Raw genomic sequence first — 61,308 nt, 5'->3', positions numbered from 1 at the left:
CTTAACAAACTATAGTCCCCGGGATTCTCTGGGGAGAAGCCGTGTGCTTTATGGTGTGGATGTGAGTAGAAAAAAAAAATCAAATGGATATTCATGCCATGATGCACAGCTGATTTGCGATGCTGTTACAGCTGGAAGGTTTTGCCTGGTTTGTTTTTGAAACTGACTCCAAGGCAGCAGCTGCAGGGCAAGGAAGACAGTCAGGTTGTGCATCCACAGCAGGGACCAGAGGAGGAATGACCGCCGGGAGGAGCACAGAGAGAAGAAACACCGTGGCGCAACTGCAGCAGCACGACCGGACGCCTTCTTCTGCCCCAGCTGCAACAAAACATGTCTCTCCCATATCGGTCTCTACAGCCACAGCAGGCGCTGTAATCTTCACCCCCAAAGGGGTGTCTCCTGAGACAGACAGGTGCCAACCTGTTAAGGGTGGCAGGTTTTGCTCGTGCCGTTCCCACCCATTGCACTGAACTCCTAATGGGCAGAGCCTTGTTTTAAGTGGCAAGGGAATGGCTGCTTGGATCTTCTGCCTTGGGCAACCAAAATGTCCTACCAAGATGGTGGCGATGGGCATTGTGTGTTGCAAACGTTTCCTGTTGTGCTTGCAGTTGTAGTCATGCAAAGGCTCATGTCCTACTCCGTGCATAAGACGTTCAGGCTCTAGAATCCAGAAGACCAGGACTGCATGCACACCTCAAAGCACAATTCTCTCTCTCTAAAAAAAATCCCAGCCTATGACTTGTGATCAGCTGCTTTAACCACAGAAGGCGCAGCCTGCCTTTCTTTAGATGCTGAGACAGCAATGTACCCTGAGGCCTTTAGCTCTACTGGGATGGCACAATAAGCTGAAACAGCAAACCCTGTACGTTGGCTTATGGGGAGAGAAGAAACAGCCACTGCAGAGTTAAATCCAGCTAGAAAAACAGTCGGAGCATGGCATGTAGGAATTGGGAAATCAGCAGCAACACCAGTAATGACTCCAAAGACATGGTGTGCCAATTGGAATAAAACATTACTCCTTGTAATCCCTGTCAGCTGAAAGCAGGAGCGCCACTTAAGATTTTAGGGAGAGATTTCAACTCAGGTCAAACAGTTCGTTCCTTTCCCCCTGCCCAAAGCAAGGACCGTGGGCCAAAGCGGGCCCGTCAGTTTAATTGTTTATAACGGTTGCTATGTTTGTAGAACAAATAAGTTAGGCAGAAATATTCAGAATAAATAAATAAATAAATAAATCCTTCCAGTAGCGCCTTAAAGCTAAAGGGTCCCCTGACCATTAGGTCCAGTCGTGTCCAACTTTGGGGTTGAAGGAGCCGGCGTACAGCTTCTGGGGCATGTGGCCAGCATGACAAAGCCGCTTCTGGCGAACCAGAGCAGCGCATGGAAACGTCGTTTACCTTCCCGCTGGAGCGGTCCCTATTTATCTACTTGCACTTTGACGTGCTTTCGAACTGCTAGGTGGGCAGGAGCTGGGACCGAGCAACGGGAGCTCACCCCATCATGGGGATTTGAACCACCAACCTTCTGATCAGCAAGCCCTAGGCTCTGTAGTTTAACCCACAGCGCCACCACTTAGAAACCAACTAAGTTTGTTCTTGGTATGAGCTTAGTTGCTCTCTAAGTTTGTTCTTGGTATGAGCTTAGTTGGTCTCTAAGGTGCTACTGGAAGGATTTTTTTTTCCATTTTTATTCTGTTTCAACTATGGCAGACCAACACGGCTACCTACCTGTAACTAGAAATATCCGGGTGCTTCTATGGAATATTGCATGTGCAGTTTTTAAGAAACACAAGAAAAATTCCACTCTGCTGGAGGAAATGTGGCCAAGTTGGAACCTTGTCGTGGTTATGTGAAGCTCTAACTATATTTTGGAAGACAACCTTTCAGTAGATTAGCACAACTGCCCAACAACCTGTACCCCGTAATTGGCTTTCCTATATTAGCAATTTTTGACACGGAGAACAGCGGCTTAGTGTTCATCCACACTTCTGCTTGCCCCATGCCTAGAAAGCATGGTGGGTTTGAAAGCTTATCTGCTTCTCCCACACTTTCTAGGCATAGGGCTAAGTGGTTTTGCCTTTTCAAGATGTTCTTTGGTTAACTCTATTTTGGGTGGCGAGCAGGGGTGGCACTTTTGTTTTTTGTAATGACTGTTGTTTATCTACTTGTAATAAAATAAACTTGTTATCAGTGCAAAAGAAAAGAAAAGGTTGGGAAGCTGCTCTGCTTTCTGTTGTAAGCCACTAACCTGGGTGGCATGTAAAGGTAAAAAAGGTAAGGCACCCCTGGACAGTTATGTCCAGTCAAAGGCGACTATGAGGTTGTGGCGCTCATCTCGCTTTCAGGCCGAGGGAGCCGGCGTTTGTCCACAGGCAGCTTTCCGGGTCATGTAGCCAACATGACTAAACCGCTTCTGGTGCAACAGGACACCGTGACGGAAGCCAGAGCGCACGGAAATGCCGTTTACCTTCCCGCCGCAGTGGTACCTATTTATCTACTAGTACTGGTGTGCTTTCGAACTGCTAGGTTGGCAGGAGCTAGGACAGAGCAATGGGAGCTCATCCATCGCGGGGATTTGAACCGCCGACCTTCCGATCGGCAAGCCCAAGAGGCTGTGATTTAGACCACAGTGAACCACTAACCTTTGTGGCATGTAACCCTAAATGAAACCACGAGTTAAGGAGGAGCACACTAACTTGAGGTTCCCAGAGAGGAGATTGTGGCCCTAGCATTCCTTCCCTGGTCCTTGAAGGCCGGAATGTATGATGTGATCCTGTTTTTCCTGTGCTTATCTTTACGTGGTAGCTTCAGTTCCAGAAACTTTTTTGGAGGGGTGAAACCCATCCCAATCGAGATAAGGGTTTCTGGTAAGAAAGTCAACAAAAAGAGTCACTCAAGACAATGCTGAGCTCCTGGTGAGAGTACTGCCTTTATCGGGGGGGGGGGGGGGCTAGCTGAGAGCTGTCCTAAGAGGGGACCTGCCTCACCAGGAATGGGGCAGCAGGAAAAACAAAAGGACGTTTTTGCAAACTGACAACCCACAAGAGGCTAATTAGAAACAGATACATTCCAATTGCATTGACCAAGGAGTTGGGTTGCAACAGTCACAGCAGTGCTGACATGGGGAGCCTGTGACCCCATGGATGTTGCCGAACAACAATTCTCATCATCCCTGATGATGCGAGTCTAACCAGATGCTCTTCTCAGAGATCCAGAGAAGCCAAGAGCACTTCCAGCTGTTGTCAAAATATGAATGAAAACAAAACAAAAATATAGCAAGACGTAACTTGAATTTGACTTGCGTAATATTTTTTTTAAAACAAAGTCAAATGTCTCTATAGCTGTTTTTCTGTCTGAATGTGTCTGCCTAAGGACTTGCAAAACTTATCAAATGCCAAAAAAGAATCAACAAGTATCTAAAGGTGAGGCCTCCTTTGGACCTGAGCCCCCTGTTCCCCAAAATGGCCTTCCTGACCCCCCCTAATTGGCCCTGAGTCTACCATAATTGGGGGGGGGGTGTTTGTCACCCATGCAGTGTTGAAAAATCCTATTGCCTCATACTGAGTCTCAGCTGAAAAGGGTGGACTGCGGATGAGGGGGAGTATATTTAAAAGCAGAACTGGAACATTTTTTAAAAATGCCCTGGGTTTTCACATTTAGGGCAAAGATCGCTAAAAGTTATAATTGCAGTCATGAACATTTGCCCTTGTGACTCCACCTGCATAAGCAATTCAGTGTCCTTTCCGTAAAGGAATAAATAAATAGAGATATTTACATACAGTATTACTATTTTCGTGTATGGAATGGTTTTTCTGGGTTTAATTTGATCAGACCCTCATTTTATGATCAGGGGAAATCGTTCTTGCTATGCTAAGACTTGCACCACCGTAAAACAATTAGGAACCTGTTCTCCCTCCTGTTTTTTCAAACCTGAGCAACAGCAGTAGAAAAACAGAGGCAGGCTCTTTCAGATGTGGTTGGCCAATGGTTTCTGGACGATGGGATGACGCTGCAATTCCACAAACAGGTTTTCCACCCTGGTAGGGATGCTAGCAGGATTTCCCTGGCTTGGTGCATCGCATGTGGATCGAGCCCTGTGCGCACACCCTTGCAATGGTGTGCTTTCAAACTGCTAGGTTGGCAGAAGCTAGGACAGAGCAATGGGAGCTCACCCTGTTGCGGGGATTCGAACCGCCAACCTTCTGATCAGCAAGCCCAAGAGGCTCACTGGTTTAGATCACAGCGCCACCCATGTCCCTGCCTTGTCTCAAACCACACTTAATATCTGAAGAAGTGGGCCACATTCACACCATACACTGAAAGCACTACGGTGCCACTTTATTTTATTTTTAAAATATATTTATTAACTTTTTCAAAATATCAACAACATACAAATACACTACAATATAACAATTACAAACAAACTACAATAAAAAACAAAAACTTATTCATATAGACTGCTACTTTCCTTAACATTGTAACTTGACTTCCTCACGTCTGCCCTTCCTGCATTCATTGTCTCACATCTTTAGTAATTTCTTTACATTGCATAAACCTTATTTTACAAGAAAAAATCTATCCAATTTTTTTAAACTACTATCTTGATTCATTATCTCCAAATTCCTTAACACTTAACATAATTCTGAATCTGCAGTCTGACTTAATCTTCCAGGTTACATCTACATTTCATTCGTACTACAATTTTTTAAAATACAATTTAAATTTCTTCCATTCTTCTCCCACCACGTCATCCCTCTGGTCACGGAGCTTCTCGGTCATCTCAGCAAGTTCCATATAGTCTACGGTACCACTTTAAACAGTCATGGCTTCCCCCAAAGAATTCTGGGAGTTGTAGTTGGTTAAAGGTGCTGAGAGATGTTAGGAGCAGAGGCGGCCCTAGAGGCTCCCTTGTGCCCTTGGCAAGGTGCTGTATCAGCAGCAGCCCCACCCAAATAAATCACTGTCCTCCAGTGGGCAGGGGCTAACATGCCTCACTGTGTGCGTGCAAAATCTATAGGTAATACACACCCTCCACTGTCCCTGGAGACCCCTTCCACCCAGGAGCTGGCCCAGGGGCACCCAGCAGCAGCAAGATTATTGCACCCCCCCCTCCAAGCCCTTCGTGGGGACCACTTTCACCAGCCTCAAGGTATGCCCCTGGTTAGGAGACCCCCTATTCCCCTCCCAGAGCTACAATTCCTAGAGTGGTTAAGCAGTCACAGATAATTCTAAATATTGTAGCTCTGGGAGGAGAATAGTGTGTGGGGGGGGTCTCCTATTCCCCCTCCCAAATCTAAAATTCCCAGAGTTCCCTGGGGAGAAGGATTGATTTTCCACCCACTATAGTAATTGTAGCTCAGGGAATCAGCATTTCCTTACGATTTTCAGCACCCCTAACAAACTACAGCTTCCAGAATTCTTTGGGGAAAGCCACGACTGTTTGAAGCACAGGTTTTCAACCTTCTTGAGTCCAGGGCTCCCTTGAGCAACTACATTTTTTCTGTGAGAACCCCTGTGGGGCTCAGGAGCCCAATTATGTCACCTCTTGCCTGCAGAGCTGGCAGCCCCTCGCCCCTTTTCGAACACCCTGCCTTGTGGAGTGTTCCCTCAGCCTCCTCTCTTCTTCCCTCTCCTTGGGAGTCCTCCAGGCAGCCACGGCTGCCGCCCCTTGTCTCTGAGCTGCCCCCCTACCCCAAAGAGAGGTGCCTCCTCACACAGCACCACAGGGGCCTGGGAAGCACCCCCTGGCCAGCCCCAGAGGCACCATTCGCCTGGGGAGCTTGTAGCCAGGGCTGCTGCAACCAACAGCTGTGCAAGCCTTTGGGAGGTGGAGACACAAGAGGGCATCAGAGGAGGGAGGGGAGGAAAGAAGGACAGAGGCCAGGGTTGCCCACGGAACCCCAGACCATCATTCAAGACACCCTAGGGCCCATGGCATACTGGTTGAAAACCACTGGTTTAAAGTCAGATCATAGCACTTTGAATGTATAGTTCATGTGTGACCCTGGGCCTACCTCGCAGGGCTGTTGCATGCTAAAAGGGAAGGATTACACACACCACCTTGATATCTTTGGTTATGATTCACAGATCATGTGTAGAAATCCAGACAAGCAGCCGCCTTGCTTTAAACACAAGGCACACACTGGGGTGGTTTCAAGAAAAGAGCCCTGCTCTGAGTTACGGACTCATCCTCTCTGACTCACCTGTTCGTGGGGTGCCTTGTCCTTAGATTGCGCTGTCCCATTTTGATGCTCATACTGTACCTTGAGTCAATGGGATCAACAGGATTTGATGCAGCAATCATTCTGCAGGCTAGATAAATGTAGGAAAACTGCTCCACGCCGTCCAATCCAGTCTTCAATGCCCTCTAGCGGTGGATTGCTCATGTTGCATTTCATTTAACAGGGATAAATGTAAAGTACTACACTTGGGCAAAAAAAAAAAAAAATCAAAGGCACAAATATAGGATGGGTGACACCTGGCTTGAGAGCAGTACATGTGAAAAGGATCTAGGAGTCTTGGTAGACCATAAACTTGACATGAGTCAACAGTGTGATGCAGCAGCTAAAAAAACCAATGCAATTCTGGGCTGCATCAATAGGAGTATAGCATCTAGATCAAGGGAAGTAATAGTACCACTGTATTCCGCTCTGGTCAGACCTCACCTGGAATACTGTGTCCAGTTCTGGGCACCACAGTTCAACAAGGATACTGACAAGCTGGAACGTGTCCAGAGGAGGGCAACCAAAATGGTCAAAGGCCTGGAAACGATGCCTTATGAGGAACGGCTTAGGGAGCTGGGTATGTTTAGCCTGGAGAAGAGAAGGTTAAGGGGTGATATGATAGCCATGTTCAAATATATCAAAGGATGTCATCTAGAGGAGGGAGAAAGGTTGTTTTCTGCTGCTCCAGAGAAGCGGACATGGGGCAATGGATTCAAACTACAAGAAAGAAGATTCCACCTAAACATTAGGAAGAACTTCCTGACAGCGAGAGCTGTTTGGCAGTGGAATTTGCTACCAAGGAGTGTGGTGGAGTCTCCTCCTTTGGAGGTCTTTAAGCGGAGGCTTGACAGCCATCTGTCAGGAATGCTTTGATGGTGTTTCCTGCTTGGCAGGGGGTTGGACTGGATGGCCCTTGTGGTCTCTTCCAACTCTAGGATTCTATGATTTAAAAATGGTAATACAGTGGTACCTTGGTTCTCAAACGCATTGGCACTCAGACAACTTGGAACCCAAACACTGCAAACCTGTAAGTAAGTGTTCCGGTTTGCAAACTTTTTTCGGAAGCTGAACGTGCTCTGTTTTGAGTGTTACACTTCTGATTTGAGTGCCACACTTGCGTTTTGAGTGTTACACTGAGGTCTGTCTGTTTTTGCAGTTTATTTTTTGTCTTTGTTTTTGCAGCTCTTTGTTTTGTGGAACCCAGTTCAGCTACGGACTGACGGATTGTGTGGCTGAAGTACATGGTTCATTGCTTTCATTTTATGGATCAGTGGCCTTGTTAGAGAGTAAAATTCATGTTAAATTGCTGTTTAAGGGGTTGTTTTTAAAAGCATGGAACGGATTAATCCATTTTGCATTACTTTCTGTGGGAAAGCGCACCTTGGTTTTGGAACGCTTTGGTTTTGGAACGGACTTCCGCATCGGATTAAGTTTGAGAACCAAGGTGCCACTGTGACTTCTTGTTCTTAAGCCTTCGTTTCCCAAGGTATTTTTCCTGCACCCTTGAGACACATCTGCGTTTCACAATGCTTCCCACAGAAGCACTTAGGATGTGCGGCCTTTCCGTTTAAGGATTTATTTATTTTTAACAGGACAGTATTCAGAGAGCAGTAGCTGTATCCATTCGTTGTGGAGAAAACTACAAATAATCCTGTGGCACCTTCAAGTCTAACAAGTGGATAATGGACTCTCCTCAGGCCTCCCCAGTCACACACACCCCACAAGGCCATCCCTCTCACCAGACTTGCTTCACACTCTCCTTGAGTGTTTCTGCTTGTCTGGAATACGTCCTTCAGTTCGGATAATGGCTCTTGCTAACCCTGAACGTGTGAGCAACCGCGATGTGTATGCTGAAACTAGCTCGCTTTACGAAGGTAAAATTTACATTCAGTGCTCTGCCTCTGGCCCTGCCCACTTCTGAATGTGGCCCCCAGAAAGCAGGTCTGGAAGAAGACATGCCCCCCCCCCGAGCGCTGAAAAAGGTTCCAGGCATCCCCACCTCCATTTACACACGTTCTACTTGCGCATGGCCACATATATGCGCAGCGGCGGGAAATAAAAATTTAATAAATAGAATCCCACCAGGAAATGGCAGGAGAAAAACTATGGATTGACAAAGGATTTATAAAAAATAGAGTTATGAAAGAGCTGCTGAGGGGGAAATCGTTACATTAAGGTCCACAATGGCGGGGGTGGGGGTTAATTCATTTGTTTATGTAAAATAAAAAATGCAGAAATAAAATATTTTTTTTTAAAAAAAGGAAATGGCAGGAGAGAGCTGGAGAGTCCTCGTGGGCCACAAGGAGACCCCTCTCTCTGGACGTCAATGAGGGTGGTGGATGTCCGAAAGAGACTGGAGGCACAGTGGGGTTTTATTTAGGCTGCTCAGCCTCCCCGCCTAGCAGCTGACACGTGGGGTAGTGCAGCAACAGCTGCTTTCCCCCGTGTCCTCCAGGCTCCAGCTGGCCCCAGAGTTTCGACTCTCTTTGAGCGTGAGTTATGTGGAGCGAGTGTGGGAGAAAGAGGTGCAGATCAGGGGGAAATAGGCATTTGGAGGCTTGCGAGAGAGTGTTCCCCACTTTATGTGATTTCACATATGTGCGGGGGGCCTGGAACATAACCCCCACATAAGTGGGGGGTGCCTGTATATCCACCCTTGTCATAAGCTTTCATGGACATAGCCAGGAGGGGCAACTGCCCCCCCATCAAGTAAATAAGTATTTTTATTAAGTAGACTAAAAGTAGACATAATTAGAATATTTGAAACGGAAATGCTCTCTGAGGTCACTTGGATGATGTTGTGGCTCATTCTAGTGACACGACTGGCAACCCGACTGAGCGATAGACAGAGCCAGACAGAGGATGGCGACAGGTGGGTGTCCTGCCCATCCCCCTCCATAAATCCTGGCTACGCTCATGACTACAGTCCGCTTCATCAGATACATCCGACAATGCCGAGAAGACCCTCTGTCGCCTTTTGTTAGTGGATACTCATCTCCGGAGTTAAGAGGAGCCAAACGTAAGATCATCATCGCTGCTGATGAGTTCATAGATGTCTCGGACTTCCTCTTCCCCAAAGGGGCCTGGCCCACAGAGGCCATCTCACACAAATCAGGGAAGTGAGGGATGTCTCTGAGTCAATCAATTCCTGGAGATAAAACCAAGGTTGACAGAGGGATGTCTTCCTTGATGGAGGGGGATATCTTTTGTCCATTGCAGCCATCTCACTTTGCTTATCAAGCCGGAGTTTAGGCTATTCCAGTCAGTGCACCCCCTTTTGTTGTTGTTGTTGCAATGCTTTTTGGAGGCTTTGGCAATAACTCGGGGATGGAGAAGACGTCAGGTCAGCGCCCTGAGTTAATAAATGACAGAAGGCAGGGGTGGACCCGGAAGGAAAGGGTCATAAATATCTCTCTCAGAGCTCCCCCTGATCAGAGAGAGACCCTGCCTTCACTTCACTGGTTCTCAGGAAGACCCTCCAACTGAGCAACCATGAAGTTCCTTGTCGTCACACTGGCCTTGCTAGCATTTGTAGGTAAGTGAAGGGTTTGCCTCAGGCTGGAGGGAATTTCTGAATTCTTTTCAGGGGGCTGGGTGGGTGACCTCTTCGGTTTGCCCCATCCTTGGGGGTCTGGGGCACAATGGTCAAAAGATACATTGTCTACCAGAAAGTTAGTTGTTCGAGTCCACCCAGGGATGGCTTCGTGGATTCGAACGCAAGGCAGGATTCCTGCATTGCAGGGGAATGGACTGGATGACCCTCGGGGTCCCTTCCAATGCAATTTGTTTGTTTTTTTAATCTGATTGGCCCAACACCTCCTGACTGGCTCTCAATTCAGGTATGAACCAAAACGGTCCACAACAGGAGTCTGTGGACCACCAGTGGTCTGTGAGCTTCATTCAGGTGGTCCGCGCTTTAGATTGTCATATTGATTTTTTTAATTGAATTTGTTTTGCTTCTTTTATTTCTTACACAAAATCTAGTGTGGTGTAGTGGTTAAGAGCGTTGGACTGAGACTCAGCCGTGAAGCTCTCTGGGTGACCAGTCGCTGTCTCTCAGTGTAACCCACCTCACAGGTTTGTTGTGGGGATAAAATGGGGAGCAAGCGAACCATGTATGCCACCTGGATCTCCTTGGAGGAAAGGTGGGGTATAAATGTAATAAAGAAATAAAGAAGAAGAAATAATAATTAAAAAAAGAATGTAAGAAAAGCCAATGGCCAGGAACAGGCAAATGGCCCATCTAGGCCAGTTCTCACAGTGGTCAACCAGATGACTATGGAAAACCTAGAAACAGTATACAGTGATACCTTGTTTTGAGTCCGGAATCCGTTCTGGAGCTCCGGACGCTCAACAAAGCGCTTCTCTGCGCATGCTTCTGTGCATGCGCGAGCGGCAAACCTGGAAGTAACCCGTTCCGGTACTTCCAGGTTTGCCGTGGACGTTCGCTGAAATGGACGGTCAACAGGGCGGACGTTACTGTAAAGACTTCAAATCCTAATGTAATAAAATACAACATAAGAAATAAAAGAAGCAATTAGAATACAATTAAAAACCATACAGCACCTACAGTACCAGGTAGAAAAATCATTAAGTAGTATGACACTACCCTCAGCAATTATTCCCAAGGTTTTTTTGGGGGGGGGGTGGATTTCTCTGGTCCAGAGGTTATATTTTCTTGTTTTCTAGTTTGTTATGGGTTGCAGGGAGTCGTAACTCTGTGAAGGGTAAACTACAGTGTCCAGAATCCTTTGGTGTGGGGGGTTATGCTTCAAATGTGCTTCTGAGGTAGCATACAATATGCCACTAGATGGAATCAGGCTTGGAAAGGCGTGAGGAGGACACTTATTTGTCCTCTCCAATCCCTTGCTCCAAGAAGCTCGTGACACAAGGCAATTCCTTCAGGTTTGTTTCCTTTTATCCCCACAACACTCTTGCAAGGTAGTATAAGCCAAGAAATTGCGACTAGGTGAGGGTCAGTCAATGGGTTTCATGGCCGAGTGAGGGATTCGAACCCAGGCCTCTCTACTCCATCCTGCTTTCAGGTTAAGCCTTTCCCAACCTGGAGCCCTTCAGAGGTTTTAGACTACAATTCGCATCAGCCTCAGCCCTTGTGGGTGAAACTGTGCCTCCTAAGGAAAGGCATTTGTTTTTGCAAAACAAAGCAAAGGTTTGGTTTGTGTGCGGGCGTAACACTCTTCCCTCTTAGCTCTACCTCCTGCCACAGGTACAGCTGTTCAGATTTGCTTTTGTCTTCCAGGATCCCAGGCGTACGTCCTCCGAGATGAGCCGTATCCTCACCTGGCCCGGTTGAACCTTGAGCTTCAGGAATACCTGAGAAATGTCACCAGAGTAGTTGATGAAAAAATAGAGGTGATCAGAAGGTCGGAGCTTGGACAGTCAGTGATGTAAGCGATTCGAGCCAATATTTTCACACCAAGTGGTTCCCAAACTTATCCCCCCCACCCCACCAACCACTTGATGGCCTTGACGGACCACTTTATGATTTTTTTCTGCCTGGTGTAGCATTTGTGCTAGGTGCTGTATGATTTTAATTGTATTGTATTGCTTCTTTTATTTCTCAGAATGTGTTTTATTGTAGTTGCAACGTTGCAACGGCACTTTCTCACCCTTGTGCTGTTGGGCCAGCCCTCAATTAAATTTAGTGTGACTACCTTATGGTACACCAATTACACGGATTTCTACAATTTACCCCAGATTATCTAGTGGGGGACTTGCGTGAGGAAAAACTTAAAGATTTAGAGTCTCAGGCAGGAGCTGATCAAACAAACACGAAAAGTTTTATTAAACAAAGGGAAGTTTATGACACCAAGTGGGTCAGGAAACGAGTTATTTCGGGTAGAATTCAACTTAGTTACTTTAACTAGAAGATGTCTCAAGCTTAAACACAATATTATAGGTACAACTCTTCTTAAACTTCAGTTAGTAAACATCAGTTGGCACACTTCGGGTAGATAAATATTCAGGTTTGGGGAAGAGATGGTAAAATGTTCAAATCAGTGTCCCTCACTTAGATAATACAATACTTTCAACACTATACTGCATCCTTCACAGCTTAATACTTTGGTTCATGAGTGAGGGGCATTTTTCCTCAGTTACCCCCTCTTAACAATCCCACACCTGAGGTATTATAAATGGTATTACAGACCCAAGGGATCCCCTCTCCCCTTGTCACTGGGTTGGGAGTCTTCAGTACCTAGAAGAATTCTCCCCTCCTGGCTAGACTGACACCCAGGGAGCCTGAATTCCCACAGGATCTGTCTCTCCCGGTTCAGACTCAGCCGTCCCAGCACCCTCCTGTTTGGACACCTTCCTCAGACCCTCAGCCTGGTCTCCCTATCCGAGCTGCGAGGCTTTGTCCTCTCCCTATGGATAGTCTCCTCAGTGTGTACCTCCTGTTCCCCTCAGAACCCCTTCACCCTCTCTCCCAATCTGAAACCTGTCTAACCTTTCCAAACCCTCCCCTGGAACTCTGGCCAATCAGATGCTGTTGCCAGCCAACCGTTTGCTGGCCCAAAAAAAATAATTAAAAAAAATCAACACTTGGTGACCCAAACTGCCCAGCAAACAAACTTTTCCGTCACATGGTACAATTTGCATTCCATGGAATCCCATATCCACTGTCTCTTTTACCTTATGTCAGCCGGGTGGGTAGCAGATTGGAGGAGGAAGATGCAAGTGATGCTGCAAAGGGAGGGGGGGCACACAATGACATGCCCTCCTGCAGTTGGGATAACATCAGAGATGGGGAAGGGAACCTGGCCTCACCCCAGCTCTCCAGTCCAGGAGCTTCTCACTCAAAGAATGGAGTTGTGCTTACCTTTTGTGACTCTCTCTTATTCCCCTCCCCCCTGCAGAGACAAGCTCCATAACAGCTTTGCAAGAATCAGCAAGCGCTTGAGTAATTTGAAGGAGAAGTTACCTGCTGAGGTGGTTCAAGGGTACGACCTGGTGGTTGGGGCGTCGCTGGGCGTGGTGGACAAAAGTCTCAACACCATCCGTGCCTTGCATAGAAAGGTATCCCCTGCCTCAGATGAGCTGGCGGAGGCTCTGTACACCATTGTGGCGCCTTACGCAGATTCGGTCCTAGGGAAGGTGGGTACGTACGCAATGTCCTTGCAGCGTTCCCTCGTGGCCAAGGCTGAAGAGCTTAACCCCAAGCTGAACGAGAAGCTGAAGAAGCAGCTGGAAGAGCTGAAAGCTCAGCTGGCCCCATACGCCGAAGCTCTCCAGAAGGAACTGGAAGAATTCCGGTCATCCGTTGACCCCTATGTTGACCAGGCCCAGGAGAAGCTTGAGGAAGGAGTGGAGAGAATCAACCAGATTCTGAAGCCTTACTTCAGACGTATCTTCAAGGCACTCCAACAACGTGCCGAGGAGTTTAAGCAGTGGGTGGAAGCCCCCACACTTTCCCCAAGTCATTAATGATGGTGGTGGTTGTTTTGCACACGATGGAGCATGGAACCTTGGCCAACCCCAAAGCAGACAGAAGATGTGGTGGTCTCTTCTGCAGCTCATATAATAAACCAGATGTCCCTGTTGATGTCTACACATTGTTCCGGATATGTGGTTCCAATTTCTCATTACATAGCAGTAGCTTCTGTTGACTGGTTACAGGATTGTGTCTGTGCCATCACACCTAAGTCAAAGTAAAGGGCATTTCTGTTTTATTCTTTCACCCATAGTCTGAACTTTTCCTTCTTGTTCACTCTTAGTGCTCTGTAAACTTGGATTCCCTTAAAATAAACTAGAGTTAACCTTTTAATTTCCTCCTCTGCCTCAGTGTTGTCCACCTATGAGAATGCTTTTATTAACAGTTACAGGTAGGTAGCCGTGTTGGTCTGCCATAGTCGAAACAAAAAATAAAAAAAAATTCTTTCCAGTGGCACCTTAGAGACCAACTGAGTTTGTTCTTGGTATGAGCTTTCGTGTGCATGCACACTTCTTCAGATACTTTTATTAACATTACTAGAGATCATTGTTTTGGGGGGAATGCAAAAGATTTTGTGTGGGCATATATAGGTGTCTTTAGGCTTGGTTCTGGTAACCCTGGTATTGGCAGTGGTTTGAGGCTTTGATAAGTTCTGGTGGGTCCTAAAAGCTGCCTTTTGTTCATGACTAACAGAAGGCACTTTTCTCCATAGAGACGAAGGGAACAAAAAATAGGTCCATTCACTTCCTTCCTTTGAAGGAAAGAAAACCCCACAATTGCCCCCCCCTCCTGGCAATAAGGAATGCTGCAATGGGATTGTGCAAGTTGAGGGAGGGGGGAGTGTCAAAATCACTTTCTTCCATAAAGTAGCAAAACAACTTTTGCTTATCCCAATTGTTGGATTATCTAAAATAACAGGGGTGGACAAGGGTGGAAAGAATCTGTCCTCCCCCTGCCTTCATCCCAGCTGATTCTTGGGACCCTCCTGAACCACTATGAATTTCCTTGTTCTTACACTGGCCTTGGTCATCCTGACAATGACCATCAGGCTAGAAGCTGCCTCGCGTTCCCCTTTGTTAAACATTTTGAGACTGTTGGTTCGTTAATCTGTTTGAATGCCCCGTGTTTGCCTTCAGCTAGGCACTTGGTTAATTTGGAAATTTAAAATGTGTGGCCGCTTTCTACTTCTGCCGGTTTGCCTTATGACAAGACGACATTACTGAATTGTTGTTTATTGGAGAAGTTTCCAAGATTTTGTAATTGTTTTACGTCGGTTTTTCCACCCTTTGTTATTACTTTGTTCCCCACAATGGGATTGAAAATAAGTACAAATTAAAAAATGGTGAAATTGGACTCGCATATTCAGCAGCAGGGACACTTCCAGGAAAGCAAGCAATAAATGGAGGGGGGCGGCGGGTTCCTGTTGCCTTCATGTTCTGCATATGGGCTTTTCAGAGGCAATCAGGCTGGTCACGGTTGGAAAGAGGATGCTGGGGAAATGGGCACCCTCTTTGGGCCAAAGTTGTCCAGCAAGCAAGAGGGAGAAAGCAGAGATTGAAGCTCTCGCTCCTTCTCTTTCCTCTTTCGCTCCTCACCTGCCTGCAGACAAGAGACAGCAAGGCAGAGGAGCAACAAAGTCGAGGAGCTGAAGAAGTTGGCAGCGGGAACCCTGCGGGAGTACGGGCCCTGGCAGGTTCCAGCCCCACTTCTAGAACGTGGAAAAAGGTGGCTATTAAGTGGACTGGGGAGATCAGAGATAAAATAACTTAGCCATGAAACTCACAGTGTGGTTTTGGGCCTGTTGTCACTTCGTCATTGCCGAACCTACCTCACAGGGTTTTTGTGAGGAAAACACAGGGAAAGGCAGACCAAAGAGTGCCACCTTGAAGAAGAGTTTGGATTTGATATCCCACTTTATCACTACCCAAAGGAGTCTCAAAGCGGCTAACAATCTCCTTTTCCCTTCCTCCCCCACAACAAACACTCTGTGAGGTGAGTGGGGCTGAGAGACTTGAGAGAAGTGTGACTAGCCCAAGGTCACCCAGCAGCTGCATGTGGAGGAGCGGGGAAGCGAACCCGGTTCACCAGATTACAAGTCTACCGCTCTTAACCACTACACCACACTGGCTCTTTGGTGGGAAGGTGGGGAACATATGAACATAATTGTGATAAAGCATAATAAAAATAGAAAGAGTCTGTCTTCAACCTGCTTGCCTCCAATGCTTTCATTGAATTAATGAAAAACCCCTACCTAAAAATAAAAAAGGAACCTGATACCCCACCCCAATCTGTTCATGGGGGTTAGCAGGGATCGATGAAGACTGCCTTCCTTGAAGCCTCTTCTTTCATATTTGTTGCAGCGCTCTACCTTTGCTTAGCAAATTGGAGCTCAAGTTTCTGCTCATCGCTTCCCCGTCATTTTTCTGCTGGTGGATTTGGACACTGGGCCAATGACCAGGGTAGATAGCAAGGGGAGCTCCACCACCCTAGGGGCACCTGATACCCCCCCCCCACAGCCCTGCAACGTTAATGAATGACCCAGGAGGTGTGGATGGAGGAAGTTGGAAGTTGGAAGGGACAGGTTATCTCCCTCATAGCTCCCCAGACTCAGAGACAGCCCTTACCTTCATCCCAGCAGGTTCTCAGGACCCTCTGCTAAAGCACCATGAAGTTCTTCGTCCTCACACTGGCCTTGGCCGTCCTGACAGGTGAGTGGACGGTCGACATCAGGCTACCAGCTGCCTTGCGTTCCACCTTGTGGGGATATAGATTTAGTAACATAGATACTGTATTAGCTAAACTGAAGCTCCCTATTCAGTGGCCGAGAGGCAAAAAAACAGATTGAGTCAGGAGGTCTGTTGACTTCTTTATTTAGAGTTGTAGACCACTAAACTTTCCAGATGGGGTATGTAATAAAATTATTGGGGGGAGGGGGACAGGGACAGATAAAATCTACAGCTGATTAGAAACAAATTACATCAAACAATTATCAATAAAACACAATTGGAATAAGTATTTTTTTTGGGGGGGAAGCTAAATGATACATTTTAGTAGGCTTGCTGGGAAAAATGGGTCTTTAGGGTGAATGCAGAATGGCACATGACAAGGAGGAGCTTGCCTGCAAATAACCACTGCAAGAGGCATACATGTTAGATGCCAGTTACCCCACTTTTACTGCCCCTCAGTTGTGCCCCAATATGGGGAGAGCCTTCAGTTCATCTGATCAAACCCTGTCATGGCTGTCCAGCTTCTTCGTGCCTCACATTTCAGAAGTCCTAGACGTGGGTTTTGGGGAGCAAAGTTCATTCTGCAAAGCACCGTTGGAGGGTCAATAGCCAACAAGCGTATAGAGCTGACCTCTTTCCTGATGGTGTGCTGGCAGGCCAAGCTGGGCGGATGCTTTGCGGGGGGAATTGTAAATACTCCTTCAGTCTGAACCATTTCCATGTGCAAGTTGTGGACTCTCTTTCCTTGGAGGTTTTTAAGCAGAGGTTGGATGGATGCCTATCTGTCATGGATGCTTTAGCCAGGCATGGGCGTCACGAGGGGCGGCGGGGGGGGCGGTCTGCCCCAAGTTCCAGGGGAGGGGGAATGACACTTGGGCCAGCCCCACCCTGCCAGCGGGCCCCAAGCAAGCCGTGGAGCGAAGCCACTCCACCCCGCAGCCCGTCTGGGGTCCACCCGCATGGGTTTCCGGGCATGCGCAGTCTGTCCTGACGCATGCGTCGTGACGTCACGACACATGCGTCAGGACGCCCCGCCCCCAGGGGGTGCCTCCGTGCAGCAACGCCGCCCCAGGCACCCAAGAGGCTCCCTATGCCTCTGTAGCCAGGATTCCTACATGGAAGGGGGTTGGACTAGATGACCCTTGTGGTCCCTTCCAGCTCTGCAATTCTATTAGATTCAAGTGTTTGGGGGTTGTTGTTGTTTTTGCCCCAAGCTTTCCCCATGAAAACCAGCTCTTTAAGGCTGAATCGATCGATGGGCACGGAGTTCTAAAGTGTATTGTGATCACACTAAAAGAAGAGCTTTCAGATTCTGCTTGTGGGATTCCCAGAGGCATATGCCTTGTCACTATCACAAAATTTACAAATGCTAATGCATAATTATAGTACCAGTTTTAAAATAATATCTATGATTTAAATAGAAATAGAATGCAATGCACCACTGTGGGTGTCTAGGAGGAGCTGTCCGAAGTCTGGTGAGCTGTGCGGCTGTCTTCTCAGTCTGCTGCCCAGCTGCTAAGCATTGATGGGCAATGCCTTAGGATTCTTTACCTTTCTTTTTTCCCTTTTTAAAAATTTTCTTGGGTTTTACAATTTTAACAACAAACTATCATGTCACATATCAGTGAATACAATTCTCAAATTCCACCCCCCCATGACTTCCCTCAACTTCCTCTTCTGGTTTTTTGTTTTTTTTACATAATATCTTCTCCTGCTTTCTTTAATATGTCTTAATTTTTAATATCTTTAACACATTATTACTATACTCTCCACAGTTTTAACAACATCCTCATAGTTCCTATGTTTGTTTTGCTACTTGCAAGTGTTTACTCGAAACCTACTAGTGAGTCCGCTTCTTTGCATTGTTTCTCTAGATATAACATAAACGGTTCCCATTCTGTCTTGAAGTCTCTGTTGTCCTTGTCTCGTAGTCTTTCAGTTAATTTTGCCATTTCAGCGTATTCCGAGTTTTTCTTGTCATTCTTCTTTAGTTGGAACTTTGTCGCTTTTCCATCTTTGGCCAGCAATATCCTAGACGCAGTTGTAGCATACATAAAGAGTTTCTGTTTGTCTTTTGGCACATCTTGACCTGAAATGCCTAACAAAAAAAAAGCTTCTGGTCTTTTAAAAAAAGTTATCTTAAACATTTCGTTTTTCCGTTTCATTATATATCATTTGCCAATAGTTTTTTATTATTTTCCAGTTCCACCACATATGAAAGAAGGTCCCTTCTGCTTCTTTACACTTCCAACATTTGTTGCAACCTGTTCTATACATTTTAACCATTTTCTCAAGTGTAATGTACCATCTATACATCATATTCATATAATTCACTTTTAACGAAATGCAATATGGTCAAGTGACTTGGACCACACAGCCATTCAGGTATTCTCTGTGAAGTAGGACACACGCTCGCCCTACCGTACTCACAGTGTAGGAAGAGCTCCAAAGATTTCCTAGGGTGCTGCCACTTGGAGGAATCACTTTGGGGAAACTTGCATGCAGAGTGCCATGACAAGGAAGCTCTTCTTTGCAAACAAACACTGCAAGAGGTTAAGGCTGCAAGGGCGCGTACATGTTGGTTGGCATTTGGCCTGCTTCTACTGCCCCTCAGTTGTGCCCCAATATAGGGAGGGCCTTCAGTTCATATGATGAAATCCTGTCCTGTCCACCTTCTTGGTGTCTCATGTTCCAAACGTCCTAGACGTAGCTTTGAGGGAGCAAAGTCTGTTCTGCAAATGGAGAGTCGGCGTCCAAAATTTGAATAGGACTAATCTCTTCCCTGGTGACCAAGCTGGCGGTGGGGGTGCTTTGTGGGGAAATTGTAAATACATTACTCCTTCAGTCTGAACCGTTTCCAGATGAACAAAACTATGGACTTGTCCACATGTACATTTTGCTCTGCTCTTTCCAGGCAGAGGTCCACATTTTTCACACACTCTTTGTGCAAGGAAACGTTTTGTTCTGTTTTGTTTTTCCCCTTGCCTTGAGCTTTCCCCGTGAAAACCCATTCTTTAAAGCTGAATCGGAACAAGCATCAGTTAGAGTTTTGCACGGACTGAGGTTTGCTCCAATGAAGCTTTAAAGAGCAGGCTTTGGTGGGGAGCAAATAGCAAAAACCTGGAATTCTCCAATGGGTGCTTTACCTTTTTAAGACATACATCTTAATTATTTTCACGCAAACAGAAACATCACATCTATAGTTGGCCCTCAGTTCCTACATAACAACACTAGACTATGCTGCAGCCTCAGTTCCCCTGCAGACTGTATCTGCATTAGGACATACCGTTTTGGCTGAGTATAAGCCTCACTCCCCGCCCCCCAAATTCTGACCGCGAAAAGTTAAAGCGCGGCTTAAATTCGTGACCTTACAAAAATGGGCTTTTACGGAAACAGACATACAGTAAAACAGAACGGGTGTGAGTGCCTGCAGAACTTTAAGGGAGTGGCTTATATTTGGGTATTGTCTTTTATTTTCTCCTCCCCCCCCCCCCAGATTTTAGAGTTGCGGCTCATATTTGAGTGCGGCTTATATTCAGGCCAATATGGTAGTTTGTTAATGCGTATAAACTGGGGGGGGGATACAATATTTTCCAAATGAGGGATCTGAGTTAGAAATAACATGAACTATTTTGTTTCTACTTTTCTTGAGTGAGTGAGTGAGTGAGGCACCAGCCCTGACAACGGCCCTCTACGTTTGACCCTGAAGCATTACAGAACGGCGTCCATATGTCTCTCCATCAGAAGGCCAAGTTTTAGTTCGCAGCAGCTGCACCAAACAGGCTTTGCTCTTCCTGAAACAGACGCTGCAATGCAGATTTCCCCCCTTTCTTCCAGGCACTTGGGCTTCTGTCCGCAGAGGTGAGCCGAATCCCAAGCTGGAGCAGCTAATCGAGCAGTGGAAAAGGGAATGGGAACACGTTCGCAGAACAGCGCAAGGGAAACTGGACTTGATTGAAAGATCGGAGGCGGCCAGGGAGCTTAGGTAAGCCCATCAGACTTATGTTTCCAGCCTGTAGTACTCTCACTGAAATATACTCGGAGTCAAGTGTGAATTTCATGCTCTTTATTCAGCTCATAGTAGCAATGAATGAATCTTTCCCCCAAACGTCTGCTATATATACATTATTAACACAATGGGCCCCACATGATTGGCTAATTCTGGCCTACTTCTGTAGGCCAATCTGGTTGCGGATTCACTTCCTCCAGAAGTCTGATTGGCTGCTCTTGCAGACCAATCAGGTCGCTGATTCACTTCGACCTGGAACTGGATTGGGTGGTTCCTGCGGACCAATCAGACTGCTGCATTCTGGATCCTATTGTTCTAGGATTAAGCTCAGTACATAACACTCACCCAGCTTAGAAAAAAGAAAGAGATATTTTAAAGAATAAATGGGCGGGAAGTGATGCCAGCATGGCATTCTTGGGTTGGGGAGGGGAAAGGGTTGGAGCTACTGAATGCTAAGCTCCAGGCCCCTGAACCTTCCCCTTTCCACCCCAGTCAGCATGTGGGGCAGGGCTGTAGGTGCAGCAGTTGACACACTGCTCCGTGAAGACCAGCAGACAGGTATTGGACAGCTTGTCCCATGCCTAGAAAGCACAGAGTCCAAGTTGTTTTTCATTTCTCCCATTGGTTTCCCCAGAAAAAACCCCACTGCTGACTGCTGAATCAGAACAAACACCAATCTGCAGGAAAAAAAACTACTGACGCTTGTTCTGATTCAATGTCGAACAGTGGGTTTTCCAGATTTTGAATAAATAGGAATTGGATAGCACGGGGGGGGGGGGGGGGAGAGAGAACCCAAGCATCCAAATTAGAATGAACAATCTGTGCACATGGCTAAAGATCTGAAGAGAGAACAATTTGGGGGGAGGGGCTAAAGGGGAGGGAGAAGGGGGGAGAGGAAAGAAAAGGGGGGGGGGAAACTTAGGATAAATGAGTGGGGACAGAAGTACCGATATATACTGTAGTATATAGCCAATAATATGGTGATTTTGATGCATGTTATTGCTAGACCTCCTACTGAATGACTTTTTGTAACCTATTCGATGTCCCTGGGTGAAAGTGTGACTATAAAGAAGGTAAATAAAAGAAAAGAGGGGGGGAGAAGAAGAAAAAAAGAACAGTGGATTTTCCAGGGGGGAAACAGTGGGACAAGGGGATGTGTGGATGATCCCTAGCTCCCCCTTTTCCTTCTTAAACCTTCCCAATCCTCTGTTCTCTCCCTCCCCCATAGTGACTTGATTAAATCTGGCTTTCATAACATTGGGATGCGCTTGTACACCCTGGAAGAAGAGTTACCTGCTGAGGTCATACAAACCCTGGAGATGCTTTACAGTTTGCCATACGATGCTGCAAGTAACGCTGTCACCGTTCTATTTGCCCTGCAAGACTATGGAAGGCGTGACTTAGAAGAGCTCGGCGAAGCACTGCAATCTGCCCTGGCGGGTTACGTGGATCCCGTCCTAGAAAGGGTGCGTCCGTACGCAGCAACCGTTCGCAGTGCCGTCATCGCCAGAGCCCAGGAGATCAGCCTTAAGATGGATGAGAAGATACCGCAGCAAATTCAAACTCTGAAAGCCCAGCTGGAGCCACACATCAAGGAGTTTCAAGAATTCCAAGCATCCCATCAGCCCTATCTTGACCACGCCCAGGAGCTGTTCAAAAAAGGAGCGGAGACAATTCACAAGCACTTAATGAAGCCATACGTTACTCCCGTTCTGGAGATGTACCAAAAATTCAATAATGACTTATGGGCATGACCTGTGTTGTCCCCAAGGGCGTGATTTTTCTCACAAGTAACAGAGAATGACACCTTACCCCGCATCTAAACAGAGATCAGAATAAAAGGGCATACTGGTATTTGGTGTGTGCGTGTGTAAGTCTGTGATCTTCCCCAAATGGTATAATAAAGTAGACGTCCCTGACAACTTCTGATAGATGTGGTGCCTGTTTCCCCTCAACTGTCTTCTTGCTGTTGGCTGTTGCAAAGCCATCTTTTTGTCACAAGCAGAAGTGAAGGGCTCCAATACACCCGTAATCCAATATGTGGATTATGTTGTACCTATAAAAGCAGGGGACGCGGGTGGTGCTGTGGTCTAAACCACTGAGCCTCTTGGGCTTGCTGAGCAGAAGGTCAACGGTTCAAATCCCCACGACGGGGTGAGGTCCTGTTGCTTGGTCCCAGCTCCTGCCAACCTAGCAGTTTGAAAGCACACCAGTGCAAGTAGATAAATAGGTACCGCTGCGGCGGGAAGGTAAACGGCGTTTCCGTGCACTCTGCCTTCCGTCACGGTGTCCCATTGCGCCAAAAGCGGTTTAGTCATGCTGGCCACATGACCTGGAAAAGCTGTCTGTGGACAAACGCCGGCTCTCTCGGCCTGAAAGCAATATGAGCGCTGCAACCCCACAGTAGCCTTTGACTGGACTTAACTGTCCAGGGGCCCTTTACCTTTACCTTTTTACTTATAAAAATGTTGGGTAGGGGGAGCTCCACTGCCTTGGCCTGTGCGGTAGAAATGAGGAGGGTTCACTTTGTCTCTCCCTGCCATGCCCTTTGTGTAACAAGTGACTGGAGGGTCCCCTGGAAACAGCACCTTGTTTTGTGTTTGGTAACCTTCTCTGGAATACCAGGAGATATATGTTCTTTGGTGCTTTCTTGCCTAAAAGTTCCTGAACACTACATACTTCCAACGTATCGGGGAACTGTGAGACAACCCACCCCCACCCCAAACAATCTCGCCATGGAGATAGAGCAGGGTCTATGAATTCCCATGATAGATACTTCTTCTTTGGCTATCACTCATAGCTGAGTAAGATTGTCTTCCATAAACACAGTTTTAACAATGAGTCCGTAAGTGACTGTGGAGGCCAATTCTGGATCCACACGTCCTTCCACAGTGGGAACATTGGTTTCCGGGCGGGAGTTGATCATGGTGTGGATTTGCCAATCGTGCCTTCTCTCTGAGCATGCTTCTCCCTTGCATCCTGAGTTTGAGTGTCTTCAAAGCGTTTGGTAAAGGCTGTTCTCCAATTGGAGCGCTCACGGGCAAGTATTTTCCAATTGTTGGTGTTTATACTACATTTAAAAAAAATTGCCTTGAGGCAGTCTTTAAACCTCTTTTGTTGACCATCAGCATTACGCTTTCCATTTTTAAGTTCAGAATAGAGTAGTTGCTTTGGAAGACGGTAATCAGGCATCCGCACAACATGACCAGTCCAACGAAACAAAATAGAAAATTCTTTCCAGTAGCACCTTAGAGACCAACTGAGTTTGTTCTTGGTATGAGCTTTCGTGTGCATGCACACTTCTTCAGATAGCTCATACCAAGAACAAACTCAGTTGGTCTCTAAGGTGCTACTGGAAAGAATTTTCTATTTTGTTTCGACTATGGCAGACCAGCACGGCTACCCACCTGTAACCAGATCCTTAAATATAGTGAGGGAGTGGGGAGGGGTATTACTCAGAAGGGTGGTGGGAATGGGTGATCAGCTGATAGGTGTGGAAAACCTGTTGACGACTCTTAACGGCTGCAATTAGTCTTGCAGGGAAAGGCAAGGGGTGAGATGGCTAAAGATAGCTTTGTTATGTATAAAACAAAATCAAAAATTCTTTCCAGTAGCACCTTAGAGACCAACTGAGTTTGTTCCTGGTATGAGCTTTCGTGTGCATGCACACTTCTTCAGATATGTTCTTCTTTGTTATGTATAGTGAGATAAGAATCCAATGTCTTTGTTCAGACCAGGTTTCTCCATGGTTTTAAGTTTGGTGATTAGTTGCAATTCAGCCACTTCTCTTTCCAGTCTATTTCTGAAATTTCTTTGTATTAAGACAGCTACTTTGAGATCTTTTATAGAATGTCCTGGGAGATTGAAGTGTTCTCCTACTGGTTTCTCTGTCTTGTGATTCCTGATATCAGATTTATGTCCATTTATCCTTTGGCGTAGGGTTTGGCCTGTTTGTCCAATATAGAGAGCTGAAGGGCACTGTTGGCATTTGATTGCATACACAATGTTGGAAGATGAGCAATTAAATAGTCCTGAGATGGTATGTTTGATGTTGTTGGGACCAGTAATGGTGTTGTCCGGGTTTATGTGGCAGCAAAGTTGGCATCTGGGTTTATTGCAGGCTCTGGTACCAGTGTCCATGTTGAGTCCTGTTGTTGTATTATTGTGGGTGAGGAGCTGTTTGAGACTGGGTGGCTGTCTGTAGGCGATGAAGGGTCTTCCTCCCAGAGCTTGAGAAAGAGAACTGTCATTGTCTAGGAGAGGTTGTAGATCTCTGATGATGCGTTGTACTGTTTTAATTTGGGAGTTATATGTGATTACTAGTGGTGTTATGTTATTTTCTTTTTTGGGTCTGTCTTGCAGCAAGTTCTCTCTGGGTATCAGTCTGGCTCTGTTGATCTGTTGTTTAACTTCATCAGGTGGATATTTTAGTTCTAAAAAGGTTTGCTGTAGATCTCTTAGGTGAGAGTCTCTGTCTGTAGAGTTGGAACAGATGCGGCTGTAACGTAGGGCCTGGCTATATACAATGGATTGTTCGGTATGTTTGGGATGGTAGCTAGAAGCATGTAGATATGTTTGTCGGTCAGTTGGTTTACGGTATAAGGTGGTGTCTATGTGTCCATCCTGTATTTTTATAGTAGTGTCCAAAAAGTGTATTTCTTGCATAGATTGGTTCATTGTTAGGTTGATGGTGGGGTGAAAGTCATTGAATGTCTGGTGGAAGGTGTCCAGGGTCTGTTGACCATGTGTCCAGATAATAAAAATATTGTCAATGTAATGCAGGTACAAGAGAGGTTTGAGTGGGTAGGAGTTTAGGAAACGTTGTTCTAAATCTGCCATGAAGATGTTGGCACACTGTGGGGCCATGCGGGTGCCCATTGCTGTGCCGCTGATCTGAAGGAACAGATCCTCACCAAATTTGAAGTTGTTGTGGGTAAGGACAAAATGACAGAGTTTGGTAGCAAAGTCCGCTGTGGTTTTATCTGAAATGGTGTTCCTTATAGCTTGTAAACCATCGTTGTGTGGGATGTTGGTATACAGAGATTCCACATCCATAGTGACTAGAATAGTATTGTTAGGAAGGTTATTCGAAGATTGTATTTTTCTCAGAAAATCTGTGGTGTCACGTATGTAGCTGGGAGCACTGATGGCATATGGTTTCAGAACAGAGTCCATATAACCGGAAACGCCCACTGTAATGGTGCCAATACCTGAGATGATGGGGCATCCTGGATTTCCTGGTTTGTGTATTTTGGGTAGAAGATAGAAAGTTCCTGGTCGAGGTTCTGCAGCTGTGTTCATGAGGATCTGTTCTTGGATGTGTGGGGGTAACTCCTTAACAATCTTGTTCAGTTCTTTTTTGTATTCTTATGTGGGGTCTGAGTCCAATTTTATGTAAAAGGTGGTATTGGAAAGTTGTCTGTGAGCCTCCTGGATGTAATCAGTTTTGTTCATGATGACGACAGCTCCACCCTTGGCCGCCTCTTTAATTATAATGTCTGGGTTGTTCCTGAGATTATCTATGGCTCTCCTTTCAGCATGGTTTAAATTTTGTTGTAAGTGGTGGTGTTTTCTGGTCACATCCGTTTGGATTCTGCGGCAGAAGCAATCGATGTACAGATCTAGTGTGGTATTGCGTCCATCAGGAGGGGTCCATGTGGAGTCCCTTTTAGTGTAACATTTTTTCGGTGGTGGTTGGTGGTCAATGTTCTGTTCATTAATGTGTTTGGAGGGTGGTGGATGTTCCCCAGTAGGTTGAGAGATGTTGTGTTGTGAATATGTTCTTTGTTCTTTGTCTTGTTCTTGTGTGTGTTGGAAGTACTCCTTCAGGCGTAAATGGCGGAAAAATGCTTCCAAGTCCCCATAGAACTGAATCATGTGTGGGGATTTGGCAGGGCAGAATGATAGTCCACGTGAAAGGATTGATTCCTCAGCTGGGCTGAGAGTTTGCTGTGAGAGATTGATGATATTGTTGACCTCGTTGTTTTGATTGGTAGCCTGTAGGTTGGAAAGGTTAGAAAGTTTTTTGTTTTTCTGTTTTTTCAGTAACTCCAGTTGAGAGTGGTAAATGGTTTGCTTTTCCTTGTGGAACTCCTGCCAAGCTGGGTGAATTCTAATAGAGTTGTCCAGTACAGAGAGTTCCTCCTTTATTATCTTCAGTTTGGAGTACAGAACGCCGATCAGATGTTTGAGCAGCTTCAAACAACAGTCCAACGAAGTTGATGTTGAAGAATCACTGGTGATCTTTGCTTCTTCCAGTACACTGGTATTAGTTCACCTGTCTTCCCAAATGATGTGTAATTTTTTTCGGAGACACCGTTGAAGTAATCTTTCAAGGAGTTGGAGATGGTCTTTATAAGTGGTCCATGTTGCACAAGCATACAGTAAGGTTGGTAGTACAATAACTTTGTAAACAAGTCTATAGAAACCCTATGCTAGTGCCCTATGTGAACAAATGACATCCTCTTCAGGGATAGTTTGTGCCAATAAGAGTGATCAGATTGAGCTCATGCTATCGAACCTAAGAATATCAGGATGATAGAGAGGGCATTTTAAGAATAGATGATCTGAACTGGCTGTGACTGACCAGGAACGAGACCTTGAAGTCATAGTGGAAAGCTTGATGAAGATTTTGACCCAGGGTGTGGCAACTGTGAAAAGACCAATTCCAGGCTAGGGATCATTAGGAAAGGAATTGAAAATTTAAGATACCATAATGACATTATACAAACCTATGGTGTGACCATATTTGGAATACTGTGTACAGTTCTGGTTGCCTCACCTTAAAAATGATTTTGAAGTGTTGGAAAAGGTTCTGGAAAGGACATTTAAAAAATGTTGTCACAGTCTCTTAGCTTAGCTTACCTTGCAGGGTTGTTGTGACTATAAAATGGTCCGCTTATGCCACCTTGAAGGAAAGGTGTGATATAAACAAGTTGCTATGGCATTTTGGGGAGGAGGAGCATCAAAAATCAATTTCTTCTATCTATAGGGTGTCAAAACAGCTTGGCCTCACCCTGATTGTTTGGCTATCTAAAAGAACAGCCAATGAGAAGCAAGTCTCAGAACATCAGGGTTAAAAAGCAAGTGCATATATTGTCACCAGAGTTGAAGCTGAAACTTTGCCACCACCATGTGCTCATAAACCCTCCATTTTCTCCAAAGAGACCTGACAGATAAAGGCTGCCCCAAACAGGTATCTATGAACACTGCCTTCCACGAGCCCTCTGGGTATTTGTGTGTGCATTGCAACACTATTGCTTTGATGGAATTTAGTTACCATACATCGCTGCCTCCTCTGCTTTGTGCCAGTGGATTTAGACACTGGGGCAAGGACCACAGGAGATGGCAAGAGAAGCCGTGCCACAACGAGAGGCATCTGATCCCCAGTGCCCTTCTGTGTTAATAAATGACATTGGAATAAGCGGTAGATGTGGATGGAACAGATTCATTCTTCCCTTGCGCAATGACAGCCCCTGCCTTCTGAACCACCATGAAGTTCCTTCTACTCACACTGGCCTGACAAGCAAATGGAAGGTCAACATCAGGCTACGAGCTGCTCAGCATCCCCCTCTGTTGGATACGTTTTGAGAAAGTTGGTTAATCTGTTTGGATATCCTGCATTGCCTCCAGCTATTTATTTGGTTAAATCCTCTCTGTACTTTTGCAATGACCATGGGAGATAACAAGGGAAGGTTTCCCCCCTCAAAGGCACCTGTCCTCCAATAGCCCCACAATGTTAATGGGTGACTCAGGAGGCAAAGGAGGAGGAGGTTGGGGGGAATAAGTAGTCTCCCTTGTGGCTCCCGGGACTCAGAGACAGCCCTTACCTTCATCCCAGCAGGTTCTCAGGACTCTCCACCAAAGCACCATGAAGTTCTTCGTCCTCACACTGGCCTTGGCCATCCTGACAGGTGAGTGGAAGGTCAACATCAGGCTAGCAGCTGCCTTGCATTCCACCTTGTGGGATGTAAATTTAGCAACATACTGTAGATATTAGTTAAACTGAAGCTCCACGTTCTGTGGCTGCGAGACAAAGAACGGACTGGGCAAAATGGGTCTTTAGTCTGATCAGCCAAGGCTTAAGTACTTATTATGACTTCCTCTGCCTCTGCCTACCTGCCCCTACCTAAGGGTGCCCTTTGACAAAGAGGACAAAAGAAGCCGCCGGAGCTGTCTGCAGTCCGGTGAGCTGTGCAGTTGTCTTCTCAGTGCGGCTGCTAAGCACTGATGGGCAACGCCAAGAGCCCTGAAGCTCTCTCCGGGTTCTTTCAGCTAAAACTGGACCACACAGCCATTCAGGTATTCTCTGTGAAGTAGGACACACGCTCGCCCTACTGTACTCACAGTGTAGGAAGAGCTCCAAAGATTTCCTAGGGTGCTCCCACTTAGAGGAATCACTTTGGGGAAACTTGCATGCAGAGTGTCATGACAAGGAAGCTCTTCTTTGCAAACAAACACTGCAAGAGGTTAAGGCTGCAAGGGCGCGTACATGTTGGTTGGCATTTCCCCCACTCCTGCTGGCCCTCAGTTGTGCCTCAATATAGGGAGGGCCTTCAGTTCATGTGATGAAATCCTGTCCTGTCCACCTTCTTGGTGTCTTATGTTCCAAACGTCCTGGATGTGGCTTTGAGGGAGAAAAGTCCGTTCTGCAAATGGAGAGTCGACGTCCAAAAATTGAATAGGACTAATCTCTTCCCTGGTGACCAAGCTGGCGGTGGGGGTGCCTTGTGGGGAAATTGTAAATACTCCTTCAGTCTGAACCGTTTCCAGATGAACAAAACTATGGACTTGTCCACATGTACATTTTGCTCTGCTCTTTCCAGGCAGAGGTCCACATTTTTCACACACTCTTTGTGCAAGGAAACGTTTTGTTCTGTTTTGTTTTTCCCCTTGCCTTGAGCTTTCCCCGTGAAAACCCATTCTTTAAAGCTGAATCGGAACAAGCATCAGTTTGAGTTTTGCACGGACTGAGGTTTGCTCCAATGGACTTCCGGTGTGAGCGCCATTCCGTGCAGTCGGGAGCTGTCTCGGCTCTGAGATAGCTCCGGTGTCTTCGGGGTTTGGAGTGACCGCAACTGCGCTGCGGGCTCCGTTAAACCTCGGGAGGGGCGTCCCGAGGGCTTGGGTTCTAGCGGGCGCCAGATGTGCCAACCTGACTCTCGAGCAACCCTTGTAAAAGGGAGGCTTGAGCGAGCCAGGCTCCGGTGCGGCGCTGAAGAGCCATCGCTAACCGAAGACACGAAGCAGCAGGCACTGCCGGACTTTGAGTGCTCCGCATTTCCTCAATTTTGACTCAAAATAAGGACTCTGTAAGTACGGAGCATAATTCGGACTTAAAAGATTGAAATTCAGCTTACAGAAAGAGATCAAAAGAGCAAGTCCGTCTCTCTCTGACAGCGGGAAGTTTAAAGTAATACCTATAAACTGTAGCTGGGAAAGATCTGTCTATTTTAAGTGGAAAGCTGATTTTGTATACCTTAGAAAACCCTGTTTGGGGGGTAGACTGAGAGTTTGATTTTTTCTTCTTCTTGTGGATTATCAAACTAAAAGGAAAGACACCGTTAACCCCCTGGCCAAGGAGTCTGGGTCAGGCGGTTAATGGTGGCTCTGGACTGGATTGCGCACCTGGAAAATTACTGAGACCTCATAACTTCCTGCCTACTCAAATCCCACGGTGTCCTTGAAGCTTAAAGAATGATAGACTCAACAATGACACCGTTTCAGCAAGGCTATTGTTAGAATTTCAACTCCTTCAGCAGAGTGTTTTGGACAAGTTTACCCAGATTGGAACTACTTTAGCGAATTGTTTCTTAAATCCACTTGACGGAAACGATGGAAAGGATGCAGTTCCAGTTGATTTTTCTGAAGAGGAGGATACACAAGTTGGAAAACAAGAAAGGCTCCCTTTGCATGAGAGGCGGGGAGCCCACAGCTTGGACAGTACAAAGAACCCTTGGGGTGTGAGTCATAGGGCTCGAGAACAACAACCATGGAAAATGCAATATGTAGCTGAGAGTGGAGAAGAGACACTTTATGACGATGTCAGAGCAACTATTTATCAAGAAGAAAGCAACAATCTGGAGGAGAGGAAGCTACAACGAAGAACACCAAGATCAAAACTGAGTATGAAGGAAACAACAGAAGAAGAAGAAGCTGGAATGGGTGAATTTTTTGGGGGGGGACCTGTGGGGGATGGGAAAGGTAAAGGGAAGGGTTGTGATGGACAGGAGGGGGGTGGGGTAAAGGAGGAATATTTAAAGGGGATATTATAAAGGCTGACCACGGAATTCCGAAACCAGAGGGAAAACGGTTTATGAGACTGGAAGAAATATTTAGGTAATTGATAATATGTGTTTTTCTTAATATTTGAAATTGGAATCAGAAGAAATATAGGCTACAGTATAACAAAGTTTAGTTAAGAGAGGATAAAAGAGGTTGAGATGTGGAATTTGATGTTTTGTTTGATAAGAATAAGACTTAAGACATGTTGATTATAATTATAAGATTAAGATTAGGTTTAAGAAAGTAGATTTTACAATGTTACAAAGTTACTAAAGATTAGAAATGAACGCAGAACAGAGGATGTGAGGAAGTCCCAAATTTAGGATTATAAAGAGGATAAGGATGGATAAATAAGTGTTTTGTTTGTGTGTATTTTGGTTTGTAGTTTTTGTAGTGTTTGTATTTGTATTTGTATTTTGTGTATGTTTATTATTAAAATCCAATAAATTTTTGTTAAAAAAAGAGAGGTTTGCTCCAATGAAGCTTTAAAGAGCAGGCTTTGGTGGGGAGCAAAGAGCAAAAAAAAAAAGGGAAGAGCACTTGTCCACAGAGCTTTAAAGCACAGATTGTGCTATGTGACAACTGGGTGGGTTATTTGACATGTAGCTGGAACCGCAGGGCTTGTGTTTGGAAATGTGAGGTCCCCTCTTTAGTGTGACACTTATACAAGTGGTACCTCGGTTTTCGAACAACTTGGAACCCGTTGTTCACAAACAACTTGGAACCCGAACGCTGCAAAACCAGAAGTAGGTGTTCCAGTTTTCGAACTCGTTTTCAGAAGCTCCGTTTTTAGTCCCCGTTTCCTGTTGCGCTGCTAATTTGTGCCACCCCCCAATTGTAATTCAAGCCTTGCGTTTCCGATTGCAGTGTTCTGAGGTGATATTTGGAGCTTATATTTGGTGCTTTTGTTTTTGCTATTGATTTTGCGTCTTTTGTTTTGAGGCTTTTTCAGTTAATTTGTTTTTGTGACTGTGTGGATCCGAGTTCAGCTACTGATTGATTGATTGATTGATTGATTGTGTGATTGTGTGACTGCAGAAATGGATAAAAGCCCCCCATCCAAACAATGACTATCATCACTGCAGGTAAGATTTTTTTTAAATTTTGATTTTTATCATCTACAATACTGTTTTATTTATTTTATAGTACAGTGCATTGATTATTGCTTTCATTTTATGGATCAATGGTCTCGTTAGATAGTAAAATTCATGTTAAATTGCTGTTTTAGGGGTTGTTTTTAAAAGTCTGGAACAGATTAATCCATTTTGCATTACTTTCTATGGGAAAGCGCGCCTTGGTTTTGGAATGCTTCGGTTTTGGAACAGACTTCCAGAACAGATTAAGTTTGAGAACCAAGGTTCCACTGTACTCCTGTCGTGGGAATCCAGTCCACTGAGCTAGAAAGGCATAAACAGAGCACGATTTCTGTTCTTATCCTGAAGCGTTATTTCTGGGTTAGCGGAGTCTGTAACCTGAAGCGTATGTAACCCGAGGTACCACTGTACCTTGCAAAACCTCTGCAGGGCAGTAGGGGAGGTATAGGGCAGGAGTGGGTGGGAAAGGTGTCTCATCCTGAGGACTACATTTCCTCAGGGACAACTTTCAAGGGACACCTGGCGGGGTGAAGGACACAATGGATCTCACTCCTACCTTTGCACAGTGCCCTCCACTCCAGGGACACAGAAGGTGGGGGAATCTACATCTCCTGTGCCCCCCATCTTCCATCCTGGCAAGCAAAATCAGAAGATTCCCACATACCTCTCCACCCCCCACCCAGGCAAGCAAGAGACATTACTGAACATGTTGCCTTCAGGCAGGGGCACCTGAGGGGAGGCGTGAAGCAGGGTCCGTGGAGAGCTTCCAGGGTCAGGCAGAAACCCACATTTGGACTCCAGGCCTGAGATTCCCCACCCCTGCTGTAGTGTATTAGGCGATTCTCAGAAGAAAACTAGATGTGATGCAGTTCATGAGCTCGTTTTTAAAATTATAAATAGAAGCCTGAGTAGTTTTCAGACTTGAAGGAATGAGAGAGGGAGTTTCACACACACACTGTAGTCCTGAATAGAAACACACACACACACACACACACACACACACACACACACAAGCTGCTATTTGGCTTGGGGAGAAATTCTCCAATGGGTGCTTGACCTTTTTAAGACATACATCTTAATTATTTTCACGCAAACAGAAACATCACGTCCATTGTTGGCCCTCAGTTCCTATATAACAACACTAGACTACGCTGCAGCCTCAGTTCCCCCGCAGACTGTATCTGCATTAGGACATACCGTTTTGGCCTGAGTATAAGCCTCACTTCCCCCCCAAAAAAAATTCTGACCGCGAAAAGTTAAAGCGCGGCTTAAATTCGTGACCTTACAAAAATGGGCTTTTACGGTATCGCTTCTGAAACAGACATACAGTAAAACAGAACAGGTGTGAGTGCCTGCGGAACTTTAAGGGAGCTACTGATATTTGGGTATTGTCTTTTTTTCTCCTCCCCCCCCCCGAATTTTAAAGTTGCGGCTTATATTTGAGTGCGGCTTATATTCAGGCCAATATGGTAGTTTGTTAATGCATATAAACTGGGGTGGGGGTGGGGGTAGGGAATGCAATATTTTCCAAATGAGGGATCCGAGTTAGAAATAACATGAACTATTTTGTTTCTACTTTTCTTGAGTGAGTGAGTGAGTGAGTGAGTGAGTGAGGCACCAGCCGTGACAACGGCCCTTTACGTTTGACCCTGAAGCATTACAGAACGGCATCCATATGTCTCTCCATCAGAAGGCCAAGTTTTAGTTTGCAGCAGCTGCACCAAACAGGCTTTGCGCTTCCTGAAGCAGACGCTGCAATGCAGATTTCCCCCCTTTCTTCCAGGCACTTGGGCTTCTGTCCTCAGAGATGAGCCGAATTCCAAGCTGGAGAAGCTAATCGAGCAGTGGAAAGAGGATTGGGAAAACGTTAGCAGGACAGCGGAAGGGAAACTGGACTTGATTGAAAGATCGGAGGCGGGCAGGGAGTTTAGGTACGCCCATCAGACTTATGTTTCCAGCCTGTAGTACTCTCACTGAAATATACTCGGAGTCAAGTGTGAATTTCATGCTCTTTATTCAGCTCATAGTAGCAATGAATGAATCTTTCCCCCAAACGTCTGCTATATATACATTATTTACACCAGTGTTTTTCATCCTTTTTTGGGCAAAGGCACACTTGTTTCATGAAAAAAATCACGAGGCACACCACCATTAGAAAATGTTAAAAAAATTAACTCTGTGCCTATATTGACTATATATAAAATAATTTTTCAATTTTTCCCACGGCACACCAGGCAACATCTCGTGGCACACTAGTGTGCCGCGGAACAGTGGTTGAAAAACACTGATTTACACAATGGGCCCCACATGATTGGCTAATTCTTTTCCCCCCAAAATAATATTTATTAAGATTTTCCAATTAAAACCAAATTACAATACATGATTAAATTTTCCATACTCCCCTTTCTCTCACCAAGAGGAGCCTAGCTAAACAAGCCCCCCTCCCACTGGGGCAGCCAACAATTCTTTCCCAATTTAACCACTTAGTTTGCACATAACATCTTTTCAGACTTCCCCGATCCCCCCCCCGTTGATTTCCAGATTAACCTTAATTCACAGTTATTACCAATTAGACCCTATATTACTTTTTTCTTCGAACATTTTCCTTTTTAAACTCTTTTACAAATAATTATTCATCTTACATATCTTGTTTATAAATTTAACATATCCTCTGCATTCACAATAATTCTGAACCTCCATTACCTAATTTTTAATTTTTAATAAAACAACCTAATTTAATTAATTCCATTTTAACCCTTCTCCCCCCTTTCCTTCCTGCCCTCACCACTATTAAATTCTATTCATTGACCGTTGTCCCTTACCAAGCCGTATATACCATCACACAAGCAGAATATCCATAAAAACATTCATTTTCAACCCACCCCCACCCTCTCGAATTCCAAAACCCCACAGTCCTGGGAAACTGGCTTCGGCTTCTTTCTTATCTCATATGTCCTTGAGACTTTTTCAACATTGTCCAAGCTCTGTACAGCTTTCCGTTGCACTCTCTTCTTTACTGCAGCTTTCCCATTTTTGCTTCTTTTTTATTTTGTTCCTTCTCACCTTTCTCTTCCCTTTTCGTGGGTTGAATGCATAAATTTTGTCCTGGATTTTCTCCTCTTCTATATCTAAGTCCTCATAACTTTTGCAAAAGGTCATTGAACCATTTTCCTGCCAAGCCAAGTCCAAAGATTCTGCCATCCTAGCCAATTGATTTAACTGATCAACTTTCACTGTTAAATTGTGTAAGAGTTCCAGAGCCTTTATTTGAAATTCCTGCGACCATATCCCTTTGGGCATACTTAAAGTCTAAAAAGCCTGAGCAGTCCACATGTATTTCTTCACTGCAAAGCAGCCGTCCAAAACTTTCTCCAAGAGAGGGTAATAGTATTTCCATAAATCACAGTTCCAGTTAAGATAAAAGCCCAATTCAACCCCCCAACCTGGGGGCAAAGGTATTCAGAAATTTCCTTGTCACAAAGTTAGTCACTAGCTTCGGAATTGAAGATTACACTGTTCCTTTCGTTTCAACGCTCAGGGAACCGACTTCCGTTTTGAAATTCCCCGTACAGCCAAATTTTAAAATCACTTCTTTTTTTGAAAGTCAGTACTTACAAGTCCAAATTAGCCGAATCTTGAAGAATTGGACGCTCTCTCTGTCAGCAGCCGCTACTTCTCGCTGCGAGGACAGCAGACGATCCACAGCCCCCGCGCCTCTGAAACCTCGCCTGTCACAGCAGCCCTTACTAGGGCTTACCGGAGAGCAAGGGAGGCGCTCCGGGGGACCAGCCGGATCCCATGTCTCCAGGACGATCTACCTGGAGTTTCTTGGGGGGTCGAAGCGCAGTTCCGACCCCCCCTCCCCCGCAGCGACGGAGAAACCTCGAAGCCGAGGTTTCTCCCGACCGAGCAGAATGACGTCCAACCGGAAGTCACATGATTGGCTAATTTTGGGCTACTCCTGTAGGCCAATCAGGTTGTGGATTCACTTCCTCCAGAAGCCTGATTGGCTGCTCTTGCAGACCAATCAGGTCGCTGATTCACTTCAACCTGGCACTGGATTTGGTGGTTCCTGCGGACCAATCAGACTGCTGCATTCTGGATCCTATTGTTCTAGGATTCATCTCAGTACATAACACTCACCCAGCTTAGAAAAGAGAAAGAGATATTTTAAAGAATAAATGGGCGGGAAGTGATGCCAGCATGGCATTCTTGGGTTGGGGAGGGGAAAGGGTTGGAGTTACTGAATGCTAAGCTCCAGGCCCCTGAACCTTCCCCTTTCCACCCCAGTCAGCATGTGGGGCAGGGCTGTAGGTGCAGCAGTTGACACACTGCTCCGTGAAGACCAGCAGACAGGTTTTGGACGGCTTGTCCCATGCCTAGAAAGCACAGAGTCCAAGTTGTTTTTCATTTCTCCCATTGGTTTCCCCAGAAAAAAACCCACTGCTGACTGCTGAATCAGAACAAACACCAATCTGCAGAAAAAACTACTGACGCTTGTTCTGATTTAATGTCGAACAGTGGGTTTTCCAGATTTTTTTTTAAAGAGAATTTATTATATTTCAGAAATAACAAAAAGAAAAACAAATTATAGAAATACAAAATACAAAATACAAAATACAAAAATACAAAATACAAAATACAAAATACAAACACTACAACTAAACAACAAAAAGTAAAAACACCAAAAATACAACAACAACAACAAAAAGAGAAAAGAAAAAATCCTAAGCATCCTTATACCGGTACTTATTTACTTCTTACTTAATGGACTTCCTCCCATCTTCTATGCTGTGTTCATTACAAATTTACTTTAGTAACTTTATAACAACTTTAAATCATCATTAACAATTAATCTATGCCTTATTTATCTATCATCTTATCTCTAGCTTTAACAACTTATATCATTCCTATACACCTTACCAATTCTAGCAATTATATCCTACTTTTACTAAACATAATCTATTCTGTTGCCATTAGTTCAACTGATTTCCAATTCAAATCTCTATCTTTTCGCATTTTTTCATATAATCTCTAAATTTCTTCCAATCGTCTTGCACCGCTTCCTCCCTCTGGTCTCGGAGTTTCGCAGTCAGTTCAGCGAGTTCCATATATTCAATCAACTTCATCTGCCATTCTTCCACTGTCGGTGAATTTTCACTTTTCCAATTCTTCGCTATTAAAATCCTAGCAGCTGTTGTGGCATACATAAAAAATGTTTTGTCTCTATTGGGAATCTCATGGTTGACAATGCCCAGCAGGAAGGCCTCTGGTTTCTTAGCAAATGTGTTTTTTAACACTTTTTTAAGCTCGTTATAGATTTTCTCCCAGAATTCCTTTACCTTTGGGCACGTCCACCACATATGATAAAAGGTACCTTCTACTTTTTTACATTTCCAGCATTCATTGCTCACTCCGTGATACATCTTAGCTAATTTCACAGGTGTCAAATACCATCTATACATCATTTTCATAATATTTTCTCTCAGAACATTACACGCAGTAAATCTGATATCTTGCTTCCACAGTTTTTCCCAATCCTCTAACATAATATTATGTCCCACATCTTTTGCCCAACCAATCATAACTGATTTAACCATTTCATCTTTTGTATGCCACTCTAGCAGCAAATTATACATTCTGGAAAGATTCTTACTATTTGGTTCTATAAGTTCTGTTTCCAACTTAGACTTTTCAGTTTGAAAATCTAATTTTCTATCTGTCTTAAAAACTTCATTAATCTGAATATACTGCAACCAATCTGTCATAACCTCTTTCAATTGTTCATAGCTTTTCAGTTTAAAATTCTGACCATCCTGTTCTAAAATATCAGCATACTTTGGCCATTTCGCAGACATATTGGGTCTTTTATACGCCTTCGCTTCCACTGGAGACAGCCATCTGGGGGTTTTTCTCTCCAACAAATCTTTGTTTTGTGTCCAAACCTGATACAAGGCATTTTTAATAATGTGATTTTAAAAAGCTTTGTGGGCCTTCACCTTATCATACCACAAATAAGCATGCCAGCCAAATACATTGTCATGTCCTTCCAAATCTAAAACATCAGTGTCCTCCAACTTAAACCAATCCTTTAACCAACAAAAGGCGGCCGCTTCGAAATATATTCTCAAGTCCGGCAAGGAGAATCCACCTCTTTCTTTTGAATCAGTCAATATTTTATATTTAATTCTAGGTTTCTTCCCCTGCCAAATAAATTTTGATAAGTCTTTTTGCCACCTTTTGAAGCAGTCCATTTTATCCTTAATTGGAAGCACTTGAAATAAAAACAAAATCTTTGGTAATACATTCATCTTAATGGCTGCTATTCTGCCCATCAAAGATAGTTTTAAACTTGTCCATATCTCCAAGTCTCTCTTAATCTCCTTCCACAGTTTTTCATAATTGTCCTTGAACAGGTTTAGATTCTTTGAAGTTAAATTCACCCCCAGATACTTTACCTTGTTAACAAAACTAAGTCCAGTTTGATCTTGTAATTTCTGTGTCTGCAACGGTGACATATTTTTTGTCAAAACCTTTGTCTTTGTTTTATTCAACTTAAATCCTGCTACTCTTCCAAAAGAGTCTATTATCTCTAGTGCTTTAGGTACACTGCTTTTGGGATTTTGTAGGGATAAAACCAAATCATCCGCGTAGGCTCTCAGTTTATATTCTTTCTCTCCCACCCTAATTCCTTTAATTTGCTTTTCTTTTCTAATCATTTCCAACAGTACCTCCAGGACCGTGATGAAAAGTAATGGGGAGATAGGGCACCCTTGTCTTATTCCTTTTTCAATCCTAATTTCCTCACACATCACATTATTAATAAGAATTTTTGCTCTTTGCTCTTTGTAAATGGCATTTATGCCATTTAGAAATCTTTGGCCGACCTCCATTTTTTCCAAATACTTCTTCATAAAAGTCGGAAGTCGGTTTTCCAGATTTTGAATAAATAGGAATTGGATAGCACGGGGGGGGGGGGGGAGAACCCAAGCATCCAAACTAGAATGAACAATCTGTGCACATGGCTAAAGATCTGAAGAGAGAACAATTTTGGGGGGAGGGGCTAAAGGGGAGGGAGAAGGGGGAGGGGAAAGAAAAGGGGGGGGGAAACTTAGGATAAATGAGTGGGGACAGAAGTGCCAGTATATACTGTAGTATACAGCCAATAGTATGCTGATTCTGATGCATGTTATTGCTAGACCTCCTACTGAATGACTTTTTGTAACCTATTCAATGTCCCTGGGTGAAAGTGTGACTATAAAGAAGGTAAATAAAAGAAAAGAGGGGGGGAGAAGAAAAAAAAAGAACAGTGGATTTTCCAGGGGGGGAACAGTGGGACAAGGGGACGTGTGGATGATCCATAGCTCCCCCTTTTCCTTCTTAAACCTTCCCAATCCTCTGTTCTCTCCCTCCCCCATAGTGACTTGATTAAATCTGGCTTTCGTGATATTGGGATGCGCTTGTACACCCTGAAAGAAGAGTTACCTGCTGAGGTCATGGAAACCCTGCAGATGTTTTACGATGTGCCATACGAGGCTGCAAGTAACGCTGGCAACGCTCTATTTGCCCTGCAAGGCTATGGAAGGCGTGACTTAGAAGAGCTCGGAAAAGCACTGCTATCTGCCCTGGCGGGTAACGTGGATCCCGTCCTAGAGAGGGTGGGTCCGTACGCAGGAACCGTTCACAGTGCCGTCGTCGCCAGAGCCCAGGAGATCAGCCTTAAGATGGATGAGAAGATACCACAGCAAATTGAAACTCTGAAAGCCCAGCTGGAGCCACACATCAAGAAGTTTCAAGAATTCCAAGCATCCCATAAGCCCTATCTTGACCACGCCCAGGAGCTGTTGAAAAAAGGAGTGGAGAAAATTCACGAGCACTTTATGAAGCCATACGTTACTCCCGTTCTGGAGATGTACCAAAAAGTCAAACCTGACTTAAGGGCATGACCTGTGTTGTCCCCAAGGGCGTGATTTTTCTCACAAGTAACAGATAATGGCACCTTACCCAGCATCTAAACAGAGATCAGAATAAAAGGCCATACTGGTATTTGGTGTGTGCGTGTCTAAATCTGTGATCTTCCCCAAATGGTATAGTAAATGAGACGTCCCTGACAACCTCTGATAGATGTGGTGCCTGTTTCCCCTCAACTGTCTTCTTCTTGTTGGCTGTTGCAAAGCCATCTTCTTCTCACAAGCAGAAGCGAAGGGCTCCAATACACCCGTAATCCAATATGTGGATTATGTTGTACCTATAAAAACAGGGACGCGGGTGGTGCTGTGGTCTAAACCACTGAACCTCTTGGGCTTGCTGATCGGAAGGTCGACGGTTCAAATCCCCGCGACGGGGTGAGCTCCCATTGCTTGATCCCTGCTCCTGCCAACCTAGCAGTTCGAAAGCACGGCAAAGTGCAAGTAGATAAATAGGTACCACTCTGGCGGGAAAGTAAACGGCGTTTCAGTGTGCAGCTCTGGTTCGCCAGAAGCGGCTTTGTCATGCTGGCCACATGACCCGGAAGCTGTACACCGGCTCTCCTGGCCAGTAACGCAAGATGAGCGCCGCAACCCCAGAGTCGGACACAACTGGACCTAATGGTCAGGGGTCCCTTTACCTTTACCTTTAACCTTCTCTGGAATACCAGTATATTATATGTTTTTTGGTGCTTTCTTCCCTAAACGATCCTGACCACTACAAACTTCCAACGTATCGGGGAACTGAGAGACAACCCACCCCCACCCCAAACAATCTCGCCATGGAGATAGAGCAGGGTCTATGAATTCCCATGATAGATATTTCTTCTTTGGCTATCACTCATAGCCGAGTAAGATTGTCTTCCATAAACACAGTTTTAACAATGAGTCTGTAAGTGACTGTGGAGGCCAATTCTAGATCCACACGTCCTTCCACAATGGGGACATTGGTTTCCGGGTGGGAGTTGATCACGGTGTGGGTTTGCCAAACTGTGCCTTCCTCTTAGCACGATTCTCCCTTGCGTCTTGAGTTTGAGCATCTCCAAAGGCTGTTCTCCAATTGGAGTGTTTCCCAATTGTTGGTGTTTATACTACATTATTTAAATATTTAACTTGAGACAACTTGAGACAATCTTTAAACCTCTTTTGTTGACCACCAGCATTATGCTTTCCATTTTTAAGTTCGGAATAGAGTAGTTGTTTTGGAAGACGATAATCAGGCATCCGCACAACATGACCAGTCCAACGAAGTTGATGTTGAAGAATCACTGGTGATCTTTGCTTCTTCCAGTACACTGGTATTAGTTCACCTGTCTTCCCAAGTGATGTGTAAATTTTTTCGGAGACACCGTTGATGGAACCTTTCGAGGAGTTGGAGATGGTCTTTATAAGTGGTCCATGTTGCACAAGCATACAGTAAGGTTGGTAGTACAATAGCTTTGTAAACAAGTCTATAGATACCCTATGCTAGTGCCCTATGTGAACAAATGGCATCCTCTTCAGGGATAGTTTGTGCCAATCAGAGTGATCAGATTGAGCTCATGCTATCGAACCTAAGAATAACAGGATGATAAAGAGGGCATTTTAACAATAGATGATCTGAACTGGCTGTGACTGACCAGGAACGAGACCTTGAAGTCATAGTGGAAAGCTTGATGAAGATTTTGACCCAGGGTGTGGCAACTGTGAAAAGACCAATTCCGGGCTAGGGGTCATTAGGAAAGGAATTGAAAATTTAAGATACCATAATGACATTATACAAACCTATGGTGTGACCATATTTGGAATACTGTGCACAGTTCTGGTTGCCTCAGCTTAAAAATGATTTTGAAGTGTTGGAAAAGGTTCTGGAAAGGACATTTAAAAAATGTGGTCGCAGTCTCTTAGGTTAGCCTACCTTGCAGGGTTGTTGTGAATATAAAATGGTCCGCTTATGCCACCTTGAAGGAAAGGTGTGATATAAACAAGTTGCTATGGCATTTTGGGGAGGAGGAGCATCAAAAATCAATTTCTTCTATCTATAGGGTGTCAAAACAGCTTGGCCTCACCCTGATTGTTTGGCTATATAAAAGAACAGCTGAGGAGAAGCAAGACTCAGAACATCAGGATAAAAAAGCAAATGCATATATTGTCACCAGAATTGAAGCTGAAACTTTGCCACTACCACGTGCTCATAAACCCTCCATCTTTGGGGCTCTTTTCTCCAAAGAGACCTGACAGATAAAGGCTGTCCCAAACAGGTATCTATGAACACTGCCTTCCACGAGGCCTCGGGGTATTTGTGTGTGCATTGCAACACTATTGCTTTGATGGAATTTAGTTACCATACATCGCTGCCTCCTCTACTTTGTGCCAGTGGATTTAGACACTGGGGCAAGGACCACAGGAGATGGCAAGAGAAGCTGTGCCACAACGAGAGGCATCTGATCCCCAGTGCCCTTCTGTGTTAATAAATGACATTGGAATAAGCGGTGGATGTGGATGGAACAGATTCATTCTTCCCTTGCTCAGAGACAGCCCCTGCCTTCTGAACCACCATGAAGTTCCTTCTTCTCACCCTGGCCTGACAAGCGAATGGAAGGTCAACATCAGGCCATGAGCTGCCCAGCATTCCCCTCTGTTGGATACACATTTTAAACGTTTTGAGAAAGTTGGTTAATCTGTTTGGATATCCTGCGTTGCCTCCAGCTATTTATTAGGTTAAATGAGAAATTTTTAAAGTTTGTCCTCTCTGTAGTTTTGCAATGACCATGGGAGATAACAAGGGAAGGTTCCCCCCCCCCTCAAAGGCACCTGTTCTCAGGACCCTCCACCAAAGTACCATGAGGTTTTTCGTCCTCACACTGGCCTTGGCCATCCTGACAGGTGAGTGGAAGGTCAACATCAGGCTAGCAGCTGCCTTGCATTCCACCTTGTGGGATGTAAATTTAGCAACATACTGTAGATATTAGCTAAACTCAAGCTCCCTATTCAGTGGCTGCCCCTACCTAAGGGTGCCCTTTGACAAAAAGGACAAAAGAAGCTGCCGGAGCTGTCTGCAGTCCGGTGAGCTGTGTGGTTGTCTTGAAGCTCTCTCAGGGTTCTTTCAACTGAACCTGGACCACACAGCCATTCAGGTATTCTCTGTGAAGTAGGACACACACTCGCCCTACCGTACTCACAGTGTAGGAAGAGCTCCAAAGATTTCCTAGGGTGCTGCCACTTAGAGGAATCACTTGAGGCAGTGGCGGAGGAAGCCTCTTCACCGCCTGGGGCGGCGGAGCGGAGGCACCCCCTGGGGGCGGGGTGTCATGCCACATGTCGGATGCACTGCGCATGCCCGGAATTTCCTGGCATGCGTAGTGCATCTGGGCTGGCGCTGCTGTTCCCGCAGCGAGCCGGTGAGCGAGTGGCGGCTCGTGGGGCTGTCCCGGCTGTACGTAAAGAAGCACAGATGGGGTGCCGGGCAGCGGGGGAGTGGTGGGAGGGGCCAGGGAGTTCACCCCCCTCCCCTGTAACATGGTGCGGCCCGTCCCCTATGCCCCACCCTTCCTACGCCACTGCTTTGCGGAAACTTGCATGCAGAGTGTCATGGCAAGGAAGCTCTTCCCTGCAAACAAACACTGCAAGAAGCTAAGGCTGCAAGGGCATGTACATGTTGGTTGGCATTTGCCCCACTCCTGCTGCCCCTCAGTTGTGCCCCAATATAGGGAGGGCCTTCAGTTCATCTGATCAAACCCTGGCCTGTCCACCTTCTTGGTGTCTCTCGTTCCAAAAGTCCTAGATGTGGCTTTGAGGGAGCAAAGTCCATTCTGCAAATCACTGTTGGAGGGTCAACAGCGAACGACTGTAGAGGGCTAATCTCTTTCCTTTGCTGGGAGATCTAGTTATGTGTGTGTGGGGGGGTGCTTTGTGGGTCTATTTCCTGAGGATATGCTAGCGGGCCAAGCTGGGGGGTGGGGGGGTGATCTATAGGGAAACTGTAAATACCCCTTCAGTCTGCACCATTTCCAGAAGAACAAAACTATGTGACAACTGGCTGGGATCCTATTTGGGTTCTCTGACATGCGGCTTGTGTTTTTGAAACCTCATGTCCCCATTTTAGAGAGAGAGGGAGAGTTATAATCCAGTGGTGGGAACAGTGCCGGATTTACGCATAAGCTAAACAAGCTATAGCCTAGGGCCCCACTCTCTTGGGGCCCCCCCAAAAAACTATAGGAATAAAACCTGGATGTATATTTCCAAAATATAAGATAAAAAAACAAATAAAATAAAACCTACATACAGCTGCAGTGTTTTGTATTGTGTATGGACCTATTAGGTCCATAAATTACCATAGAGCATATATTCAACACAAAAACAGCGACAATTTGTTGTTCACAAAGGACAGCTGGACATATAAAGGGACCCACTATTCTTCAGTAGCTGAGGGCCTCATCAAACCTAAATCCGGCCCTGGGTGGGAAGCCACTCCATCTATATATATAAAACCCAAGTGTCTCTGCGTCCATTCCGTGTGTCTCTGGGTTTGCGCTACTGTGCATGTGCCCCACAGACACAGGGATTGGATGGAGAGACATCGGGCCGGGAGCAGCGGGGGCAGTTGAAGTGGGGCGGTTGGAATCAGAACGTCGGCGCTCCAGAGGACGAGGGGAGGCCGAGAAGGGAGGCTACGCTGTTACAGCTGCTGCAGCCGCCGTCTGACTCGGGGCCCCGAGGACTAGCGGCCCGGGAGTGGCGCAGAACAGCCCGCCCCACAGAGCGCCGATGCTCCGGAGGCCGAATAGGGACGCCTATTAAAAAAAAAAGGAAGAGGGAAAGAAGAGGAAAAGCGGCAGAAGCTGAGGGGAAGGTTTCCGTGAGAGAGAGAGAGAGAGAGAGAGAGAGAGAGAGAGAGAAACGCGGGGCTGGCTGGACCCCTCCTCTTCCGCCACACGTCGCCCGCCACCGCCGCAGAATCTCCTCAGGAGCGGCGGCGGCTGCTCCCCCTCCCCCTCGCCCCCTTCTTCCCCCCAGCCCCCTCCCAACCCCCGGACGAGGGACGCGAGGTGGCGCCACTGAGAGGACGGGAAGGCCCCCGGTGGCGGCGGGGTCGGCTTTAACTAGGAGGGGCGAGTGCTAGCCGGCTGGCTCTAGCCCGGCAAGAGGAGCACGCCGTTGCCTCCACAGTGGCTGCCCCAGACAGCTGGCACGTCGGTCCGTCCGTCGCTCGCTCGCTCGGGCAAACACACCACAGCTGAGGCATGCAGGCAGAGGCAGGCGGGCCCGTCTCTCCCTGCTCCCCTCGGACCTGGTCGGCCCCTGGGGTTGCTGAGGGGAAGCGGTGGGAGGAAGGCTGGGCGCACGCGCCGAAGAGACCTGGCTGAGAGCGTCAACGTCGCCTCCCCCTCCCCAGCAACAGCGCCACATACGTTCTAGCGCCCGTTATTTTAACGGGTTTAAACCACTAGTAGATCTATAAAGTGATTATTACACAAGGAGTGTTGTTATTGAGTGGCCCAGAGGCACAAGCCCCAGGTGTTTTGTGCCACACCTGAAACCACCTGTGCCCAGGGAGTGCCTGCTCCTTTCCCTAGTACCAATACTAGACCATATTTCAGCCTCAGCTCCCCCACAGACAGTATTTGCAATAGAAAAAAATTCCCCACATAAAATAAGGGACCTGAGTTAGAAATAACATAAACCAGCATTTCCCAACCGGGGACCATATGGCCCCCTGGCGCCCCCCCCCCAGGATATTCCTAGGTGGGGGCACAAGTGAATTTTGTGTAAAGGGGGGCACAGCATGAGGCTAGGGGGCCCCAGAGGGAAGTGAGAAGTGAAGGGAAACAATCATTCAAAAAAAAAAATCCTGATTGGATGTCACCAGGGCCTAGCGCTGCTTTCTTGAAGCAGTCCTGATTTGCTTTGGGTGGGAGAGGGCGATCGCTGAGGCTCTGGCTTTGCGATCCAGAACACCCAGGTCAGGTAAGTGCGGTGGTGGGGTGGCAATGGGTAGGGTAGAGCGAGCCAGATGCTGCCGCCAGTGCTGGGCCCGGTGGCAGCCTGGGCCTGACTCTGCAAGGTGCTGACTTGCATCTAGAAAATAACTAAGTCTCTACTCAGAAGAAAGCCGCACTGGGTTCAGTGGGCCTTACTCCCAGATAAAGTTGGGGGGGGGGCTATAGTGTTTTATCTAGGCAGCCAGGGCTCCTCCAGATGACAATATCTTTTTGCATCAGGTCAGTGAGGACCACTTGTTTTTTAAAATTCTCCCATATATACAGCACTCCCTGTGCGCCTTTTGGCCTCTATCTGTAGGTTTCCCCCTCTGTGTCAAATACAGTGGTACCTCGACTTACAAATTTAATCCGTTCCGAATGCACATTCGTAGGCCGAAAAATTCGTAAGTCGAAAAAAGCGATTTCCCTATAGGAATGCATTGGAAACGAAAAATTCGGAAAAATTCGTAAGTCAAGTAAACCGCATCTAAAATTCGTAAGTCGAGTAAACCCCATCTAAAACCACCAACGGATGTCCTTCGGATGTCGAAAAATTCGTAGGCGTGTGGGCAGTTTTTTCATTCATAAGTCGAAAAATTCGTATGTCGAGTAATTCATAAGTCGAGGTACCACTGTAATTGGTGTTTTGCTCCCACGTAATAACTGGGGGCAGAACAGAAGTGTTGTCACCTAAGTGTTGTTTACTTTTTATAATGCACGGAAGATGGATCTCCCTCAGGAGGTTCTGGACTCTCCCTCCTTGGAGGTTTCTAAACGGAGGTTGGATGGGTGGCCATTTGTCCCATGGCAAACTCATGCTTTAGCTGAGTTTCCTACATTGCAGGGGTTTTCAATAGTCAGAATACCCTTGGGGTCCCTTCCAGCCCCATGATTCTATGTTTTTCTGCTTCAACAATATTTTATTATGTTCCTATCATTTTATGTAATTTTGTATAAATCATTAAAATAATAAATAAAACATGTTGTATTGGAAAAAGAAAACATTTAAAGAGCTACTTTTCTACCGGTAGACGGGTGGGGGCATGGGCATAGTCAGGATTTTTGTTTGTGGGTGTGGCAGAGCCTCAGATTTGTATTGATTTTTACTTTTTGACTTATGGGGGGGCAGCTGCCCCCTTTGGCTACGTCCACAGGAAGAAAACAAAGTCAGAAATGGGCCATGGGCAGAAGAAGGTGGTAAAACACTGACATAAACTATTTTGTTTCTACATGAAGCACCAGCCCTAACAAAGACCTTCTAATTTTGACCCTCAAACATTAAAGAAAGGAATCTATATGTCAAGCTTTGATTTGCTGCTTGCTGTACCAAACAGGCTTTGCACTTCCTTTTTTTTTGTCTTCTAGGGACTTGGGCTTCTGTTCTCAGAGATGAGCCGGATTCCAAGCTGGAGAAGCTAACCCAACAGGGGAGAGAAGATGCCGAAAACGTCATCCACACATTGCTTGGGAAAGTCGCCATCGTTGAAAGAACAGAGGAGGGCCCGGGGATTTTGTAAGCAAATCAGACTTGTTTCCACTCTGCACGGCTCTCTTCCCACATAGGAAAGAGGAGATGTTATTTCTAGAGAACAGATGGATGGGAGTGATGCCGACATAACTTTCTGGGGTTGGGGAAGGTATGGGAGCTGAACTAATGAATTTTGAGCCAGCCCCACTGCCACCACTTGACCCCATGGATCGGCCAGCCCCAGGTCCCTGCACCTTCCCCTCCCACTGCAGGCGGCATGGGTGACAGGGCTGAGGGTATAACAGGTGACACACACATGAATCCCTCTCAGGCAGCAGACAAGGAGATGCCTACTTTGGAATCCTCCTCAGAACAGAGTCTTAAAAGCCTGGGTGTTTGAACAGAAATCTTGGATAGCGACGGCTCAAGCCAGTTCAACTGAGGATGGGGCTGTCTCCCCTGTGCCTCCCCTTCGACAAATGGGCAGATCAAGTGAGCCCTCCCAGGAAGGCTCTCTCCCCCACTTAAAGCAAGGAGAAATGGGTGCAGGCAAAGCCATATGTGGCTGCCCCACCTGACAAGGAAGGCTGCCCCTTAAATTCAGAACAAAATAAAAAATAAAAAAAATCCTTCCAGTAGCACCTTAGAGACCAACTAAGTTTGTTCTTGGCATGAGCTTTTGTGTGCATGCACACTTCTTCAGAAACTTAGTTGGTCTCTAAGGTGCTACTGGAAGGAATTTTTTTTATTTTTTATTTTGTTTTGACTATGGCAGACCAACACGGCTACCTACCTGTAACCTTAAATTCAGGAGCGTCCCACTCAATGAAATAGGTCTGCCTACTGTGACTAAGCAGTTCCAAGCAGGTTTTCGTTTGTCGCATCGCTTTGCCTAGAAAAACCTACTTGCTTACCGCTAAATCAGAAAAAACATCAGTCTGCAGAAAAACTATTGACACTTGTTCCAATTCAGTGGGACAAGCAGAAGTTTGGATGATCCCTAAACCCCCCCCCCTTCTCCTTCTTAAAACTTTCCAATCCTCTCTCCCCCCCCCCTTTACAGGAAATTTCTTGAGTCTGTCTATATGAATATTAGCAGGCGCTTGCAGAACCTGGACGAAGAGTTACCTGATGAGGTCGTGGAAGCTTTTGATGTGTTTGTGGGGGTGCCAGCACAGGTTGTGGAAAAGGCTATCACTGCCCTGTATGGCCTGCAGAGACATGAAGGGGATAAGTTAAAAGAGCTTGGCAAAGCATTGCAATCTGCCCTGGCGGGTTACGCGGATCCCGTCCTAGAGAGGGTGGGTCCGTACGCAGCAACCGTACGCAGTGCCGTCGTCGCAAGAGCCCAGGAGATCAACCGTAAGATAGACGAGAAGCTGCCGCAGGAAGTGCAAACTCTGAGAACCCGGTTGGATCCGCACATTAAGAAGCTGCAAGAATTGCAGGCAGCCCTTCAGCCCTATCTTGACCACGCCCAGGAGCTGTTCAGAAAAGGAGCGGAGACGATCCACAAGCACTTACTGAAGCCGTACATTGACCCCATTGTGCAGTTCCGCCAAAAGTACAAAAATGACTTTAGGGAGTGGTCTAGAGCCCCAGTGTTTTCCTCAAATCCATGATTATTTCTCTCACATGTCTATGAGGAAGGAATCTCACCCAGCATCTAAAGAGAGATCAGAATGAAAAAGCTTGCCGGTACATTGGTATTTGTGTCTTCAAGACCTTGGCTGGGAGGTGGGGTGGGTGTGTAACTCTTCTCCATATGGGATAATAAAGGAGACGTTCCTAAGAACCTCTGTTAGATGCGTGGCCCGTTTCTCTTTAACTCTCCTCCTTCTGTTGGCTGTTGGAAATATATCTTCTTCACGCAATCAAAAGTGAAGCGCTCTCAATACACCTGTAATCCAACTCGTGGGTTATGTTGTGCACATAACAGTTGCGTAAGGGGAGCTCAACTTCCTTGGCCCATGGAGTGGAAATGAGGAGTCGTCCCTTTCACTCTCCCTACCCTGAAGCTGCTTCTTGAGTTTCAAGGGAAGCCTTCATTGGGCCACCTGACTAGAGGGCTCCCTGGCACCTTTGGAGACGCCTTGGGACTCTGGCAAGGGAGGGATGGGAGAGTCCACCCTCCCTCCTTCCCTCCATTCTCTTGGGCAGTTCAGGAATGCACACACACCCCAACTATTAATGGGAAACACCAGTTGCATCCTGCTGTAGCAGAGGAAGGAAGGGATGCAGGGCCACTCCATGTACGCAGTTGAGAGTCCAGTCGCTTTCAGCTCCTTTCCCAGAACAGTTTCTATCCAGCTGGCCATTGGAAGACCTTGCACCCCAAAACCAGTACTTCCTTTAATTTATTTTCTCCTCCATCGCAAGTCATTTTATTTCTGTGCTATGTCTTTTTTTAGTTTTTTCGTGTCCAAGGACAGGGACCGTCTTGTTTTTATTGATCGGTAACCTTCTCTGGCAGCAATTTTTGGCTGAATGCCAGGCGATACATCATCATCAACATCATCATAATTTATTATTTAGACCTCGCCCATCTGGCTGCGTTTCCCCAGCCACTCTGGGCAGCTCCCAACAGATTAAAAACAGAATAAAACATCAACCATTAAAAACTTCCCTAAACAGGGCTGCCTTCAGATGTCTTCTAAAAGTCAGATAGTTGTTTATTTCCTTGACATCTGATAGGAGGGCGTTCCAAAGGGCAGGCGCCACCACCAAGAAGGCCCTCTGCCTGGTTGCCTATAAACTCACTTCTCGCAGCGAGGGAACCACCAGAAGGCCCTCGGAGCTGGACCTCAGTGTCTGGGCAGAACAATGGGGGTGGAGATGCTCCAAACTGGGAGAGCCAGTTTGGTGTAGTGGTTAAGAGCGGCAGACTCATAATCTGGGGAACCGGGTTCATGTCTGCACTCCTCCACATGCAGCTGCTGGGTGACCTTGGGCTAGTCACACTTCTTTGAAGTCTCTCAGCCCCACTCACCTCACAGAGTGTTTGTTGTGGGGGAGGAAGGGGAAGGAGAATGTTAGCCGCTTTGAGACTCCTTCGGGTAGTGAAAAGCGGGATATCAAATCCAAACTCTTCTTCTTCTTCTTCTTCTTCTTCTTCTTCCTTCAGGTATACTGGGCCGAGACCATTTATATGTTTTTTTGCTCTTTCTTCCCTAAAAGATCCTGGCCGTTACAATCTTCCAACAGATCAAGGAACTGAGAGACACTCCCCCCCCTTAACAATCTCCCCATGCAGATAAAGCAGGGTCTATCAATGATGCAAAACATAGCTTGGTTTCTTCCTATCACCCCCAGGGGTTTGGGACACAGTGTCAATGACCTCAGGATGGTATACGTAGTAATTTCCCATATGTCTATAGATACCCTATGCTGGTGTGCTAGGTTAACAAATGACTTTCTCTTGAAGGAGAGTTTGCTCCATTTGGAGTGATGCAAGTAAGCTCCGGCCATAGAACCAGAAGAGATGTTACCTAAAAATATCAGGATGATAGAGATGTTGCTTTAACATGAAATGATCTGAACTGACTGACCAGGAAAAAGACCTTGAAACTGTGGTGGAAATCTTGATGAATAAATTGACCCAGAGGTGTAGCAGCCGTGGAAAATCCCAATTGCAGGCTAGGGATCATTAGGAAAGGAATTGGAAATGAAACAGCAGATACCACAATGAAACACAAATCTATGGTGTGGCCACATGTGGAATACGGTGCACAGTTTTGGTCGCTTCAACTCACAAAGGGTATTGAAGAGTTGACAAAGTTTCTGGAAAGGGCAACCAAAATTATCAAGGGGGTGGCGCGACTCCACTATGGGGGAAGGTTCCAGCATTTGGGACTACTTAAAGGTAAAGGTAAAGGTATCCCTGACCGTTAGGTACAGTCGCGGATGACACTGGGGTTTTGGTGCTCATCTCGCTCTACAGGCTGAGGAGCCGGCATTTGTCTACAGACAGCTTCCAGGTCATGTGGCCAGCATGACTAAGCCGCTTCGGGCGAACCAGAGCAGCACACGGAAATGCCGTTTACCTTCCCGCCGGAGCGGTACCTATTTATCTACTTGTACTTTGGCGTGCTTTCGAACTGCTAGGTTGGCAGGAGCAGGGACTGAACAACGGGTGCTCACCCCATTGCGGGGATTCGAACCACCAACCTTTCAATTGGCAAGCCCAAGTGGCACAGTGGTTTAACCCACAGTGCCACCCGCGTCCCATTTGGGACTGAGAAGAAAGGCAAGAAAGAGATGAGATGACAGAGGTTTATACAATTATGCACAACATGGAAAAAGGTGGTTAGATACCCCTTGGTATCCAACCATGCCATGTAGTACAACAATACTGTCAGTACTTTCTTCATTACAGGGTCCTGACTCATTAAAGTCACTCCAAACTTCCCCAAAAGCAGGGTAGAAAGAAACCCTGTAAACAATATCTAGGCAGGGATAAAGCAGGGGTCTGTGGGCATTGCCTGGAGGTTCAGGGATGCTGTCTGTGGATAGTCCAGATGCAATACTGAATGAGAGACAGTGTGGCCTAGTGGTTAGTGTGTTGGACTAGGACCTGGGAGACTAGGATTCAGATCTGCCCTCCAGCAGTTCGCTGGGTAACCCTGAACCAGACACCGCCTCTTAGCATAGCCTACCTCACAGAGGCATTGCTGTGAGAATAAAATGAGTTTAGCAGGAAAACCAGTTGTGCCACCTTGAGCTCCATGCAGGAAAAGTGTAATATAAATGTAATAATAAATAAAGTAAATATGCACCCAGCTGGTGTGGAAAGTTTTACAGTCAAAACACAACTGCATGCTTGCTAGTTGGTATATGAAGGGGTTAAGGACCACAGAGTTTGAATTGCTAGAGTAGGCTCAGTTGGGTCAAGCCCTCTCAGCCCACCATCAGTGAGGGAGTAAGTGATGTATTCCTTCTCCTCCTTTCCTCCTTCTCCTCTTCGCAATGTGAGCCACGGAGGGAAGACATTCCTCACTACAAGCTCCCAGCTTCAGACACATGTCTGAAACTACACTGCTGTATTTCTACCCAATAATATTTTTGACTGCATTTTCTAGTGTTGCTGATAGGACAATGTATGACTGAGATTCCTACATTGCAGGGGGTGGAATAGATTACCCTCGTGGCCCCTTCCAGCTCTACAATTTCTATGAGACCTTAAATCTGCAAGTAAATCGTTTTTAAACATACTTCAGTGTGTGGTCTATTCATGCAGAAGGGGTAGAAGGAAACTGACACAGGGTAAAAAAAGGATGACTAGCCTATTCCTATGCCTCACGAAACTGCCTGATGATGAGAATTAAATTCTGTTAGGGGCTCTCTCCAGTCAGAGAGTCTGCTAAGCTCTATGCTTTGAATACAGACTTGCAGCCATATTCCTTTGCTCATTGTTCCGCACACATGGGCCTATAGAGGAGGAACTATAATTAATATATCTTCTTTCCAATTCCCATCAGTTGGCTCTATGAGTTACAAGATCAGACGTGTCTTTGGTCTGATCTCACAGAACCCTTCCAAAGTTTGCGTGTGGTTTTAAAATTCCTTCATTCTGTTTTAGCAACCCACCTGTTGTCCTTGGCAAACTGAAGTTCAAGCTCTTTCAAATGCTACCTCTTCCTTTTCGTGCCAGTTGGACGTGGGGGCAATGACTCGAGGTGATGGCGCAGGAAGCTCACCCAACGCCCTGTGTTAATGAATTACAGAAGCTGAGGATGGAAGCAATAATTTATTCCCCTCAGAGCACCCCCTGCTCAGATAGAGAGCCCCTGCCTTCACCCTAGCAAGTGGATTCTCAGGACCCTCCGCTGAGCCACTATGAAGTTAATTGTCATCACAATGGTCTTGTACCTCTTCACAGGTGAGTGGGTGGTTACCTCAGTCTAGAGGGAAACTCTGGAGTCTCTTTTTTGAGGGGGTGAGCTCCCTGCTTTCTCACGGACTTGGAACATGGAGGTATTATGATTTGGAAGAGCCAGAAAGAGTCATGTTTTGGAACAATTTTGCTTAGCCCAAAGTTGCCTGGTTGGTTCTTCAAAGACTTTGGGCACATTCCAAATTGGTCCAGAGGTTATCTATCTCTTCTTGGATCAATAATATTGGCAGAAGTATCAGGCTTTTTGGGTTGCACAGGCTCCACCAACAAACAATATGCTGAAAAACCAATGAGATAGACTATGGAGTTAGCTTCAGAAAGCTTGAGTCGGTTATCAATTTGGATCCCCTTACTCAAAGGCAACCAGGAGAACAGCAAATGAACCTTTATAGGATTATTCCATTTTATCTTTCCAATAAGGTATGTAAGGCTGAGAAACTGTGACCAGGCTAAGACCATTCCATGAACTTCATAGCTGAGAGAGGGGTTTGAAGCCCAATATATTACCCACTATAGCATGGGCAAATATAGACATAATCTCCACACTCGTGCCAGCACCATACCCAGTAGAATCCACAGTGATCTATTTCCACTCTTCACTATTAGATATCTATTTCACATGCAAAGGGTTCAAACAGCTACAGTGTAAGCAAGCCAGCCATTATGATCTCACTCCCTCATGTACCTGTGTTCAGATGAACATAGGAAATGTGCTGAAATCTTCTTTTAACCCTTAAGACTGGAGGTACAGATCCAATCAGATCTGGACCAAGATGCCGTTTTCAAGCATATCCCTTGTAATGTGTCGTTTGGCCTTGAGAGCAACTCACTTAGGCAACTCAGAGTTCCTGGAAGGAAGGCAGAGGAACCAATATAACAAAATGAGGAAACAATGTCAGCTTTGTAACACCACAACATTGCATCAGAAGCAGAACCTACAAGCTGATTAAAATAAACACTGTTTATGGTTGTCAACAGCTTTGTCTCATGCACCACATAACAAATCATTAAGCTACTGGTCTAAGTCTGCATATAGAGTTTAAAAACACAGGAATGTGGTGTGCGTACAAAATCTGAAATGTCCACCAAGAGAGATACAAAGTTCCACTTCTCAGCATCGAGCAACAAACAATGCAGGAGATCCATAAGTCCTGACTTTTTATATAAGACTAAAAAGTAGCTGAGAGGGGGTTTGGTGAACTTAATCAGGGCCATGGCACTGGAAAGAAGGCGTGGTTAGCAACAACCCCCCCCCCTGCAAGGTATTAGCGGGGGGGGGGCTGAGGAGAGGCAGGGCAGGCACAATATTTTAAATTATGTTTTCTCAAATTAGGTAAAGGTAAAGGGTAAAGGGACCACTGACAATTAAGTGCAGTCACAAACGACTCTGGGGTTGCGGCGCTCATCTCGGTTTACAGGCCTAGGGAGCCGGCGTTTGTCCGCAGACAGTTTTTCCAGGTCACGTGGCCAGCATGACTAAGCCGCTTCTGGCGAAACCAGAGTTGCGCACGGAAACGCCGTTTACCTTCCCGCCGGAGCGGCACCTATTTATCTACTTGCACTGCGTGCTTTCGAACTGCTAGGTTGGCAGGAGCTGGGAATGAACAATGGGAGCTCACCCCGTCGCGGGGATTCGAACCGCCGACCTTTCGATCGGCAAGCCCAAGCGGCACAGTGGTTTAACCCACAGCATAAATTGGGCCCCAAACTCACCACCTGAGGCTAGGTCTCCAACTCACCTCATGGTCAAGCCAGGATTGTCCACTTCCTTCTTGCTGCTCCAGGCTCCCCAAACTAGATTTGGGTTTGCTGAAGCAGAGTCCATTCTGCAAATCACGTTGTTGTTTTTTTAGGGTCAATAGCCTGGGCCTGTGTAGGTCTAATCTGTTCCTTTGGTGCATTGGCAGCACAACGGTGTGGGGATGGCTGGTGGGGAAATAATCATGACGTCTTCGGTAGTAGTTATCTTGGTAACCCAAAGTACCCTTTCAGCTTAAATTTCTCTTAAGAGGAGCAGATCTCCACAGGCAGCTGCCTGGATTCCTGTATGAATTCTGCAGCACACAGCAGGAACCGCAGGCAAAATCTTCAGAAAAAGCACAGGAACCTTTTTTGTGACCTATGCCGAAAGTCAAGTTACCCAGCCATTCCCACCCCCCGCAATGGGACTAGGAATTTGATTTGCAATAGTACCGTGTTAAAATAATATCACCATATGAGTTCTGGCTAACGACAGCTTGTATGCTTCTTTGAATGAGGCAATGAGAATGCATATGATTGGAGGGAATTGTAATGCTTTGTGTAAGAAACCTATAAAGAAACCACCACCACCACCCCCCAGGGCGTTTGGGTGGGGTTCAGCCTTTGTAGAGCGATCCTGCTGGAACTCTTTACTGCAGTAAATAAACTTTTTGGGTTCTTGCAACATTTTGGCGACTGCGGCAGGACAGAGGGGCCCAGGCGGCTACCCCCTTGGACCAGGAGGGCCGCAATCAGCCAAACGGCCAATATCTCAGCGCGCGCCGGAGTTTACCAGGACCACGGCCAAGGCTGCCCCACCTTACTTCCTGCGCAACAAGACGTGATGCAGATGTTTCGCTTCTTTCCCCAGGCCATCCAACTTTTGCCCAAATGGATAAACAGGTCTCCAAGTTGGAACAGTTAAAGCACGACTTCACTAAACTCCTGGGAAAGGTCAGCGAGAAAGCGTGGGATAAATTGAACTTTGTCAGAAGATCGAGGCTCGGACAAGAAGTGAGGTAAGCAGATCTGCCTCCTTTTCCCCAATTTAGGGCATTTGGGGACATGAACTAGGAACTTCACGGACTGAAGCTTTGAGAACGCTGGCAGGATTTCATCTTTGCTAGATTTTCCTTTGCTCACCTGGGAGCTAACTGTGGCCTTCCATACCTCTCTATCTGGGCACTCTCTAGGTCACATGTCTGCCCCAGTTACACCCTTTCCCCACAGGCCATACCCTTCACCAACCTTGCATCATTTCCTCTTGGTCAGAGAGTTTTTGCATGGCTGGAATAAGTGTCCTTCACTCTGCTAATGTCTCTTGCTTGCATGGCAGGGATATAGACCGCAAAGACTGAGAGAGTGTGTAGAAATGGTAGCCCTACTACACAAAAGTGAAATTTTACATTCATGGTTGGCGCAAACTTTTGGCTCTGGCTCTGGCCACCACTGACAGGTGGTCCCAGAAAAAAAATTGCCCAGAATGAAGCATACTGTATAGCCTTTGGGGCTGAAAAGGTTACCCCCACCCCCCCCACTCTTACTTCCTCTTCTCCTTTGTTAATTTTTTCATTCTAGGAATTTATGAAATGTGCGTAAAAGTGTAACAAGAAGGCTGGCTCCCCAATTCTGGAATATCTCACCCAGTGAGGGAGGTTTGCCTCCTTTGTTTGTTTGCTTATTATTCCACCTTTCCTCTGAGGTGCAACTTCGTGTGTGTAACTTTAATCCTACAACAAACCTGCGAGGTAGATTAGGTCCTTGCCTGGCCCCAAGGTCACCCAGTGAGCTTCATGGCTGATTGGGGTTCTGACTCCTTCTGGAATAAGTGAATGAAAATGAGTTTTATTCTTAGAGAAGGAATGGTGAGGATGACCATGCCTGCCTTAAGTCCGATTCCGTGAACAAAGAGGTTACAAAAACAGCCCCAAAGAAGGGCCCCTTTGCAGAACTGTTTATCTGCATGTTTTGCTGGAGACACTATAAATGAGACAAGGCAAAATGTTTGACAAGCTAGAATCCTCCCTAAGAGGATTGTTTCTGCTAGAAGGTACAATTAAGTGAGGAATGTCTTAGAAGAGGATTGATAGCCTATGCCAGGGGTGCCCAAACTTTTTTCAAAGAGGGCCAGATTTGATGAAGTGAACATGCGTGAGGGCCGACCAAGGTTGTTGACCTTTTTTTAGGACTGAAGTTGTCGAGCTTTTTTACCCCAGGGGCCGGATTGAACCAACCGGCAGGCTGGATTAGTAGGGTTGCCAGGTCTTCTTCCAACATATTAAAATACCATTTCATCATAAAGCTTTTGAATTAAAAAAATGTCCACTATTTTGTGGAAAAAAATAGTGAACATAATGTGAAAAAGTGGACTGTCCACTCAAATAGTGGACACCTCGCAACCCTATGGATTAGGCCCCCAAAACAGACTTTGGACATACCTGGCCTATGCTGACCATGAGAGCCTCCTGATTTATGAGGGCTGGGTGACTTGAAAACACACCCCTGTTGACGAAACTGATAATTTAAATGGACATGGGATGTATGTAAAGGAGGGGGGGACATATTAGGGAGTAGGCATGAAATGGGCAGCGGGAATTATTTAAGCAGAGTTTTCATTGAAACAAATAAAAACTTTTATTAAGTTTAAAATAAACTTCTTCTTAAAAATAGATCACATATAGAATACAGGCTCTTTATACTGGCACACACTCTGAGAGAAACTAGTCACCACAGCCAAGGTAAGTAACTCACACAGCACTGAACGGCAGTTACAGACTAGAATGGCAGTTATGGCAGTTAGACTCCAGCAGCTCTTCCTGCTCTCATGCGGCTTTGTCACATGACACATATTAGGCATGAAATGGGCATTTAGGGAAGCCTGTAAACTGCAATTTCTTATCCAATAGGGATATTCGAAGGTTTTAGGGTATAAATTGTCTGTGATGGGAACCGGGATGCGCAACCCCCTCTTTACAGCATGAGCTGGGGGGCAGCGGTTCGTTGCCCACAGTACTGTGTTGACCAACAATAAATCTGCTTATGCCTGATTGTGGTGTAGACTCGTCCTTTCAAAGAGAAATATGAATCCCTCTGGGAAAGGTCCCTGGGACAGATTTGTCCAACACTCCCCCCCCCCCCCGGATCCTAATCCAGTATTCTAAACACTGTAGCACACTGGCTCTGTATCCCGCTCACAACGCTCTATGCCTTCTGAACCCCCACAGAATCTTGTTTCGTGACGATGTTGCAAAACTGCGCAAGTACTTCTATGACCTGCAGGCTGAGCTGCCCCCCGAAATCACACAGGCCTACCATGCGGCAGTTCAGTTGTCGGGGCATGCTCTGGTGGGTGCCAGCTGGAACCTAGCCGTATTACGGTCTGCCACAGAAGAGCTCTACGAGGGGCTGGAATCCCTAGTGACTTTCTACACCAGCCCAGTCGTGGAGAAGTTGAGACCGCAAACTCAAGTCCTGAGAAATATGGTCTTCCCCAGGGTGCAGGAGCTGGAGGAGAAGCTGAAGCAGCAAGTGGAAGAAAAGGGCCCTGAGCTGATCCCTTACGCCCGGAAGCTTCATCGCCAGTTGCATGAATACCAGGTGTCCCTAGAGCCTTATGCCAACCAAGCACAGGAGACGATCAAGCTGGGCATAGAGACATTCAGCCAGACCATGCAACTCTATGTCACTCCACTTCTGGAGGCAATCAAAAAACGCATCACAGACTCTTAAGAGGTGGGGCTGACATACCCTAGTGCTTCCCCCAGATCTCTGAAGCTTCTCATAAGCAATGGAGGATGGAACCTTGGCCAAACTCTTTGAAACAGAAAGGGTCAAAAAAGGGAAGCGACTGGATTGTGTGGCTTCAGCAATTTGGGGTGGGGAGCAGAGGCTGTTGGTGATATCTTCCCTCCTCCAAACCATGTAATAAAGGAGCTGTCCCTAATGATGCTGGTTTAGGGCTGTGTTTGTGTAGTAATGTTTTCTGAAAATAATTTTATTGCATTTGTATATAAAAATATAAATGGAGAAAATGTCGTTACTTGTTATAATATAAAATCACTACATATTATAATATAATCAGGCTCAGCAATGCATGTAAATTTCAATAAAATGGTCTTAATCCAGACTACTTAGCTCTAAGTATGGCTTGGTGGGCTATAGCTATCTTCTTCTTAAGTGGCAAAGGTAATGAAGATGTACTGTGTATCTTGAAATTTGTCCAATCCAGACCCTTTACTCAGGATTCTCAAGTTTATGCATTAACTTTTCCTTTAGTGTTGTGTTCCAGACCTCTTGAAAAAGGTAAGTTGAAGACTATTTCCAATTTTTGGCAATCACAAAGGCATGCCACAACAAGAAGAAAAGGTACAAGCTATTTGTGTAATACATTTCTTGGTTGTTCATCACAGATTAAGTGAGAAGATGAGTAGTGGATCAAGGATTAAAGACTGGGAAGCGATTTTACAAATCTCTTGAAAAACTGACATCCCACCCCCATACTGATGTAATATCTGGGCACAACCACCACACATGGACTAAAGTACTCCACATTTTTTGAGCATAATGGTGGCAGCATGCGCTTTATTCTATGGAGGGTGTAGGGCATGAAAAATTATTTTAATAGCATTCTCTCTTTTTCTGGCAGAAGCAGATCGAAATGGTGCTTACTCCACAGAGCGTTGCAGGATATGTGACAATGGCTGAACTACACGTTCTGTTAGCTACCTAGCTGCGCCTTTTAAGTGCAGAGTTTTCTTCTGATTTTCCACAAAATTGCAAAAGCAGGGGGTGGCTGATTGGATCAGGAACCAAGAATGGCAAGGCAAGTAGGGTTTAACTCTTCACCCCTCCAATGATCCTGAATTTCTGTTTGCTGCCTTGAGAGATACAGTAGAAAGATGGCCTTAAAAAACTTTAAATGGTACCATTTGGTCCATTGTGTATAAAGTAGTGCAGAAATTCAGATTTCTCATTCCTACCCCAATTTAATGTCCATATTCCTTCCCTCCCTCTCCAATCCAACACACACATACTCTCTCTCTCTCTCTCTCTCTCCATGAATTTCACAAAGACAATAAGGGTAATTAAAGGCTAGATCTTTTATTGCTCCATTAAGGGGATGTTTACAGGCATAAGAAGTCGTTGTGGCTCTTCAGCAGCTTCAACCTTTGCTAGGCGCCTGTCTGAGAATTTCCACCACAAAGGCCAGACTCCCTCCATCTTTATCCTGCTGCTCACCACCCCTTGGTTGCTAGACCGGGTTCTCACTGGGGCGGCAGCATAAACTTGGCCAGACAACCCTGGAAGTCTTCAGCGCAAACTTGCAAGCTTTCATAGGTCTGCCTGAGATTGCTGTGAAGTCGCTGCATGACGGGGCGGAACTCCTGGGTCCGCTGTTGGATTTTGGTCTTCGCATCCTTCACAAGAGGCTCCAGCTGGGCTCGAATATCCTCCACGTTCTGTGTCAGCTTCTCCCTGCCGGAGGCCAGGGTCTGCTGCAAGGTCTCCATCCGTTGCTCTGCCTGCTCCCGCAGCTTCTCGGTGTAAGGGGCCACACGCTCCTGCACTTTGCTGATGCCACTCCGCAACTTCAGGTCCAGAGCTTCTGTGAAAGGTTGCACCTTCCGATTCAGCTCTTGCAGGTCCTCCGTCACCTTCTGGAGGGCCGGCAGAAGCTGGTCCTTCAGTTCCGCCAGCTGGCTTTGGACTCTGCTGAATCTTTCGGCGGCCTGGGTGCTGCAGAGGAGAAACAGTTTAGCCTGGGAGAAACCTACAGGCCAGTTGTCCTTCAAGGAGTGATCGCTCCCCACTTCAAATGGGGGGCTCCAGAGCTTCTCCCACCCCCCACTCCCTCAATTAACACTTATTTTGCAGGTTAACCTCGTCTCCACAGGTACGCAGGCGCTGCTATGTCAAGGCCGCTGTTAAAGGGCCAGAAAGGAATTTCCCTGCACTGGCAGGTTTCGCCTTTCCTGTAGCAATTCATCACAACATTGGCAGTTTCAGGCCTTGGGCAGAATCCATTTTCCTAAATGGGGCGTGGGGGGGCGTGGGGCGGTGACTCCACGCCCCCAGTGCGGCGGCGATACCAGGGTTCCCCGTTAAAGGGGTATTGGGGGAAGGCATTGACCATACGCCCAGAGATTGTCATTGCTCTCCCCCACCAGTGGCAGCAAACAGGGGACAGGCTATCTGCTTGAACATATGTTCTCCAGAGCTAGCCCAATCCCCGCACATTCTGGATAACCTTGCAGTTTCCCAGATCCCCCGCTGGGGGCTGGGAAGGATAAACGCCCAATGCCTGAGCCGAGGTCTCCCTACATCAGAATCTTAATAAAGTTGTGGCCAATTTTAATCCCACAGCACGTTGTCTTGTGTCATTATTCCGCTCGGGGGTTGCCTGGGGGTTGGGGGACTCCGCCTGTCCACGCAATATGTCATGTTGAGGCCAGTTATTCAAGCTGGCTTCTCTTTCTCCTTCTCAGGAGGAAAAG

The 61,308-nt window shown here is 46.1% G+C and overlaps 5 protein-coding genes across 7 annotated transcripts in view; 4 read left to right on the top strand and 1 right to left on the bottom strand.

The window, feature by feature from the left end:
- The first annotated feature begins 9,662 nt into the window (after positions 1-9,662).
- Positions 9,663-14,006, top strand: LOC117051731 (apolipoprotein A-IV-like). The gene is made up of 3 exons (XM_033158367.1): positions 9,663-9,755; positions 11,481-11,628; positions 13,099-14,006. Exons 1-3 carry the CDS (start codon positions 9,713-9,715, stop codon positions 13,664-13,666), a joined length of 759 nt encoding a protein of 252 aa, XP_033014258.1. The 5' UTR covers positions 9,663-9,712; the 3' UTR covers positions 13,667-14,006.
- A 2,237-nt stretch (positions 14,007-16,243) lies between these two features.
- Positions 16,244-39,832, top strand: LOC117051730. 3 transcript variants are annotated; one of them, XM_033158366.1, is made up of 3 exons: positions 16,244-16,381; positions 20,237-20,384; positions 21,637-22,262. In XM_033158366.1, the coding sequence occupies exons 1-3, from the start codon at positions 16,339-16,341 to the stop codon at positions 22,160-22,162; spliced, it is 717 nt and encodes a 238-aa protein (XP_033014257.1). In that variant the 5' UTR covers positions 16,244-16,338; the 3' UTR covers positions 22,163-22,262. The 3 variants fall into 3 exon arrangements, with proteins under 3 accessions (XP_033014257.1, XP_033014255.1, XP_033014254.1); XM_033158364.1 differs by lacking the exons at positions 20,237-20,384; positions 21,637-22,262 and adding exons at positions 33,570-33,717; positions 39,207-39,832 and having other exon boundaries at positions 16,255-16,381; XM_033158363.1 differs by lacking the exons at positions 16,244-16,381; positions 20,237-20,384; positions 21,637-22,262 and adding exons at positions 28,195-28,321; positions 33,570-33,717; positions 39,207-39,832.
- Positions 39,833-42,554: 2,722 nt separating this feature from the next.
- LOC117051729 lies at positions 42,555-48,846 on the top strand. The gene is made up of 3 exons (XM_033158362.1): positions 42,555-42,618; positions 47,079-47,226; positions 48,245-48,846. The coding sequence occupies exons 1-3, from the start codon at positions 42,576-42,578 to the stop codon at positions 48,801-48,803; spliced, it is 750 nt and encodes a 249-aa protein (XP_033014253.1). The 5' UTR covers positions 42,555-42,575; the 3' UTR covers positions 48,804-48,846.
- Positions 48,847-52,784: 3,938 nt separating this feature from the next.
- Positions 52,785-58,786, top strand: LOC117051728. The gene is made up of 3 exons (XM_033158361.1): positions 52,785-53,059; positions 55,686-55,833; positions 58,039-58,786. The coding sequence occupies exons 1-3, from the start codon at positions 53,017-53,019 to the stop codon at positions 58,541-58,543; spliced, it is 696 nt and encodes a 231-aa protein (XP_033014252.1). The 5' UTR covers positions 52,785-53,016; the 3' UTR covers positions 58,544-58,786.
- Positions 58,787-59,898: 1,112 nt separating this feature from the next.
- The window catches only part of LOC117051727 (apolipoprotein A-I-like), a 6,101-nt gene continuing 4,691 nt past the window's right edge, over positions 59,899-61,308 (bottom strand). Inside the window, exon 4 of the mRNA XM_033158360.1 lies at positions 59,899-60,550. Within this exon, the coding sequence (XP_033014251.1) occupies positions 60,079-60,550 (472 nt within the window). The 3' untranslated portion in view covers positions 59,899-60,078. The remainder of the gene's footprint in view (positions 60,551-61,308) is intronic.

This window comes from Lacerta agilis, chromosome 8 (assembly GCF_009819535.1).
Source record: "Lacerta agilis isolate rLacAgi1 chromosome 8, rLacAgi1.pri, whole genome shotgun sequence".
Lineage (NCBI taxonomy): Eukaryota > Metazoa > Chordata > Lepidosauria > Squamata > Lacertidae > Lacerta > Lacerta agilis.
This window is presented reverse-complemented; position numbering and strand designations above follow the sequence as displayed.

Bases quoted from the DNA above. Each gene is read 5' to 3' on its own strand.
- LOC117051728 (XM_033158361.1), top strand. From the start codon at position 53,017: ATGAAGTTAATTGTCATCACAATGGTCTTGTACCTCTTCACAG. The intron at 53,060-55,685 runs GTGAGTGGGTGG...TTCTTTCCCCAG, and splicing joins GGTCTTGTACCTCTTCACAG to GCCATCCAACTTTTGCCCAA. The intron at 55,834-58,038 runs GTAAGCAGATCT...GAACCCCCACAG, and splicing joins AGGCTCGGACAAGAAGTGAG to AATCTTGTTTCGTGACGATG.
- LOC117051731 (XM_033158367.1), top strand. From the start codon at position 9,713: ATGAAGTTCCTTGTCGTCACACTGGCCTTGCTAGCATTTGTAG. The intron at 9,756-11,480 runs GTAAGTGAAGGG...TTTGTCTTCCAG, and splicing joins GGCCTTGCTAGCATTTGTAG to GATCCCAGGCGTACGTCCTC. The intron at 11,629-13,098 runs GTAAGCGATTCG...TCCCCCCTGCAG, and splicing joins GAGCTTGGACAGTCAGTGAT to AGACAAGCTCCATAACAGCT.
- LOC117051730 (XM_033158364.1), top strand. From the start codon at position 16,339: ATGAAGTTCTTCGTCCTCACACTGGCCTTGGCCGTCCTGACAG. The intron at 16,382-33,569 runs GTGAGTGGACGG...CCTTTCTTCCAG, and splicing joins GGCCTTGGCCGTCCTGACAG to GCACTTGGGCTTCTGTCCTC. The intron at 33,718-39,206 runs GTACGCCCATCA...CCTCCCCCATAG, and splicing joins GAGGCGGGCAGGGAGTTTAG to TGACTTGATTAAATCTGGCT.
- LOC117051729 (XM_033158362.1), top strand. From the start codon at position 42,576: ATGAGGTTTTTCGTCCTCACACTGGCCTTGGCCATCCTGACAG. The intron at 42,619-47,078 runs GTGAGTGGAAGG...TTTGTCTTCTAG, and splicing joins GGCCTTGGCCATCCTGACAG to GGACTTGGGCTTCTGTTCTC. The intron at 47,227-48,244 runs GTAAGCAAATCA...CCCCCTTTACAG, and splicing joins GAGGAGGGCCCGGGGATTTT to GAAATTTCTTGAGTCTGTCT.